This window comes from Rhipicephalus microplus, chromosome 5 (genome assembly GCF_043290135.1).
Source record: "Rhipicephalus microplus isolate Deutch F79 chromosome 5, USDA_Rmic, whole genome shotgun sequence".
Taxonomy (NCBI): domain Eukaryota; kingdom Metazoa; phylum Arthropoda; class Arachnida; order Ixodida; family Ixodidae; genus Rhipicephalus; species Rhipicephalus microplus.
In genome coordinates, this window is record NC_134704.1 from 137,690,049 (window position 1) to 137,750,996 (window position 60,948).

A 60,948-nucleotide genomic window follows, 5' to 3' on the forward strand; every position below is an offset into this window, starting at 1 on the left:
AATGTTAGGGGTTGCATTTGAGGTACGTTAAATCGTTTCTTTGAGAAAGCAATTAAACCACGTACACAATGCCAGTGCGCGAATCTTTGATTGTATTTGCGAGCGAATACACTTGCACTTGCACTTGCACACTTGCACAACTTTTGTAGACGTTCAGGAGCTGAAAAGATCACATCCGCTCTTGACTTTCCGAAATCCTTCTGAGATTATGCGAAACATCATGCAAGTATGGCATGATGGCCACTTTTTTTGCTGGGCGACCACTATTGCCCTTGGATGGGTGTTTGAGCTTTCTGCACAAGCCCTCTGTGACCGAGCTCAGCACACATACTGGGTAACCTGGCCCCGGTTCAGAAAACTGCACTCAACCTTGTGGTTACAGGACTTCATAAGGGAGTTATTAAAACAGGATTTCATAATGGCAGCATAATGGAGGAAGCAGCGATGGCGTAGTAGTTAGAGCATCCGCCTCGCCTGGAAAAGGTCTGTGGTTCAAATCCCGGCGCCGCGCAGTTCCCAACCGGATAAAAAAATCCGCGTGGTGGTGGAACTGAATTACAAGGCCTGGGGTGCGGCCTCATCGGTAACCACCGCCGGGAACGCACTCCCTCACCAGAGAAGGATTGGCCACCCTGGTGCAGTATCTGGCCACTACCTGACACACGCATACGTCAGATAACTCACGGCCCTCAGTCCCTAGCAGCCGCGAAGGGGTCCTTCACCAGAGAAGGATTGGCCACCCTGGTGCAGTATCTGGCCACTACCTGACACACGCATACGTCAGATAACTCACGGCCCTCAGTCCCCAGCAGCTGCGAAGCAACTGACCACGGCGGCTGTCAGATCTGCAACGCAGCAGAGGGTGCTAAGAATCTCTGGATCCGGACAGGCCGCCATTGGAACCTGAACTTGGCAACGTTTAACGCTAGAACCTTATCTAGTGAGGGAAGTCCAGCTGTACTGTTCGAGGAGCTGGAGGGTGTTAAATGGGATATAATAGGGCTCAGTGAGGTTAGGAGGACAGATGAGGCCTATACGGTGCTACAGAATGGGCATGTCCTTTGCTATTGGGGCTTGGCTGACAGAAGAGAACTGGGAGTGGGGTTCCTAATGCACAGAAACATAGCTGCCAACATAGAGGAATACTATAGCATTAGAGAAAGGGTGGTAGATATCGTAATTAAACTGAATAAGAGATACAAGATGAAGGTGGTACAGGCTTACGCGCCTACATCCAGCCATAATTACGCTTCAGTTGAAAGCTCTATGAAGACGTGGAATCGGCAATGAGTAAGGTAAAAACACAGTATACAATACTGATGGGAGACTTTAATGCAAAGATAGGGAAGAAGCAGGCGGGAGACCAGGCAGTGGGAAATTATGGCATCGGTACTAGAAATGCCAGAGGAGAGCTACTAGTAGAATTCGCAGAACGCAATAATTTATAGATTTTGAATACCTTCTACGAAAACGAGGAAACTGGAAGTGGACATGGAGGAGCTCTAATGGCGAAAATGAGAACGAAATAGACTTTATAATGAGTGCACACTCAGGCATCGTGCAGGACGTGGAAGTGGTTAGCAAGGTACGATGCAGTGACCATAGAAGGTACGGTCTCAAATTCGCCTTGATTTGAGGAAGGAACGACAGAAACTGATACGCAAAAAGCCAATCAATGAGCTAGCACTGAGAGGGAAAGCACAAGAATTCAGAGTCTCGCTTCAGAACAGGTACTCGGCTCTTAGTGAGGAAACCAACCTTAGCGTAGATACAATGAATGATAATCTGACGAGTATCATTACGGAGTGTGCAGTGGAAGTTGAGGCAGGGTAGGTAAACAGGACACTTTCAAGCTTTCTCAAGATACGAAGAATCTCAATAAGAAGCTTCAAATCATAAAAGTCTCAAGTACAACAGACAAAATTGAACTGGCAGAGCTTTCGAAGCAGATTAATAGGCGTAAGGTATCTGATGTAAGAAGGTGTAACATGGAGAGAATTGAACATGCTCTGAAAAATGGAGAAAGCGTCAAAGCAGTGAAGAGGATCTTGGGATAGGCGAAAATTGGATGTATGCACTAAGGGACAAAGAAGGTAAAATAACTACTAATATGGATAGGATAGTTAAAATAGCGGAGGAGTTTTACGGAGATCTGTACAGTAGCCGGGACAACCACGACTTTAATACTATGAGAACTAGCAGTAACCCAGATGACACCCCACCAGTAATGATAGAAGTCATAAAAGCTTTGGAGAGCTTGCAAAGAGGCAAAGCTGCTGGTGAGGATCAGGTAACATTAGATCTGCTGAAAGATGGAGGACAAATTGTGTTAGAAAAACTAGCCACCCTGTTTACCAGGTGTCTCCTGACGGGAAGGGTACCAGAGTCTTGGAAGAACGCTAACATCATCTTAATACATAAGAAAGGAGATGACAAGGACTTGAAGAATTACAGGCCGATTAGCTTGCTCTTTGTAGTATACAAGCTATATACAAAGGTAATTGCTAACAGAATAAAGAAAACATTAGAATTCAATCAACCAAAGGAACAAGCAGGATTTCGAACAGGCTACTCAACAATCGACCACATTCATACTATCAATCAGGTAATAGAGAAATGCTCAGAATATAACCAACCGCTATACATAGCCTTCGTAGATTACGAGAAAGTGTTTGATTCAGTAGAAATATCAGCCGTCATACAGACACTGCGGAATCAGGGCGTCGATGAAGTATATGTAAACATTCTGGAAGAAATCTACAGGGGATCAACTGCTACGATAGTGCTTCATAAAGAAAGCAACAGAATACCAATCAAGAAGGGTGTAAGGCAGGGGGAAACAATCTCGCCAATGCTATTTACCGCATGCTTACAGGAGGTTTTCAGAAGCCTAGAACGGGAACAGTTAGGGATAAGAGTTAATGGAGAGTACCTTAGTAACGTGCGCTTCACCGATGACATTGCATTGCTGAGTAACTCAGGGGATGAATTGCAACTCATGATTACGGAGTTAGACAATGAGAGCAGAAAGGTGGGTCCTAAAATGAATCTGCAGAAAACGAAAGTAATGTACAACAACCTCGGTAAAGAGCAGCGCTTCGAGATAGGTAATAGTGCGGTTCAAGTTGTAAAAGACTCTGTCTACTTAGGGCAGGTAGTAACCGCGGAGCCGAACCACGAGATTGAAGTAACTAGAAGAATAAGAATGGGGCGGAGCACATTTGTCAAGCACTCTCAAATTATGCCAGGTAGATTGCCACCATCCCTCAAGAGGAAGGTATATAACAGCTGTATCTTGCCGGTACTTAGCTACGGAGCAGAAACCTGGAGACTTACAAAGAGGGTTCAGCTTAAATTGAGGACGACGCAGCGAGCAATGGAAAGAAAAATGGTAGGTGTAACTTTAAGAGACAAGAAGAGAGCAGAGTGGATTAGGGAACAAACGGGGGTTTAGGATATCATAGCTGAAGTCAAGAAGAAAAAATGGACAGGGGCCGGGCATGTAGTGCGTAGACAGGATAACCGCTGATCGTTAAGGGTAACTAACTAGATTCCAAGAGAAGGCAAGCGGGTTAGGGGGAGACAGAAGGTTAGGTGGGCAGATGAGTTTAAGAAGTTTGCGGGTATAAATTGGCAGCAGCAAGTACAGGACTTGGTTAACTGGTGGAACATGGGAGAGGCCTTTGTCCTGCAGTGGACGTAGTCAGGCTGATGATGATGATGACACTTGCACATCTGTATATGCCGATAAATATGTCACTTGAAAGAGATTGAGGTATAGTTTGTTTATTTTCTTTCATTCGGAGTTTGACACAAGATTTAGTTGAAGTAACTGTGACTCAGATGTCGTACGTCAGGTAAATGTCATTTCAAGAGCGTGTGGGTGCCTCTTCAGGTTTTCAACAATTGCATGTTTTATCTGCGTCGGTTCTGTAGGTTTTTTGTACAGCGACAGCTCAGACAAGCAAACTTCAACGCTATTCACATAGCTTTAAATATACGTACCTAGATACGTTGTTCGCGATTCACTGATGGAATCAAATCACACTAGGTATATTTCCTGTATAACAAGCATTGCGGAAAATTACAGGATGAGGAAATACATCTATGGATGGTAAACTTTTATTTCGTCAAAATGCAGCTGCGGATGACTCATGTGTTAGATGGCCACCAACCCAAGGTCGGCAGTGACCTGTGTGGCCCACTCCACGACCCTTAACTGGACGACTGGGTCTGAGCTGGATCCAAGTTTTCTAGCAGCATTCAAGAAAAGAACAGTACTGCTTCCTTGTGCAACAACAGCTGGTGGCGTTTTTGCTCCTTATATCTTTTTTTACGTCGTTTTCCCGCATGGCGTTCCTGCATAAAGAGACGAGGCGAAGTCATACCTTTTATTTTCTTAGCAAATTGCTCACCACGGAAAAAAGAGAAAAATGCTTAAATAGAAAAGAAGCACGTGTGTTTTACATGACAGATGGCAGCACGTGTCGTAGGAGACTTGTTAGCGTGGCTGTAAATGGACCTTTATGACGAAAGCTTACTCGATGCATACGCTGCTTTAAGAGATGCGTTTTCAGGCTTGAGCAGCTAGGTCTTAAACTTGAGAGCAACGCCTAGCCTGAAAGTTTTTTTTTCATGAGGGAACCAGCGTAAGTTTTATTTTTCTGCTTAATTTCACACCATCTCTAGAGTATTTTTCTTCCAGTGGCGTCACCACTGAGCCTCCCTTCGACACGCATGAATTCGCGTTCCTCACTATTAGGACTTTGTGGCTTTTTTTTCTTTTAAAACGCATAATTTAACGCTCCTGAGTGAGAAGAATTTCTTCTTTTACGCTTTTTTTCAATGTTGCGAGAATTTTCCAGCTTCTCACTCGAGCAATTATTATTATTGCGCCTTTGTGCCTTTTTTTTTCTTTTTAAACACACAATTTCACACTTCTGAGTGAGAAAGATTTGCTTGTTTTGGAAATTTCGTTTCGCCGTTGCGGGAATTTCTTAACCTCTCACTCGAGCAACTACCATTATCCTCGTCCACATGCATAATTACGGGAAACATACCGGTTATATTCACACCTAGTGGCTGCACGCATAAACTAAATTCGTTGCAACAAGCTTGATCACTTTCGCATATCCGGATGGCCCCTGTGCTGACTGATAACCTTCTACATTAACAGTTGTGTTACATCGTGAATTCGTTCATATACTTATGCTTTGCTTTATGCAACGTAAGTGAAACAATGCACGTAAACTCAGCATCACACTTGTTTGAAGCGGTGGAGTGCGTGGCTCTAGACGGCGTTATTGCACGCAGCTGCTGCCTCACTTGAGCGACAGGCTTGTGTTTATGCTTGAAATATAGCACACTAGCCTAGAATGCAGTATTGATATGCCAGGTATGAGTGCGGTGTTAGTCTTTGCATACTTCGAATAATGCGTTCGATGCTCTAACCACTGAGCTATCACAGCGGCCTATTTTTTAGTCTTTGCATAGTTCAGCAGAAAACAGCAGCGGAAGGCGTCTGGGTGCTCTTCATTGAGAGTCTGAGTGAACATGTCTTCACTCAGTCAATTTCTTGACTACAGAAAGCTCCTGCAGTCATCTAAGGCAGGTTTTTACCATATATACTACGAAGAAAATCATATGCTGCTGCAGAAAAGATTCACACAGAAAGCTATGTCAGTTCTTACGAGAGGTACATAGTAAAGGAATATTTTGATTATTCTACCTGAGTCTCAATTAACTCACGCTTCAGAATATTCATCAAGTAGTGAATGTACGTCTTTGTTTTAAAATCATTGTTATGAGCTTTGTTAAGGTGTATATGTACTTAGATGGAAATTTTAGCAATCAGGGATATGGATATCTGTATATATACACCAACAAAACTCCTGTGACTGCTTCACCATGGTGGTCTAGTGGTTGTAGTGTTCTACGGCTGACGAGGTCTTGAAGGCTAATTCAGGCCATGTCGACCAAATATCAATGGCAGTAAAATGCTGAATGACCGTGTGCTTAGCTGTGGGTGCGCCTTAAAAAACCCTAGATAGTCCAAATTTGATGCTCCGTTGTGGCACCTATCACTGTCATATCATTGTTTTGGGCTGGAAGACCCCAACTATTAATGCAACTTTTGCCTTACCCTTCTTGTGCTAACTGCTCACTTAACGTGCGAAAAAGGCACGGAAATGAATCAGTCGAGCGAGATATAATTACAAGCTCAGTTTGTGAATTTAACTAGAAGCGCAGGAAGGGGGCGCGGAAACTATACCAATTCGAATGATATACCATGAATAAAATCATACGGTAATGTTTCTATTTACCATTCCAGCCACTCTCGGGGATATGTGTTCATTTTTTAAAGTACGCCAATTGCACACGTCAAGTTGTGGCAAGTTGTGACATGCAAGACCAAAAACCGTCTTAGCGATCGTGCGCGTGAACCTATTTTGGATGCGAAAAGCCGATTTGCTTAGCATATTTCTTCGCCCCGTAAGTAGTTCCAATGAACTCTTCCTTTTCATTCCACCACGTTTTTAAAACTGGCTCTTAGTAAGCATACACAAAGTTAAGAACCTTATTTTATTTTAATTAGTTGTTAAACCTGAAGAGAGTTTTTGCACTGTAGGCCATTGTTATCACTATATTGAAAATAAGCAGATCTCACATGCCTTGAGAATCGACGTTATGAGAAGCAGGTGGTGGGAAAGCGACTTGTTGTAATTTCTTAGTGCGTGATACGATATTAAATGACGCGAAAATGTATGTACAAATGTTCCACGCAGATTTTGCAGATACTTGTTGATAGTTGCAGATGTTGAGATTGCAGATAGTTGCAGATGCTTGTATAACGATTCGTTTGAACTTGCGCAATGATGACGACAGCAACATAGATGTAGCAACACCATAAGCGATAAGCTGATATGAAGAGCTGGTGCTCGCGAGAATAGTAATCCTAGAATTGCTGCATTATTCAACTTAAGCGGATGGCACCTACTTACAATTAGCGCTAACTCAACAAGACAGCTGAATCCTAGGAGTGCATATGTAATGTTTATAAAAAGTTGATATCAACCACTGAAGCCACTGTTTACGTTGCACGAACGTTAGGGTCTATTGAAAAGTTGCTCTAAGACCTGGCGTGGCTTGGTGGTAGGATACTTGATTGCTGCGCAGAATTTTCTGGTTCAATTTTTACAAGAAGCCTGACATTTATTGTTTGCATCTGCCGATGTTAGCTTTTTCTTAACGCTCATGCATTTATATTAGACGTGTATGTTGTCACAGTTCTTCGAAGATGCGGAGGGTCAATCACTTCTGGCAAATACTCGCCCGCGAGTATGTGCCAATGTCTGGCAGCAAGTGTTTGATGACGTACGTGACCGGATTGTAACATTGTTCATGCCTTGACAAGCACGTCATATTCGTCAAACCATCATACCTTCCCATACTAATTTTGGTTCATGCCAAGTGTAGAACTTCATCATGAGCGCCCTCTGACATAAGCGTCTGACTAGATAGATAGATAGATAGATAGATAGATAGATAGATAGATAGATAGATAGATAGATAGATAGATAGATAGATAATGAAAGCATTTCTGGCGATAAACGCCAGAATTGCTTGCAGTACGCAAAAAAGGCGTCACATTTAAAAAAATGCCATTTCTTGATGAATGTTTCGTGTTACTTAACGATGATATGCACACATGGATGTTCCACTTTCTGGTAATAACCATTCACTCGAATGTCAGCGCTCTCAAGTTTTCATGAAGATTTCTGTGTCCGTGTGTGTTCGCAGTCAAACGAACGCGAAACAAGAGAAATAGGATGGATTTGAAGAACGAGTACTTGCTTGATCAAAGAATAAAAAAATAACAAGTAAAACTATGTGGCCTAAAGCTATACAGAAGGTATTGTAGTTAAAATCACACTGTTAAAATCGCCAGGTGGTCGACATTTTGTAGGAGCCCTCCACCACGGCGTTTGTCATAATGATATTGTGACCCTGGGATGTAAAACCTCATATGTTATTACTATGTCGTCTAAATATTTGAGACACCTACTATGACATACCACATTTTATTGTGATTTTCGCTCGTAAATCTCAGGAAATTTACATTGTTCTTATCTGCGGACAGCGAGGTGTTGGTTAGTCTGCGGGACCCATCAGAGTGTATAGACGTCCACTAAAAAGAAGATATGCACTCTTACGTCTCCATATTGTTGCAGAGCGGTGATTTGAGTAAGTGTCAAAATGACAGTCGACACGACTTGGCGATCTTTGACAACACATCACTAAATTTTCAATGCGCTAATTTATGTTCTCTCTGTTGAGGAAGCCTATTTGTACACAACTTACCCCTGTTATGTTTCAGCGTGATAATTGCGATAATTTGATACCTATAGCTTGGTGATTCTCCACTGAGCTCACTTGTTTTTATTTATCTCGGGACAGTTATCTTAGGAAAAGTGTATCAAGTGCTTATTGTCAGTGATGAAGTGCTATTTCTGTTTCTTTTTCATCACACACTTTTTTATCTTTAATAGATAATACGCACTGTAGAATAGCATGCTGCAATTTTGTTTCTGCATAGTCTCTCTGCTTCTGATTAGGCCTGAGCTTTCATTCTCGGTCTTCTTTCTTTCCATCGGTCGTTTGTGGCTTTCGAAAGGCTTTCTTGGTGCTTCACTTTCTTGTTAACACTTTTAGTTCTTCGGCTTACAAAAGTGTAAGGAACATTTGAATTTAGCTGTGTTGGTCGCCCATAATTGGCACGCACTCTGAGAAAAAAAACTAATATGAAAAGTAGGACAATTCACGATGAAATTATTGTCATTTGTCTTATGATTAGACACACACAAAAGAGGTGGGGCAGTGTTTCTCTCATGCCGAAATCGCCGCACTTCGACACAATCATGGCGCGGGGACTATGCTTCCGTTCTGCCGGCCACGTGGAGCCGGTCTTCAGGGCTTAGAGAAGCCCTCGCTCATGACGGGTGAAAGGAGTCACTGGGTTTTACGTGCCGAGTCGAATGAGCTTGCCGTAGTCCATCAGTGCGGCTGCAGCGGAGTGTGCTCGTTTGGCGAGCTTGTCTACAGCCTCGTTCCCCGCGATGCTGACATGCGAAGAGAACCGTTGAAGGACTACGACACAACCGATGGCTTGAAGTGCCAGCAGACTGAGTGCGACGTCGTCAGCGTGCCCAACCGCACACACAGAAAATGCAGTCGTTTCTGGAAACCCTGGAGTACTAAAATTAACAAGTATAGTCTGAGGACGATGCCTTGTCAGACGCCGCGGTTAACGGAACGCGGCACACTTATCTTGCCCCCTGGCACAGTGAACGTCCGGTCGGTGACGAAGGCCTGAACGTAGTTTATAAGTGTGTGTGAGGGGGGAGGGGTGCGTATGTGTGTGTTTGCGTGTGAGGACAGAAGGTGAGAGAGGAAGAAAGCATTGGTTAGAAAAATTGGACATGCCATCACCTGGTCTGCTTCTTGTTCCTGACAAGGGTATTTTCTATATTAGAGGAAAAGTATCTAAGCCCGCTATTTCCAGGCATCGCGGATAGTGTACTTGAAACTGAACACCGAAGGACCACGTCAGATGTTGCAAACTATCATGTGCAGCGGAGAAAGTTTTTTCCTTTTTATTGTTATTCTTCAAGGAGTGTGCTGGTGGTTTCAATAAACAAGCTTCCGTGCCCCAGAACGAAAGCATAAAAAATTGAGGGCATCATGAATATTCTTCCTTTTTATGCTTTGTATCCGACGAGAATACGCTTCCTTAAAGACAAATTACATTGATCGATGAATAGGCACGGGAGGACGCTCCTTACCAGGCCGCACCTTACCGCAATACATACCAGATACTATAGCTGACTCTGAGCGTCTTTGAAGTCGTTCGAAGTTAAGCGCTCTTTACTATGTTCTTCTTTTGTTTTCTTCTTTTTTGCGCTGCAGTTTTTCACAGAAACTTCAAAAGCATGTCTTCTAGCAAGCTGCAGCACGAGTGGTAAGCAATCAGTTAAAAGCAAGAACAAATAGATATATCAAACACATGCACTTATTTTGGCTATGTATGCGTTTAGTGGCACAGACATCATTCGGCAGGGCTCCGTCCTTGAAGCAAGATTGCAGTTTAGGCAGGTGCTCTTCGCAGCATCTCTCGTATAATTGGAGTGTCCCTTGTGTAGTCTAACTATCGCATTCAGGTTGATGGCTGGCGCGGCATTTTTACTGAGTTGCGCATAAAGTTCACATGGCCTCGTTGAGAATAGAATGCTAGTTTCAAATAGTAACTAGAGTGTTAAAACCACACGCCCAGTTAAAGTCTGCAGCAATCCAGCAGATTCTTATTGAACTTCCGGAAAACCAATCTTGGATGCTCTGTAGCTTCAGGTCAGCCAAAAGGCACCTGCCACATATTTCGATTTCTTTACGGTGGCTTACACCGAGAAATGTCTTCAGGATTAGGCGCGCATAATAATTTGCATACTACCTTCCAATGTTTTACAGCAGAGCTGTTAAGCTCAAACTGTTCCATCAGTAGTTGATGGAAAATTGTCATCATCATCAAAACGTCCCCGTATTCTCTGTTCTCTACTTCGCCCCCTTTTGCTTAACCCTCACGTCTCGCATGTCGATTTGTCCCGCGCCAGGCACAAAACACGAGTTGCTGAGATAGTGTTTAGATAGAGAGAGTGAACAAAACAAAAACAGTAGAAAATGGAGACACAAGACATATTTCTGGTTAAAAAGAATCTCTTGGAGGTGCAAAGTTCCAACCATCGTCTCGCCGATCCGAAGACGAGTTTCCTAAGCAGTCGGCTGTTTAGAGTGACAACTTTATCATAACACACCTGTGTTTAACATAGTTTTGCAAAAGTAAATAAGGGCAACTATTAGCGGTGATATGTGAGTGTGTTGATGAGAGAAAGAAGGAGATGGTAGCGAGTAAATATATGAATAGATAGAGGAGGAAAAGAGAAAGTTGAGAGGGTAAAAGCGTCGCCGAGCCAGTTCCAGGAGCAGCTAGGTGCCCACTGTTTGATTGATTTTGTGAGGTTTAACGTCCCAAAACCACCATATGATTATGAGAGACGCCGTAGCGGAGGGCTCCGGAAATTTTGACCACCTGGGGTTCTTTAACGTGCACCCAAATCTGAGTACACGGGCCTACAACATTTCCGCCTCCATCGGAAATGCAGCCGCCACAGCCGGGATTTGATCCCGGGACCTGCGGGTCAGCAGCCGAGTACCTTAGCCACTAGACCACCGCGGCGGGGTTAGGTGCCCACTGTTTCTGCAGCGAACAAGCCCTGCACGACTTCACGAAAGCTGCGCTGATTTTTCACCCTTTACGGCAAAATTTTGTCATGAAATTTGGTAATCTTTGGATAATTTTTACATCATCGTCTTATTGCATTTGACCATCTTTCTCCGTAGTCAACGTCACGATTGAGCTGGCTATCAATGCGTTTACTGTAGTCCACTAGCCATAACGTATTTGGTACGTTTACACGCATTTCTGGACTTCATTTGCCATCCTTGGTGCTAGCAAGTTTCAACAACGACAACGCAAAGAATGAAGGCAATTTTATTGTTAAAAATCAAGATAACAGTATACGACTCAGTGGCACCGCAACTGAATTTTACTGTCGCCGGTCATTAATAACCACTAGTAAGCTATCCTTTTGTTCATATTTCAAAGCAGTCCATATGCGTAATGGCAGGAGTGCAAAATTGTGGCTGTTATTAAATGCAAAGCATTTCTCAGTGAACTTCGGTGACATTGAGCGTATCTATCTATCTATCTATCTATCTATCTATCTATCTATCTATCTATCTGTCTATCTATCTATCTATCTATCTATCTATCTATCTATCTATCTATCTATCTATCTATCTATCTATCTATCTATCTATCTATATATCTATCTATCTATCTATCTATCTATCTGTCTATCTATCTATCTATCTATCTATCTATCTATCTATCTATCTATCTGTCTATCTATCATATATCCACATACGTGTGGGTACTATTGTGGTGAGCCCCTTAACTTGGCGTTAAATATTAGCATGGGAGGTCAGATGGTTTAACGAATATATTGCGCTGGTCAAGACATCATTAATGTCACAATCCCGTCCCGTACGTCTTCAAGCACTTGCCGCCAGTCAGTGGCACACATACCCAAGGGCGGGTATGTGCCGCTGGTATGCGAGTATGCGCCACAGGTGATCGACTCTAAGTATCTACCCAGGAACGACTAAAACACACATGGGCGATTTAACCACGCGAGAGTTAAGAAATACTCGACATCAATAGCGTCGAATCGAAGATTGCAAAGAATAAATGTCAGGGTTCCAGCTGGAATCCAGTCACAGCATTCTGTGTGACAATGAAGCATTTTACGGGACAGCTACGCCAGGTCTCGGAACTACTTTTCTAATAGAAGCTAATATTTGTGAAACGTCAATAGTGTTTGCAGTGCTTCCTACCCAATTTCAAAACCATTACATATTTACTCCTTGGATACAGCCATCACGTCGGGTTAACGTGAATTGTGGTTAGTTACCATGCGCTGAAGTTGATTTACGTAGCAGTGTCCAGTGCCAGCATCCTCGCGAGCATCGGCGCTTCATATCAGCTTCCGTGTGTTGCTAATATGCATGTTCCAGTGCATTGTTGCGCAAGTGCAAACAGCTGGAGTTGCAGTTAGTTGCAACTATTTGCAACTCTTCAACTAATGTCTGTGCGTGCAACATTTGTACATATATTTATCGTCAGTTCATGACGTGTTGCTCAATAGCACACTCGCAACAAGGTCACCTTCCCTGTTATGCTTCGCATAACGTCGATTCCCATGTACATGAGATCTGCCAAATTTTTTCTTTTGAAGTCTCTTGGCATGCTCGTTACATCGATGTTACGCTGCCTTTCACTCTTAACTTTTTTTTGGTGAAAGGAAAAGTTATACACGATTTTATATTAGAGAGAAATGAGGGCACTCTCCATTTGTTTTTTGGATGAGTATGTGAAGTCTCCTGCGTGTATTGTAACACAGTTTAGTCAGCACCTTTATTAGTTTTCATCCCTGGCAGCTAATTATTTTTGGCACATTTCCATGGTGACTCCTTCGAAAACGCAGCACTTTATGTACAACTTGTTCACAAAAACAACGGCACGAAAAAAAGATTTCGTCACCTCTCATTTTATAGTTACAGTTATACAGGGTAGCTTTATTGTACCTCAGAGTGAAATTAGAGTAAATCAGTCAATTATTTAAAAAACAGCCCTACAATTATGAAAATGACAATCAAACACAAATTCACATCCGCGACACGTCTGGTTGTTCTGACCAGCTTCAATGTGAGCATGAAAAATAAAGGTTTCCGAATGATTTTTGAAAGAGAGCAGGAAAAACAAGAGGAGGCGATATAATGTGACTCTTGCAGCTCTAGTTAAAAGGACGGCTCACTGATCGTAGGGAAATGGGGAGAGAGTGTAAAGTTGTGGTGGCCAGAAAAAAGAAAATAAATGGCGTCCATGAAGGAGGGCGTGGCGGCCTGCTTCAGTAACCAGTTGTCTAGTTCCCTGTCCCCGAAAAATCAAAGAGCCGCCTTATGAGTTTGGTGCCGGGGTCTTCAAGATGGTAGCTCAGTAGATATGAGTGTAATACAACAGGCATTTTATTGTTTATTGGCTCCTTTTAGCACACAGGTTGTTAGAATCGATGCGGTAATATAGCGGCTGTGCTGAATTAAAGCAGCAAATTCGGCGCATGTCCAACACTTCAGTGCTTGACAAGTTGTGATTTATAATGACATATCAAGCATGATGACGGGCTCCTATTTTCTCTGGCTGATAATTTTAGAACGAAAAGCTGTTTCGTGAATTTTTTATTGAACTCTTGAAATAGGAGAGGTTCGTACTATTATGGTTGCACTGGCCACTCCTTTTCTTTTAGTAGAGAACATACCCCTTAAGACAAACAATAAAGGCACAGCAAGCAAGGCAGTACAACTTATGATGTGAAAGTACACAATAGCCAAAAGTCACTGGTCAGTTCAAATACGGCTAATAGGTCCATATTTACACAAGTTCTACACACAACTTTGTTAGCTTTTGATTTATTTCAGCCACCTCTGCGCACCTCGATGGTCTTTTTGTTTCCGCCACTTAGATAGACTTTCACATCAGTTTCTCAGCTAGCAATTCTCAGCTCCTTTTCAATCTATCTATCTATCTATCTATCTATCTATCTATCTATCTATCTATCTATCTATCTATCTATCTATCCGGCTGCTTCAAGCTGCGGCTGTGGCTGCTTGCTTTTTCTAATTCTAATAGAAAGCTAAATTGTCTGTCCGAGCAAGCAGTGCGATACTAAAATGCTAGTGGCGGCAGTTAATCCCAAATATGCGGATCGGAGAAGCGGTGGCAAAACATCAATAAATGCTATGTAGCCATCACCTTAGCAAGACTCCAGTGCTAGCCTAGCTACCACGAAAAAGGCCAACCCACCAATTCGACTCAAGGAGACGCAAGCCAATTGTCAACAGATGTTGGCAAATCCTCATCTCTGCCAAGTACTGTGTACAGGTTTCGGGGTTCTGAAGGTTTCTAATTGGGTATTTCTGCAAGGCTTTGTAACTCTCTTCTGTGAGACTCTTTCTACTTACGAGAAAAATAAAAAAATTGAGACGTGTAATACGTTCGTTTTGACGACTGTTTGCCAAATCGTTGTGGGTGGTCGAATGACCAATTTACCACTTGTACTTGAAAATTTCACTTCAAATATTGTCGTTGCTTTTGGAATAGAACACACATACAAAGAGCTTTACTAGAATTGCGAGGGAAAAGTCAAGTGGCCTGCCCATTCAAGGTAGTGGCTCCACCCATGTCGAAACTGGAAACCAGAGAACACTCTGCACAGCTGTCAAAGCAATGATACTATTGATTTCGGGAGCCTTCGATCTCTATAACTTTTAAGTTTTTTTTAAGTCTACAGTGAACATGGCCTCACGGGGTGAAACCGAATTTCAATTTTCGTGCCCTGGCCGAAGACTGCGTGAGTAACTCGCAGCGCTTTCAATGACCCACTTTTGGACAGCGGAGCTTACTTGCGCTTAGTGTGAAGGGATTCCTCCTCAATATTTTGGCACGTTGACAGCAGCTGTTGTTCCCCAGAAACATGTTATATATCAAATAAAAGCGGCAGGGCCAAGACAAAAGAGTGATATATTCTTTTTGTGCGTATTTGTGTAGCTGTCAATTTTTTGTGTAGCCTACATCAGGACGCAGACTGCCTGTCCCGCTACCCGGTTGCTGAGTCGAGCGCTATGCTTGACGCCGACACCGGACTTTGCGTCTTTTCCCTTCGCAAATGACATGCATCTGTGACGAACAGCGCCTTGATGCGTCCTTGCATAATATCATTGAGCACATTGAATCACCATCTTCCAATCAGTCCAATCGCTCATTTGTTTTCCACGATAGTGTAATATATCATAAAAGTTTTGAGCCAGATGAACCGGCGCTGCTGCTTGTCATTCCAAAACACCTTCGCTCGGAAGTTTTACGTGAACTTTATGACCTTCCGACTGCTGGTCACCTTGGTGTGTCACGCACTTATGACCGAATACGCCGACGCTTTCTTTTGGCCAGGGCTTGTAGGCTCAGTCAGAAGATACGTTGCGGCTTGTGAGAAATGTCAGCGCCGCAAAACACCATCGACACTTCCCGCTGTACGCCTTCAACCACTTGATATTCCGTCAGAACCGTTCTTCCGGGTTGTCTTGGATCTACCTGGCCTTTTCCCTTTGTCTTCCGCGGGTAACAAGTGGATAGCCATGGCCACCGACTACGCCAAGCGTTACGCCATCGAACGAGCTTTCAAAAGAAGCTGCGTTACAGATGTCACCGACTTCCTTCTCAAGGACGTGAGTTTGCAACACGGAGCCCCACGGCAGCTGCTTACAGACCGTGGCCACACCTTTTTGTCGAAGGTTATAGCAGACATCTTGCAGTCCTGTAAAACGAAACACAAGCTGACTACGTCATACCACGGGCAAACCAATGGACTCACGGAGCGTCTAAATCGAACTCTTACAGACATGCTCGCTATGTATGTTTCTACCAACCACACCTACTGGGATCTCGCGTTGCCGTACGTCACAGTTGACTACAATTCTTCGCGCCATGACACTGCCGGTTACTCTCCATTTTTTCTGCTGTTTGGCTGAAAATCAACTTTCCCTCTAGACACCTTCATACACTCCCCTGGAGTACTGAACAGTGAATATGCCATAGACGCTATCTTCCGGGCCACTCACGCATGCGAAATCACCCGTACTTGCCTTCTGACCTCTCAAGAGAAGCAACGGTGCTTGTATGACCAACGACACCGCGACGTACACTTTCTGTCCGGTTCTTTGGTCCTGCTCTGGTCTCCGACCCGTCAAGTTGGCTTGGCAAAAAGCTGCTTACTTGCTATACAGGTCCATACCGAGTCCTTCGTGTGGTTACTTCCGTAACATATGAAATTGGTCCTGTCACCTCGTCGCCTTCATGTGCCCAACAGGCTACCGATATCGTACATGTTGTGCGCTTGAAGCCCTACAGCTCTCCTAGTGAAGTTGACATTTAGATGCGCCAAGATGGCGCTTGTGCCACCGGGGTAGATGCTACTTGCATATATATTGATATTCTAGGGGGTGAAGCGCGTGTGTGCCTGACGAGGAAGACGAAGGGTTGTCTCCGCTCGATCACTGGTGAACCGGTCATGCCATTGCCGCTGGCTTTGAATACATCTCAACCCCAGCCTCGTCGATACGGCGTCTCTTTTTTTCCGTGACAATATGTAAGCCCTTGAGAGGTCTCTTTCTATTGGTACTTTTTGTTGACCTGACAAAATTTTAAAATGTGGTTGAAAAAAAAGCACCATGAAAAAAAGACGCTTGCATAAGAACAAGTGGGCTAAAGACGTCAAGCCAGTGTGGATGACGTAACACGATCCCATCATAAGCTGGAGGAGAGGCATTCCATAGAGCCTTCAGGAAACTCTGATGGAGTGCCTACTGCAGGTACACTAACTAGGTAGTCACTACACCAATTGCCATCATTTTGCATAATAACAAAACACCCAATGTGCGTTTAGCATAATGACAAAGCACCCAGCAAGGCCTTTGGGTAGCTTGCATGCTTCGTTGACGCTGTGGCTGAAGATGATGAGGATGGTGAATTATGGTTCGGCCCTTCGTAACAAGTAGGAAGCATTCGACCATCCACTCATAAAGCAGTTCCCATGAAGTGAAATATTGCGCAAAGCTACTCTTCTTCCAAGCAATGATGTGATTCGTCTCCTAACATGATGCCTAAAAAGCGTGTTTTTGCGAAGAATATTCAAGCACACACGATGGTATGGCTGAATGAAAGATCACCGTATGGATTCCGGCTTAAATTGCTCACATGCTAAGCTTCCTATTTCAGTAAGGATGACAGCCGCAGACAATATAGCCACTAAAACTGGCTATTGTGAGCTCATGAAGTACAGTGCAAAACGTTTTTCTTTTGTGTACAAAAATCATATGGCCCTACAGTTGAATAACAGCTGTGTGATACGATTTTACAATTATCATGAAAGAAATTGCATACTTGGACAGTGATTACAGGACAGTTTCTAGCCAATGCAGATCATCTTAGGCCAAATTATTCATTTGCTGGAACCGAGTTAGGCCTTGGGGCCATTCCTAACTTCTGTACTTTTGAGCAACAATGAGCCTCAAACTGTACGCTATGACTTTTATGCACGAGTTTAAATTGACAACTTTCTCACGACCAAGAGAAAGCAGTTGGTTTTAATCGGCTTGCTGGATGACAAGGAAATTCTGATAAGACTTGACAGAATTAGAGCAGGCTGCTGTCTCTGCAATCATGCACAATACATGCATTCAACACTTTTTCCGTGGCCCATAATGAGGGCATGTCAATTTCAGCTCATCTGAGCTGGATTATCACCATCATCATCATCATAAGCCTGACTACGTCCACTGCAGGACAAAGGCATCTCCCATGTTGCGCCAGTTTACCCGGTCCTGTGCTTGCTGCTGCCAATTTGTACCCGCAAACTTCTTAATCTCATTGACCCACCTAACCTTCTGTCTCCCCCTAACGCGCTTGCCTTTTCTGGAAATCCAGTTAGTTACCCTTAATGACCAGAGGTTATCCTGTCTACGCACTACATGCCCGGCACATGTCCATTTACTCTTCTTGATTTCAACTATGATATCCTAATTCTCATTTGTTCCCTAATCCACTTTGCTCTCTTCTTGTCTCTGAAGGTTACACCTACCAGTTTTCTTTCCATTTCTCGCTGCGTCGTCCTGAATTTAAGCTGAACCCGCTTTGTAAGTCTCCAGGTTTTTCCTCCGCAGCTAAGTACCGGCAAAATACAGCTGTGATATACCTTCCTCTTGACGCATAGTGGCAGTATACCTGTCACAATTTGAGAGTGCTTACCAAGTGCGCTCCACCGCACTCTTATTCTTCTAGTCACTTTAATGTCGTGGTTCGTTTCTGTGGTTGTTACCTGCCCTAAGTAGACAGTCTTTTACAACTTGAAATGCACCATTAGCCATCTCGAAGCGCTACTCTCTTCCGAGGTTGTTTTCCATTACTTTCGTTTTTTGCTGAATATTTTAAGACGCACCTTTCTGCTCTCCTTGTCTAACTGCGTAATCATGAGTAGCAATTTGTCCCCTCAGTTACTCAGCAATGCAATATCATCGGCGAAGCGCAGGTTACGAGGAACTCTCCAATAACTCTTATCCTTAACTGTTCCCATTCTAGGCTTCTGAAAAACTTCCCGTAAGCACGCAGTACACAGCATTGGGGAGATAGTGTCCCCCTGCCTTACACCCTTCTTGATAGATATCCTGTTGCTTTCTTTATGAAGCACCATGGTAGCAATTGATCCCCAGTAGATTTCTCCCAGGATGTTCATATAGTCTTCATCGACGCCCTGATTCTGCAGTGTCTGCATGACGGCTGATACTCCTACTGAACCAGACGCCTTCTCGTAATTTATGACGGCTATGTATAACGGTTGGTTATATTCTGAGCATAACTCTATTACCTGATTGATAGTATGGATGTGGTCGATTGTTGATTAGCCTGTTGGAAATCCTGCTTGTTCCTTTGGTCGATTGAATTCTAATGTTTTCTTCACTCTGTTAGCAATTACCTTTGTAAATAGCTTGTATACCACAGAGAGCAAGATGAGAGAGCAAGATAATTCCTTAATTTTTTAACCCTTGTAATCTCCTTTCTTAAGTATAAAGATGATGTTAGCATTCTTTCAAGACTCCGGCACGCTTCCCGTGAGGAGACACCTCGTACACAGGGTGGCTAGTTTTTCAAACACAATCTGTCCTCTATCGTTCAGCAGATCTGATGTTACCTGATCCTCACCAGCAGCTTTGCGTCTTTGCATGCTCTCCGAAGCTTTTCCGACTTCTTCTATCATTACTGGTAGGGTGTCATCTGAGTTACTGCTAGTTCCCATAGTATTAAGGTCGTTGTTTTTCCGGCTGCTGTACAGATCTCTGTAAAACTCCTCCGCTATTTTAACAATCCTATCCATATTGGTAGTTATTTTGCCTTCTGTGATTCTTAGCGCGTACATCTGATTTTTGTCTATCCCAAGTTTCCTCTTCGCTGCTTTGACGCTTCCTCCGTTTTTCAGAGCGATTTCGATTCTCTCTATGTTATACCTTCTTAAATCGCATATCTTACGCGTATTAATCAACTTCGAAAGCTCTGCCAGTTCTGTTTTTCCGGTTGTACTTGAGACTTTCATGATTTGACGCTTCCTATTGAGCTAGATACCCTCTTCAATTGGTATGCACTCTTGAATCATAAAGTGCTTTAAATTATAAAGTCTTTACATTATAAGTTAGAAAATAATTTATAAAGTACTAGCTCTTTTAAAACCTTGAGTGTGGAGCATCACTTGGATTAGTTTAGAAATGAGAGCCTACTACTTAGACGCAGACAGAAAGACATCAAAACAATCATATTTCTCAAGCTCGCCCAAGAAACCATATTGACAAATCACTTGGATGTTACTTTGAGTCTTCCACCACCTTATTGATTAATTTGGCAACTCGTTCCTGAACCATATTCACTACTGCGGCACACTTCTCACCCTTCTGTTTACAGTCTTTAAGTGACAGAAGTGTATTCTGGATGAGAGACAGATGTGTTTGGACACTCTGCATTCCAACTTGAATTTCAGATTCTATGCCAAGCCTCAATTTCTAAGGCATTATTTAAGATCTTCCACAAAAAATTGCCATTAAGCACTTGGTTTTCTTTATCACCCTTCATCAATAACAATAAGATAATAATGCAATACACAAAGCAAGGCTCAGAAAAACCCCAAGGCGTGCATAGCTTGTCCTAAAATACTTTGCATAATAGTATTTTGCACCAATCTGGGCACAGAAGAGCACGGAATTTAGTATAGTTTGCGTGATAGTGCCACTGAAGGCGCTGGAGCAGTATAAAAAAATTTGACCAGTTGGTATAGGTTCATCTTGGTCAAGCTGCATGGTGGCGCAGGTCACTAAGAAGAAATGAGAAAAACAAGAGTAGAATTACATGTTTTTGTGAGACACCATTCTGTTACACGAGGAGTGATTGCATTAACGACAGAAAGAAGTACGCATATGTAATTGGAACATGTCGCATGAGTTGACTATTTTAGAAAATTTCAGATTTCTACTTCTGACTTATATTGCATTAGCGCAGGTCACTGAACTTTTATTTATCATACTATATGGACCACATATTTAAAAAAAGCCACCCACTACACTGATCCGATTTGGCTACTGTAGCACAGTGAAATACTACCATTGTACACCGGTGTTACTTCTTTGGCATGAGTCTAAATAAAATGCATAGCCTAGCGTTTATTACACTGAACTTCATGTTGCGTATTGTTGCAATTTACAATATACCATTTCTTCATTAAGTGCAAAAGAACCAAAAGCTTAATGAGTCTGTTCATAAAGAGCAACAGCACGTACTTCTACACGTAACTGTTAATCCTAGGCACCATTGAAAGCACAAACGTCATTGCATGGCTAGTTCTTTCTGATGGCAAACGTAATATGCGTGGAAAATTCATGCATCTGGAAACATCAGGGAAAGTGATACTGAATAGCAAATGAAATATGTATCACAAGGCAATGCCAAGAAGCCTGATGCCAAGAATACACAGAAGTCTAGGGCTGTTAGCAGGAAACCGAGAATCTGTGGGTCAACTTTACTTTTTGTGGCGTCATATAAAAGCGTGCATGCATATATATATATATATATATATATATATATATATATAATATTTTGATTGATAGCTGATATGTTGGGTTTAACGTCCCAAAACCACCATATTATTATGAGAGACACCGTAGTAGAGGGCTCAAAAAATTTCGACCACCTGGGGTTCTTTAACGTGCACCCAAAGTTGACCACACGGGCCTACAACATTTCCGCCTCCATCGGAAATGCAGCTGCAGCCGGGATTTGAAACCGCGACCTGAGGGTCAGTAGCCGAGTACCTTAGCCACTATACCACCGCGGCAGGGCATATATAAATATATATATATATATATATATATATATGTTATAAACTTCGAGAATAGTGCAGTATAGGAAACAAAACAATAAAATATTTATTTAATCCTAACAGTTTCGGCTGGTGGACCAGCCTTCTTCGGAGGATGTAAGTGAAATCATTTCACTTACATCATTTCACTTACATCATTTCACTTACATCCTCCGAAGAAGGCTGGTCCACCAGCCGAAACTGTTAGGATTAAATAAATATTTTATTGTTTTGTTTCCTATACTGCACTATTCTCGAAGTTTATAACTTTTATTACGGTAGCCGGAAGAAACTCTGATCATCTATTTCATCTATATATATATATGTATATATATATATATATATATATATATATATATATATATATATATATATATATATATATATATATATATATATATATATATATATATATATATATACAAGGGAAAGGGGCTCGTTTTTCCGTGTTTGGACACAATAATAATGAGATATGACAGACAATAATGCCAAGAAATGTATAGGGGAAGTTATTAGAACAAATTGAATGTATATAAGAAAAAAAAGAGTGTGTGAAAAAATAACCAGTCGTGAGCAGCAATCGAACATACGACCTTCGAATAACGCGTTCGATGCTCTAACCACTGAGCTACCAAAGCGGCCTTCCCTCCATCCACTTCTTTGGTTTTATATGTGAATTTAAAAGTAGGATTGTCAGTCAGCGCCATCTATATAAGCCAAGCGACGAGTGTGAAACACTCTTTTATGCGCATGTCTAGCGTCACGTAGCACGTGAACTTATTACGAGCAGGCAGCTGATTAATAGTCCCTCGTATACAACCTAATGACACCAAGTCTGCCAGTACGAGACCCTCGTTAATGAATAAGGGAAAGAAGTGTATACCTAAGGGCTCGTTTTTCCGTGTTTTGACACAATATAAATGAGATCTAACATACAGTAATGCCGAGGAATGTACATGATAAGTTATTAGAACCAATGGAATGTAAATAAGAAGAAAGAAAAGTGGGCGAAAAAATAACCAGCCGTGAGCAGGAATCGAACCTACTGACTGACACTCCTACTTCTAAATTCACATATAAACCACAAAAGTGGACGGAGTCATTGCCGCTGTCATAGCTCAGTGATTAGAGCATCGAACGCGTTATTCGAAGGTCGTAGGTTTGATTCCTGCTCACAGCTTGTTACTTTTTCACCCACTTTTCATTCTTATTATCTACATTCCATCGGTTCTAATAACTTCTCCTGTACATTCCTTGGTATTACTGTCTGTTAGATCTCACTAATATTGTGTGAAAACACCGAAAAACAAGCCTTTAGGTATACACCTCTTTCCCTTATTCATTAACGAGGGTCTCGTACTGGCAGACTTGGTGTCATTAGGTTGTATACGAGGGACTATTAATCAGCTGCCCGCTCGTAATAAGTTCACGTGCTACGTGACGCTAGACATGCGCATAAAAGAGTGTTTCACACTCGTCGCTTGGCTTATAGATGGCGCTGACTGACACTCCTACTTCTAAATTCACACATAAACAAAAAAAAGTGGTTGGAGGGAAGGCCGCTGTGGTAGCTCAGTGGTTAGAGCATCGAACGCGTTATTCGAAGGTCGTAGGCTCGATTCCTGTTCACGGCTGGTTATTTTTTCACCCACTTTTCTTTCTTCTTATTTACATTCCATTGGTTCTAATAACTTCTTCTGTACATTCCTTGGCATTACTGGGAGATGGCCACCAGGGGGCCAGGGAGTTCGGATGTGCCTCGCATCAGCTCCGCGGAAAGTTGTTTGGTCTGGTGGAAATTGTGCAGTTACAGCAATCAACTCCTATGATCGCCTGCCTGAAGTTCTAGGGACCATCTAAACCACAACTTCAGGACTCTGAGTACGTTTTGGGACATTTTATGGCTATTTAAGTGCCGACTGCGGCTTCGCCCAGCAAAGCCTAACGCTAGCGGGGAACAAACGCGGTGGCTCGGCGGTGGCCGACGCCCCCGGCGTTCACTTCAGAGCCCCGTTGTGAAGGCGCGACGGCAATGGAGGTGACCGTGGAGGGTACTGAAATTACCCTTGAAGAATTTAGAACCGTTGACTGGATCACGAAAGTTGAAAAACATGTTAAAGAAAAGCGTGAGTCCGCTAGAGGTTACAGACAGGGACGCCAAGATGGCAACGCCCGGGCAGAAAGTAGAGGAATCAAAGTAACAATAAAATTTGATTTGATTCTAATTCAACTGAGATGGGATCGGAGTATCAGGAAACAAATAGCGGCTTTAAGCAGGCAAATTGAAGAGCACGCCATCACGCTCACGAAGCAAAGGTGGGGGAACATCTGTCAGGAGATGGGTAGGAACATAAGTACGTCCGGGACGTGGCGACTTTTTCGTCACCTTTTAGATCCGGAGAGCACGAAGACAGCGTCTAAACAGCAATTGGAACGGATGGCGCACCAATTTGAAGGCACTAGGAAGGAACTCTTAGAAGAAACTCGGAGAAGGTACATTAATCCCGCTGGATTCGAAACTCTCCCAGATTATGGAGGACGGAAAACGCAGCCTTAGACGACCCTATCACCCTGGCTGAGGTGCGAGCGGAGATTAATCGGCTAAGGACTAGATACGTGGCAGGGCTGGACAGAGTGACCAACAAAATGCTCCGTAATTTAGACGACAGGTCCTTCGCTAACCTAGCAACGTACATGCAGGAATGTTGGGAAAAAGGGACGATACCGCAGGAGTGGAAACTCACAAATGTAATTTTCATTCCTAAACCGGGTAAAAAACTCCGTTTCGAGAATCTTAGGCTGATATCGTTAACGTCTTGTGTAGGTAAGCTCATGAAGCATGTCGTTCAGACGCGGCTCAATAGGTACATGGAAGACAATGGTATGTATCCGGACACCATGATCGGTTTTCGACTTCGACTATCAGTGTGCGACGTGATGCTACAGCTCAAGGACCAAATTATCGACAAGCCAACGCGAGACACAAGAGCTATCGTGGGGTTAGATGTGGCAAAAGCATTTGACAACGTGAGGCACGTATCGATCTTGGAGAATCTGAGCTCCCTGAACGTCGGAAAGCGAGTTCATGACTACGTCAAGGACTTGCTTTCGAACAGGACAGCCACTTTAAAAATCGGGGAAGAATTCATTAAGGACATTAAATTAGCAACAGGGGGACACCTCAGGGCTCGTTGTTATCACCCACCCTTTTCAACATTGTATTGTTGAAACTGCCTGAACTGTTAAAGGATATTGAGAATTTAAATCACACCATTTATGCGGATGACATAACATTATGGATGAACAAAGGCAGTGACGGCCAAATCGAAGGCTCTCTGCAAATCACCATTAATAAAATTGTGGAGTACCTGGAGCCCAAAGGACCTAAATTCTCGGCCGAAAAGTCGGAAGCACTCTTCTTCATGCCCGCCGGAAAACGGCGGATCCACAACAGGCCTGAAGTGGACATCCACTTTTGTGTTAACGGCGCATAGATCCTCGCGGTAGACAGTATTCGTGTCCTTGGACTAAGGACTCAGGCGAACCGTAAGAATTCTGAAACTCTTGCTAGGTTGGAAGCCAGTTCTAATCAGACATGTTGTCTCATCAGACGAATAGCAAACAGACATGCTGGGATGAAGGAGGCGAACCTTCTTAGATTAGTGCAGACCTTCATAATAAGTAGGATAGTGTACGTGACACCTTATTTAAAATTAAACCAAGTGGAGCGGGGCAAACTCGACACCATTATCAGGAAAAGTGTGAAAGTCGCACTCGCACTTCCCCCAAACACGTCAACTGACAGACTTATGAAGATGGGGGTATCTAACACACTCGATGAGCTAATTGAAGCTACTGTGACTGCACAACATCAAAGACTACTCGGATCTAAAACGGGGAGAGAAATATTAAAGCGATTGGGCTATGAGCCCACGCGTGAGCAAGCGCGTTCAAAAGACATACCGATACAGATCAGGGACAGGGTAAAGATACCTCCGCTACCCAGAAATATGAGCCCCACCTTTCACGAAGGCAGGCGTAAAGCCAGGGCAGAGGCCTTACAATCCAGGTACACCGGTCGACAGGACGTCGCGTATACAGACGCTGCGGAATATGAAAGCAAAGCGGCACACACGGAAGTGGCGGTCAGGGAAGATGGTGGCCTGATTGCGGGCTGCACAGTCCTTGTCGAGACTGTAGAGGCCGAGGAAGTGGCCATAGCTTTGGCCATCAGCCAAAAGGTGGTCAGGGTGGTCATCAGCGACTCCAAAAACGCTGTGAGAAATTATGAATCGGGAAGGGTGACGGAGACTGCCGTCCGTATATTAAACATGATAGGAGTGCCCAAAGAGCAGGTTCTGTTTGTCTGGGCTCCAGCTCACCAAAGACTTAGAGGGAACGAGGAGGCTCATTCCGTCGCCCGAGGTCTCACCTACCGGTTGACCCCTGGAACCTCCCAAGTTACCGAACAAAGAAGGGAGTATATGCGCACATACCATGAAATCGTCACACACTACAGGCTGAATCGGCAAGTATACCAGAGAGCGGACAACTGACTAAGTAAGAAAAACGAGGTTTTGTGGCGAAAGTTACAGACCAGGGTTTTTCCAAACCCTGCATTTTACAGCAAGTGGCACCCCGCAGTTTTCCAGTCCCAGTGTATATTTTGTAATGAGGTAGCGAATTTGGTCCACATGGTGTGGACATGTCCAAGCCAAATTGATGGTTCTCACACTGTAGAATCCTGGGAGGCCCTGCTCTGCAGCCCAGGTCCAAACGTCCAGCGCGACATCATCAGTCAAGCCGTTGCTGCTGCCGCATCCCAAGGGATTCCGGCCGACAGCTAGGGGCGACGGGCCATGCCTGAACAATTGACTGACTTTTTAATAAAATTTTCTCTCTCTCTCTTGGCATTACTGTGTGTTAAATCTCATTATTATTGTGTCAAAACACAGAAAAACGAGCCCTTCGGTATACAGTTCTTTCCCTTATTCATTACCGAGGGTCTCGTACTGGCAGACTTGGTGTCATTAGGTTGTATACGAGGGACTATTATTCAGCTGCCCGCTCGTAATAAGTTTACGTGCTACGAGACGCCAGACATGCGCATAGAAGAGTGTTTCACGCTCGTCGCTTGGCATATTGATGACGCTGAGTGACACTCCTACTTCTATTTTCACGTATAACCGAAACAAAGTGGATAGAGGGAAGGCCGCTATGATAGATCAGTGGTTAGAGCTTCGAACGCGTTATTCGAAGGTCGTAGGTTCGATTCTTGTTCACGAATGGTTGTTTTTTCACCCACTTTTCTTTCTTCGTATTTACATTTCAATGGTTCTAATAACTTCTCCTGTACATTCCTTGGCATTACTGTCTGTTAGATCTCTTTAATATATATATATATATATATATATATATATATATATATATATATATATATATATATATATATATATATATATATATATATATATATATATATATATATATATATATATATGTGACGCTACGATGAATGGGCGACGTGGCCTGGCTCAAACCCCATGTTTATTCTAATCTCACTTCTTCCTTCTCTGCCTCTACTAACTATCGCTTCATACGTCACACGATTCCCCCTCCCCCCGAAAGATGGTACTGGTTACAAACTATAACAAATTAAAGAAGTTAATGAACAAAACAATGTCCAAATTCACAGTTTCACGTCGAGACGGAGTTCCACAATCTCACTAAATCTTCAAGGCCGATTGAGCAGTCCGATGAATTTTATGACAACTCTGGTGGGTGAGGTTCACTATTGCGTTCTGGCCAACAGAAGCACGCCTTGAACGTAGAAATTACTGATGACACAGCGATTCCTGTCATGAATGAACAAGGGTCGAAGTACTTGTACCATTTGAGAGTCGGATGTCGTAGGCACGAAGTGTTCCGTCGTAGACGCTGCTTTCTGTGTCGTGGCTGAGACATAACGAGTGCTTGCAGCCTGCATGTGCGAGAACCGAAGCAGATAGTATGATGCCTTTGTTCCTTCATTGTACACGTGGTAGCTGCACGTCTCTTTCGTAGCTTTCTGTAGTCTTCTCTCTGTTTGTTGAATCGTAGACACGGCGTTGAGAACTGGTGCAGGAAACTTTGTCGACGTTGCTTTCTGCGAAGATGGCTTAGGCATCGACTTCGTCTTTGCTTCTTTAATTGATGTTGTCTTTGATGATCTTTCAGCCACAAGTGTACTCGTGAGGAGGTTTCATTTGATCGTTGTTCTTGTTCGAGTAGCCGTTGCAGTTCTGGGAGTTCGTGGAGTTGCCTTTGTTGAAATTGCTCGTCTTCTTGTGAAAGTTCATCAGATGGGCCTCTTTCAGGAACATGAGTCTGCTTTTCTTTAGATGGTGATGTGATCAGTAGATTGTCGGTAGTCGACCCTGTACTGCTAGACTTGTCCTGCGATGAAAGCAGCGTGACAGGCTGATGAGAACGCTCCCAAGATGGTTGTGAGTCATCCTTGATTGTAAATGCTTCTGTCAGTTGACAATGCGCCGGCGTTGGTGGATTCGAAATTCCTGCAGTGCTTTGACTCACATGTGTGTTGTCACTTGACGATGAGAGCACAACAGACATGGCTTTAGGTGGTTCTGATGGCGTATGTTTTTCTTTTTGCAGCGTAGTTAGGCTGACAGTGTCTGTCGAACGACCCTGGTCGGGAACGTCAGGGTGAAGGCTGGTATTGCGAGGATTCACCAGCTCGTCACACGTAAATTCCGTCACACGCTCGAAACCAGTTGGGCCTTGTGTGTGACACGATGCATCAAGGCATTTGGGTGGTTCTGTAAAATCTGAAGTGTTGTGGTTCAGTGAACACGTTGAAAATGCCGATTTCACTGCACTTGGGAAAGGTGGGTTTAGGTTCAGCTTCTTGGCGCAATTTTCTAGATTCCTTTCAGTATACGGACGCTTTACCTTGTCTGTTGCGACGTGCACGTTACCAGTCGGTGTTCGAATGCGTGACGTTTTTTTCGTAAGAGTCATATGATGGTACAATGGTGGTATATTTTTTCTGAGATCTCGTTTGGAAAATAGGCTTACTGCGGGAAGACTTCGCGTAACTATGATGGGTCAGTTGAAAAGCCTTCCGCTGATGAGGTATCAACATGTCTTCATCGTATTCTTTGAAACGGGTAATCATCTCTTCCCTGATCTTTTGCCATGATTCGTCGTTTTCGAATATGTGTGTCAGGTAAAACTTGAATGCCTCGCCGGAGATGTAGTCAGTGAAGTTGATGATCATCTCCCGTTCCGACCAGGATGCAGCGGCGGCGTGGACCTCGAATAGGTTTAACCAGTCCTGTACGGGTCCGTCGTCCGCTGAACCGGTGTACTTGGGGATGTCGAGCTCAGTCGATGGTTCTGTCATGATGCCGGTAACTGTATGCGCCTGAGATCACCTCTTCTGTGGTCGATATTCAGTTGAGGCGTACTGCAGGTGGCCTCGCGAATGATGTGTCGAGGTTGATGAGTGGTGGCCAGGTCACATCGTGTGACGCTACGATGAATGGGCGACGTGGCCTGGCTCATACCCCATGTTTATTCTAATCTCACTTCTTCCTTCTCTGCCTCTACTAACTATCGCTTCATACGTCACACGATTCCCCCCGTGTGACGTATGAAGCGATAGTTAGTAGAGGCAGAGAAGGAAGAAGTGAGATTAGAATAAACATGGGGTATGAGCCAGGCCACGTCTGCCATTCATCGTATTTTCACGTATAACCGAAACAAAGTGGATGGAGGGAAAGCCGCTCTGATAGATCAGTGGTTAGAGCTTTGAACGCGTTATTCGAAGGTCGTAGGTTCGATTCTTGTTCACGAATGGTTGTTTTTTCACCCACTTTTCTTTCTTCTTATTTACATTTCAATGGTTCTAATAACTTCTCCTGTACATTCCTTGGCATTACTGTCTATTAGATCTCTTTAATATATATACATATATATATATATATATATATATATATATATATATATATATATATATATATATATCGTTCAAAATGATAAACCACTTGCGCTTAGAGATCTAAATTGTATAATTGGAAATGTGTGACTATCAAGTGCAAAAGAAAGCTGATTTGCTGCTCAAAACTGACGTTTTAGCTGCTCCAGATTGTGCACCAAATTGCTTAGGATCGATGCATCACTAATTAATCCCACTTTTAAAAATGGCTTCATGCTGGGCATGTGCTAGTTCTTTATTTCATTTTTAAAGACACGCAACAAAAGTTAATTATATTGTACTGCAGATCCTGCATAATCTTTTTTGAAATTTTAGACACCAACACACCGAAATTCAGAGTTACTATGATTGACGTAAATATTTGGAGTAGACAAGAAACATAGCTTGGAGCAGATCAAAAATAATGCTTTCTGCCAGAACGGAAGCCGCAAATCTGGGTTTTTTGCCTGAATAAGGTTAGCGGATATCAGCACAAAAGATGTTCATCTGCAGCATTGCCCATATTTGAAAGGATCCGCCTGTTGAGGTGGTTCAATGCCAGCCTAGTTCGTTTTTATTCAGTGCACTTAATTGTTAATATCAGTGGGTTTTGGGCCTTCCGTAACAATTCATTCATCTAAGACATACAGTAATTCTCTTCTGTTTGCTTTAACTGGCCTTCATTTTTAATCCTTACTTCTCGTATGCGAGGGCATTTAATGCTGTATACGGCATCCTAATGCCCTATCCTATATACGGCATTAGGATGCTGTATATACAAATTTTTGACGTGCAATCTCGCACTGCTTGCTGTGATTTTTCTGATCATATCTTTTTACTTTGTTTATGATCAACCAGCTGCGTGATTGTAGTCTTTGCTTGCTTTTTATTAGGCAGCTATATAATTCAACAATTAATTTTCCACGTGTAGTGCCGAGTGCTGCTTCATGCAGCACTAAGTTTCCGTATACAGTAATTTCTCAGATGTATTCGCATGTTGTTTCATTTATTTTTTTGTTGTAAATTCACACTCCTGCTCAAGAGCGAGAGTGTGTACGACATTAAAAAAAGCAAGTGAATCAGATGTTCAGGATCACGTCTGTGCTTACTAAGTGGTATCGTAGGTCTAGTGCTACCTATAAGGCAACACACGCAACAAACGAACGATTTCATGAACGATTTCTGAGGGAGTTAATGCTTGCTGAATAACATATTAGCATTCAAAAAATCCCTAGCAGAAAGATTAAAACTAACTAAGCTGTAAAGGAACTGTAAAGATAGCTACGTTAGGTGGACTGTGCATTCGCATAAACTGGACGAGAAAAGAGACTATTTTAGCAAAAGGTATTGATTGATCGATATGTGGGGTTTAACGTCCCAAAACCACCATATGATAATGAGAGACGCCGTAGTGGGGGACTCCGGAAATTTTTAAGACCTGGGGTTTTTGAACGTGCACCCAAATCTGCGCACATGTGCCTACAGCATTTTCGCCTCCATCGACAATGCAGCACCACTGCCGGGATTCAATCCCACTCCCTGCGGGTCGGCAGCTGAATGTCTTAGCCACTAGAACCACCACGGTGAGGCTTGAACAAAGGGCAGGTGGACATATATTTTTATGTATGGCGTTCTGGGGCAATTTCATGCCATCTGTGCAAGGTATTAGACAACACAATTTGCTCCAAAATTTAACACCGCTCCACATATCGGGGTGTGTTAGTCCTGCTTCCAGTGAAAGATCATCCAAGATTGCCTGCTGCATGGTATGGTAAATTGAGAATAGAAGTGTCATTCAATGTGATCATAACATTATGTCTCCCTAGATAACATGATATCTGAATTGTTGTTGTTTCATAAGATCATTTCTTTCAAAACATGTCACAGTCTAGAAAATTTATTTGTAGGTAATGGGTTTGTGGACTAACTGGTTTTGAAGCACAGTGAAGTGACAAATGGCACGAAAACACACAGAAAGAAAAGAAATATATGTGCAGTGACTCACAAATATTTCATTTGCGGAAGTGCATAAAGCATAAAGCAGTTAATTTTTTAACGAGTGAACACGTTTGTCTGCTGTTTATTTTCATACTGTGTATTATTTCACTAATTTCTTGCTTGTTCTTTTTCTCGGAAAGCAAATTTTTTGCAGTTCATTTGTCGATATTTGTATTAACACCACTTTTGCGTAATATTTGTCCAGTGACAGTAAAAATTGCCTACAAAATTTTCAATAACTGTGTCCGCAGATACCACGTGAGTCTGTATTGTACAACTGGGTTTCTGATTTCAGTAGCCATGTTTTTTTTGTTTCACAATACAATTTCTGTTAAATATTTAGGCTGCATGGACAACAGTAGGCACTGATAATTGCACTGCATGTTTTAATAAACATGACAGAGATGTACATTAAGTGATATGTACTGTTTCCCTGCTTCATATTCCTTTATTTTCAAAACAGCCTAAAACAATTTTGAACGCTAGATTACCCATCAGTCTGGGAAAGACAACTGCGCTACCTACTTTTTAATGACAGCATATCTAGTCCGTGGATATGTTGTCATTTTTTTATTTTACAACTCCTATTGTGAAAGTTTCTTGCAAAGTGCTCGAAAATAGAAAACAGTTGGAAATACCGTTTTACAGTGGAAGCGAACATGAACCTGTTTATTTACAATTCGAAGCAACCGAGATAAGGCACATACATTTTTTAGCGTTTTTTGTTGCACCAAGAACTTAAACATCAGCCTGGCGCATTTGGAGCTTTAGGCCCAATCTCGTCTCGTGTACGCGTTCCCGAGAGATGAAAGCCACGCTATATATCAACGCAGCAGCATAGCCAGGCTTAATTAAGGTGCTTGCTTCATGGGAGGATCACCCCGTCGGCCTGACAGCGGTCATTTACATACACCAGGCACGCTGAGACCTGCACTTGGGGGTAACCAAGAGCGTGACGGCAGCGGCATGTCTTCAGCAACCCTTGAGCCTCCAAAGTAGTTCAGGAGCATTTTAGGTAAATTCCGCTGCATGCAGTCTTACTGAATGCTTTATTTCTACTTGTTTTCTCTGCTGAAACATATGTAAACATACCTTCATAGAATGGTTTTCGGATGGGTACATTACCTCACTGACCATGTTTGCCCACGCAAGATTTCCGTTTAACTACGCTTGTCAACAAACAAACACGTTTTTCTTCATTTTATGATGACAGAATGAGAACCATCAGCAATGGTTTGCCATCATGTTGGCTTCGCTGTCGTATTTCTTGAATGTATGTATGTGCGTGTATACTACGGGTTTTTCAAGAAATGTGCCCCAAATCTCGTAAAATAAGCGAAATATGATATTCACTCTACACCTTTATATGTGCCACTTTTGCGGCCGCAAGGCATTTCACGATGACTAAGGATATCAATCAGAACACTACTTAAGATATGTTATATAATTAAATTTTAGACTGAGTTGTTATGTGGCAGAATCGAATGTCCTAATGTGAATAAATTGTCATAGCTTTTAGATATGACAATTAGGCTTGGCAACATCGCAGTGAACGTGTCGAATAATATTTTCGTCTTCTTGATCCAGGCGCTCGGTCTCCTGCTTTTTTCGACCGCTTCACGGACGGAATTTGGACGCCCCAGCAAACCGTGTTGTCGCTGACTGCTCTGCCATGTGCCGAGTGTTTCAATGCACCGATAGACGATTTAGGCAGCGGCATCTTTGACGGACTGATGGACCGACTGGACTACGCCCCCTTCAGAGGCGTATCAGCCACCGGAATGCTATCGACATCGTACACCTATAAACAGCGCTCCGTGCCTGGCAACGTCATTGGGCAGGGTGGCACCACAGAGAAGATGTCGAATAATCCTTTCGTCATCTTTATTCAGATGGAAAAACATTTTGGCAAACGTTACAAATGTAACGAAATATGTCTTGTGGTGCTGCCATGCCCAGGCCAAGTGTATGCAACTTTGTGCCATAGTATAATATTCTTAAAGTGCTTATTGATGCTTTCTGGGTATGTAGAAAGTAACCCGGGCCCTGGGAATCAGGAAGTGTTGAGAGAAATCCGCAAGTTGGCTGCTGAAAAAGTGCTTTAAAAATGACAACAAGGCCGTAAATAATTCTTTGGAAGCCATTCATGTAAAATTAGATATTTTGGCCAACCTTTAACGCAGAATGGCAGGTATTGAGGAGAAAATAGCGACGTATAAAAATACCATTACCAACCTTCAACTCAAGGTCAATGACATCGGAAATAGCAGCAGACGATGCAACCTAATAATTTATGGCATTCCGGAAGAAGAAAACGAGACAGCTAATCACGTAATCCTTGAAACACTCATTGAAACAACTTTAGGTGTCACGATTTTGGAAATTGAGAGAATGCACCGGCTATGAACTAAAACAGAAAACAAAACACGGCCTGTAATCATGAAGTTGTAACGCTTCAAAGATGGGGCGAAAATAATGAAAAACTGCTATAAGCTTAAGAATTCCAGTGTCTGTGGGCGAAGAATTTTCACTCCGTGTGCGTAACATCCGGAAAAAACTTTGGGACAGCACCAAAAGGAACCGAGATAAGGGTGAAAAAGTCACACTTGTGTAGGATGTTATGACCGTCCTCAGTAGGCGCCAGGCTGTCGCTGAGAAACGTAGCCGGGCAGCGCTCCCACGCCTGGAACCCAAGTTCTCTTGGAACCAGGGTCCCGCGGCGGGGAGCGACAAAAGGATTAGAAGATGGTCGTGAGCCAATGTCCCTACAAGCAGTTCCTTTGGGCCAGCTTGTTTAACGAGACGGAGAAACAGACCGACCGTACAGGTCGTGTCTCCACGATTCAAGTATCTACTCCTTGGCTGCCCTTCCTGGGAAAAGCGGAAGAAGCAACCCGTCCGCCCAATTGTTCCGGGAAGGAACCCCATTTCCCCTATTCCCAGAGCATTGCGTCAAGAGGGGTAATAACTATTCGGCAGGCCATGTGCTACTGAATTATGCCCCGTGGGCGGTGTCTTGTGTGTGTGTGATTGACGTTCCAATCAAGGAGGAGGAGCCCGACAGGGTTTATACCGACGCTGCAGAGTGCAGGACGTCGCTCTGAACCATGTAACGGTTCAACCACCACGCTCGTGGTTTGTGAAACCCCTAACCTTTCTATGCTGTAAATATGTGTAAATAGTGCCATAAACCTGTTTGTTTTTCGTATCCTCATCTTGCCAGCGTTCGTTTCCTCAACCCGAAGTTACGCCACGCTACCCCAAGAGACCGGCTAGACCCCGGTCTGCAACAACGGGTGATCAGCGCTGGGATTCGGAGTGACTACTAGGGGAACAGCGCCGAGAGCCGTAACAACTGGTGGCAGCGGTGGGATACGACTCAGCGCCGAGAGCCACAACAACTGGTGGCAGCGGTGGGATCCACAACAACTGGTTGGCAGCGGTCGGATACGAAGCTACAAGTGACAACAGTCGGCCCAAGGGAAGCCGCTGGCTCGAGACATGGATCACGTATGGGTGAGTGCTTGGCTTTTCCTTTGAGTGAACCTGGTTCTAAAAGAGGGTATATATTAAAACTGGTAGTTAACTTTGCCGAACGATTCAGTTTCACCGTTTCGGGAAGTTATTTGTGGTAGTAGCGAGAACTCTGTACGATGATGGACTGACAGGAGCTGCAGAAGTCAGACTTGTTGCTGTTGTGTGAAGAATTGGGAATCGATACAAAGGGTCTGGCACGAAAAGCCATAATCATAAAAGCGATTAATGATTTGGGGGTTGATGATGAGGAACTGAGTGAATAATGGAACCTCGTAATTGAAAGAAAGTTAAGAGCATCAGATGGAAGGAAAGGGAGAAGACGAAAAACTAGACCTCGAGTTGGAGTTTTTCAAACAAGATAACGAGTTGAGTAAAAGGTTGGGACCCCAGCGAGGAGCACTTCTTCTCCACAGCGATGCAGAGTTCGAGATGTCTAGGTACATGCAGCCATTAGAGGCATCATGGGATATGGGTCCGTATCTGAGACTGTTTGAACGAAATTGTAGTCAACTCAAGTGTGAGCGAGACACCTGGTCTCAAAAGCTACGCACGTTTCTGCCCTGCGAGGCAGTGGATGTTGTTGCGCGACTGAGTGAGCCGCACGCGAACAACTACGAAGTGTTGAAAGCAGAGCTAATCAGAAGATTTGGAACTTATGTTAGCCAAAAGAAAAACAAGACTCGCACCGGAGTCTGAAAGCGAGGCGCGTCACAAAGCGCTGGAAGTTGAGCAGCGTCATGAAGCGCTAGAAACAGAGATCGCGCCAGAGAAGGGACCGCCTATTCTAGAATCCATCAAGGTAGAGTATGCTGAGAACGAGGCCGTGGCCGGTCTGGAGGTAGGGACAGTGTTGAAAGACGCTCCTTGCGTGGATGAGGAAGGTGCCAGCAGCACTGGTGAGCCCAGTAATGAGCTGAAAACCTTCTTTGTGCCTCAAGAGGACCTTTCAACATTGTCAAATTTAGGCATGGTTAGCGCAGTGGCTGATGAGAGCAAGAACGGCACGCTTCAGCAGTGCACCGATAATACCGAGATGGTTTGCAAACATCGCAGAAAAAGGAAGAAGCGGGGGCGTTCGGCACTGCGTAAGCCTAGGGCAGGTCCCACTCCGTCCCAACAAAGACGGGGGGCTAGGCCATCAATCCGTTTCAAGAAACGTCAATGGTGGCGTTCATGGAGGCACAAGTGGCGAGCCAGGTGTAGAGGGGGGAAACGAGGTGCGTTACCCCAACGAAAAGCACGGTTGCGTTCGACGAATTCGGGAAAGCGGCCTTGCCCGATGGGTCTAAGTCGAAAGCACAGAGTGGCTAAATACCGCGTAGGGGACAACACAAAAGAAAATTGGCGCAGGTTTCACCCCTGATGCTGGCGTCCCTTTCAAATTCCTGAAGGGAACAGGCCGAAGTGCAAAATAAGGTGTGAGTGCAGTGCACTGCTTAGAGTTTGTGCACTTTGTAGCCTCTGGCGTGCTCGAAAACCGCTGGGACCACGACCCCATCGTGTGCGATTCAGAGAAATCTTATTCAGAAAAGGGGGCAGTAAGTCTTAAGAATGGTTCCACGTGCGTGTTAAATATGGCTACTCAGTATTGCATAGGAAATGTATATTGGTCTGTTTAGGTTGGAAGTTGCTACATGCGGTGTTAAATTTTTTTTTCAAAAAGGAAAACCACTGAGCTAAAGGTTGAAGGTTAGTAAAAGTGCTTTAATCATTAGAGTGAATACGTGCAGAAGATTAAAACTGGAAAATTGTTATTTTTTAGTATTTTCGAAGGTTAAGTGTAATGTCGTATGCCTTCACTGTCATGAGAATGTGACGTGAATGAGAAATTCAAGTAGGAAGATCTTAACATAGACCCATTGATTTCGTAAAATGATTAAACTTGGCGCGACACGATACAGTTGTCGTTACGCACAATGAGAATTGAGAGCAATTGTTGCACGGTTTTAGCATAAACCAGTACAAGTGTTGTGGGGTGATTTTGATGAGTATTGCATATAAGATTATTTTGTGTTGTACACGGTGAGTTACAACGTAACGTAAAGATTAACGTTTAGAAAGACTGTGAAAGATTCGGCGTTAGCACAGCCAGGTAAGTTTAAACTGAAAAAACTTGCTAGAAGGCAGCGTTTGTTCCCTTTTTGTTGTTGAATTCTTTGAAGAATGATTGATCGAGTGATCATGAACAGATCATCAGGCTTCCCGAACAGTTGAGGTAGACCGTTAGGTCACAGTTTCGGTTAACCTTTTGGGAGGCTGGTGAGCCTAATGTCTCCGTAGTAGGCGATTATTGGCGGCCGTGAACAATTACGGATACTAGAACAATCGTAGAGCGCGCTCGATCCGAGTTTGTTCAGCATCCGCGTGCTTGACCGATGCTCTCCGCGAGACAGAACTGATTAAAGTGGCCATCGATGAAAAGAAGGAGGCAGCTGTTCTATGTCGGGACGGAAGTAGTAACGAGCAAAGATGCGCTCTATTGAAGCTAGGAATCTCTAGAGATAACGTACTGCGCTTCAGAAAAGGAGTGCGCTTGCATTGTGTAGGCCATTCATCAGTTGCAATGTTATCTCAGAGGTACTAAATTTAAAGAAGAGACAGACCAATGTCTCCTTACTTGGCTGCAAACCGTGACATTGATTGAGGAACAGTCGCCTTGTGAAGTGCAGCTTGATTCTTTAAAAATACGATTTTGACTTTAGGTATAAAGGCAAAATAAATGGAAATGCCGACGCTCTCAGCTGCTCTTTCTAAAAAATTCTGGGGTGCTCTTGATGTATCAAAATTGATATTTTAGTATTTTTCGTGCCACTCATTATGTTAATTGTGTAAGGCAGCACGTCTGGTTTCTCAGCGCAAGTGAGTCCTGAGAGTTTCGAATGTTAGCTTTTGTTAAGGCTAGTAACGAAAATGGGTTTCCCATCCCTCTTTTGGCTTGGGTTTTTCGAAGGGGGCCGAGTGCTTGCTTGTGCATGTGGTCGAGTTTCAGAGACGCTGTAGAAGTTTTCAGCAATTACTCAGACAATGCGACAAGCGAAGGCGAGTTTCTGGGATTCCACAACGGACCCTATTGTCGTCTTTGAGAGCAGCAGCGGTGACTGCTGCCCTCCGTGACTCATCTGGCGAGGGAGAAGCTGTTATGACCGTCCTCAGTAGGCGCCAGGCTGTCGCTGAGAAACGTAGCCGGGCAGCGCTCCCATGCCTGGGACCCAAGTTCTCTTGGAACCAGCGTCCCGTGGCGGCGAGCGACAAAAGGATTAGAAGACGGTCGTGAGCCAAAGTCCCTACAAGCAGTTTCTCCGGGCCAGCTTGTTTAGCGAGACGGCGAAGCAAACCGACTGTACAGGTCGTGTCTCCACTCCTTGGCTGCTCTTCCTGAGAAAAGCGGAAGAAGCAACCCGATCACCAAATCGTTTCGGGAAGAAACCCCATTTCCCCTATCTCCAGAGCATAGCGTCAAGAGGGGCAATAACTATGCGGCAGACCATGTGCTACTGAATTATGCCCTTTGGGTGGTGTCTTGTGTGTGTGTGATTGACGTTCCAATCAAGGAGGAGGAGCCCGACGGGGTTTATAACGATGCCGCAGAGTGCTGGATGTCGCTCTGAATTATGTAACGTTTCAACAACCACGCCCGTGGTTGGTGAAACCCCTAACCTTTCTATGCTGTAAATAAGTGTAAATAGTTCCATAAACCTGTTTGTTTTTCGTATCCTCATCTTGTCAGCGTTCGTTTCCTCAAACCGAAGTTACGCCACGCTACCCCAAGAGACCGGGCAGACCCCGGTCCGCAGCAAAGGGTGATCAGCGCTGGGATTCGGAGCGACTACTGGTGAGTAGTGCCGAGAGCCGCAACAACTGGTGGCAGCGGTGGGATACGACTCAGCACCGTGTCCACAACAACGACAAGATAAAGATAAACGGTGACTGTATGTCTGGGACGAACATAAAGAAGCGAGGGTAGTCGTAGGAAAGAAATCTGTTGTCCAGAAGGCCAAAAACTGAGTGAAAATGAAACGCCCCTCAGCTTAGTGATAGTGAACTTAAACGCCAGAAGTGTTGTTAACAAAAGTACCGAGCTTAAAGCATTCATACTAGCACATAAGCCCGTTATTGTGACAATAACAGAAACATGGCTTTCTCCTAACAATTCAAGTAACAATATATTCCCCTCAGGTTATACTGTCATACGTAAAGGTAGGTGCTCACGCGGGGGTGGTATAGCAATTTTTATAAAAGAAAATATCTACAACACACCTATGCCTGAAGTTGTTGGTCCTGAAGTATTTTGGTGTGAATTAACGACAGATAAATCCTTCTTTATTTAGGCACATTATATCGGCCACCAAATTCTTCGCGTTATGTACTACTTTTACTAGCAAATTATATGGAAGCTCATTTCGCACAGACTACAACGATAATCCTTACGGGGAATTTCAACTTCGCTGGTATAACATGGGATTCCCTTCATGATACTGCCAACACTAATAATCCAGATGAGCTGCTTGATCTTTGTTTTAACTTTAGCCTTAGAGAGCTTATTCGGAAACCAACACGTGTTACAAGAAAAAGCAGAAATGTACTTGACTTAATAATTGTGAGCGATAGCATAGCAGAAAACAGGATTTCATGAGAAGTTGTCAGTGGCATATCGGACCACAAACCGACTAAATGTTCCTTGTTGTTGGGTACACCACTACCTAAGCATAAAGAGAGTACACGAATTTTCGACTGGGTGAATGCCGATGACGCGAGCCTTCTTGACTACCCAGATGAATCCTATTCCACTTTTAGCTCGTTCTCGCAGGATGATACAGTTTCAGTAGATCAATTATGGACAACCTTTGAAAGAATCGTTCAGCACTGCTTATCAAAATATGTTCCGACAAAGATAAACCAGTCCGCAAGAAAAACCCTTGGATAACAAGAAATATTATACAACTAAAACGAAAGCTTGCCAGAATAAAGAAAATGAGAAATAAACAATTGTTACTATGCTGCACAGCTAAAATAGGTGAGCATTCTCGTGCACTAAAATCTGCTGTAAAAATGGCAAAGGATGGATATATGAATGTTACCTTAAGTAAATTTATCAAAGAATCGCCTTCTAAGTTCTGGCGATATTTTAATTTGAAGCCGCATCAGATCAGTAACCCATCCCCGGCGTAAGCTACTGAAAAGGATACACAGTTTAATGATTACTTTGTTTCAGTATATACACGTGACAATGGTGAGAACCCCGACCTCAGTTATCCTTCATGTAACACTGCCAAACCAGACGACTTAATCCTAACTGAATGAGGCATTTTTTGCCTAATAATCAAAATAGACCCTAAAACCTCCTGTGGCCCTGACAACATACCAAATCCATTTCTTAAACGCTACGCAGAATGAACGTCAAAGTTCTTACTGATCATATATAACAAAACATTAAAAACTTGTGTAATCCCGCAGAAATGGAAAATAGCCACGGTTATTCCTATCCACAAATCCGGTGACCTTACGAACACATCAAACTACCGACCAATCTCGCTTACTTGTACGGCCGGAAAAATTCTTGAACATCTAATCCTGAAACACATTGTATCATTCGTAGAAAAAAACTTAATTGTCACGAATCAGCATGGCTTTCGGAAAGGACTTTCTACAACTGCTCAACTGGTTGAAACAATCCACGACCTAGCACTTACAATGGACAAATGTGGCCAAACGGATATAATTTATTCAGATCTATTCAAAGCATTTGACCGCGTTTCCCATGCTAAGTTACTTCAGAAACTTACGCATTACCTCGGACATAACAACATCACCAAGTGGTTAAAAAGGTATCTTACAGGAAGACGCCAGTACGTTCACTACAAAGACCACTCTTCGGATTACGGCCATGTGCTGTGTGGTGTTCCACAAGGTGCCGTTCTAGCACCTATGCTTTTTCTTCTTTTTATTAACGATTTGCACATCAATTATAACGCAACAGTGAGAATGTTTACGGATGACTGCATAATTTATAAGCAAATCACTTGCCACGAAGATCAAATAATTCTAAACAGAGACCTTCAACATATAACACAGCGGTGTCAGACGTGGCAGATGGTGCCTTACGCAGATAAAACAGTTTGTATGACAGTATCAAATGAAAAAATGCCCATAAACTTCCACTATTATTTAGGAGAGATGTTTAGGAAAGCAGAAGAATAAAAATATTTAGGCGTCATAATTTCGTCAGATCTCAAATGGGACAAGCAAGTAACATACGTTGTTGACAAAGCACTGACCGCTTTGTACTCATTGAAATGTTCGCTTAGATGCGCATCCGTAGATACTAAATGCCAAGCATACTTGTCACTCGTTCGATCAACACTGGAATATGCAGTAATATGTTGGTTTCCCTTCTGTAAACTATGCATAGCAAAGTTGGAGGGTGTACAAAGAAAGGCACTTAGATTTATCTTCAATAAGTATCGTCGTCACGACTCTCCGACTGAACTATTAAAGCAAGCCACATTACCCACTATACAAGATCAAGCCAGACTGCTTCGCCTTAAGTTTCTTTTCCTTCTTCTTAATGACAGCATGAAGATCAATGCGAACAACTATTTAATACACTAGGATACAACTAGTTCCCGAACTAAAAATACGAAGCACCTAGCTGAATACAGGTTTCACAACGACATTTTCAGGTATGCTTTTTTTCCGCAAACAATTCGAGATTGGAATGGCCTAACAAATGATGCTACCAAGTGTACATCACTCGAACCTTTTATCTCCAAGATATCAGGCGAAGCTTTATAGGTATCATCTCCAAGCAAGATTTCTGCGTTACGCAATAATAATATGTTTCACTTCTCAGTATTTTTTTTCCTGCCGGGAAACTGCGCTACTCATAAATTATGCTGTACTTGTCGGCCCTTACGCTGAGTGTGTTGGATGTCATATTGTCATTTTTGTAGCGATTGTATAATTTCTTGCGTAGTGCATATGTACTGTCTAGTCGAACCTAACTTATTTTAGTGCCTACTTAAACTGTGTTGTTCTGAATATGTATCTTCATTCTAATATGCTGTGTATTACTGCTATCATTTAGTAGCCCTTGTATAGTTAATGCAGAGAACATATGCATTGTCTGATTTAACCTTACCTGCGTACACGCCTACTCGAAGATACCCCCTTTCCTGCAACAGCCTCAGATGTGAGGCTAGCAGTATCTTCAAATAAATAAATTAAAGATAAATAAATATGTAAAAAGCCGTCATTAATAATTAGTGTCACGTAATCAAATCAAACCGAACTCAACAGTGTTACCGAAACCGAAGCCCCCTTGAGCGCAAGAAGCAGGCGACCAAAAAGACGTCACTCTTGAAGACAACGAGAGGTGTAGTTCGACCGCATTTGTTGTCGCATGTGTGCCTTTTGTGCTAGTATTGCAAAAGTGGCCCACACACCCACACAAAAAAGTCCGTTGATGGTATATACAACGACGCTAATTCATTCTGGTGTTTCAGAAACAAAACAAACCAAAGCATATGCACAAGGTGAATGATGGTGAGTGAGGCGAAGCGTTCGTACATCCTGTTGCGACCGGGATTTGCAGGCACCAGAGGTCCGGGATGAAGTTTTCGAACCAGGAGGAAGAGAGACTTGAAGAAGGTTTATTTACATTATGTACATGGTGAGCTCTCGTACATGACGAGCTCTTTCTTACATGTCAAGCTCTCGAATCTGGTGTTCCTTTACTTGGCACTCCCTCGAATGAGCCGGGTGGCTTGTTATAAAGGGTATGTTCTCCCCAGATCCCTAGATCAGCGAACACGTGCAGATGGTACTGTCCAATCACAGATCACACATAATCGGCGACGGGGACGAGCACGCACGGCCCACGTGAACGTCCAATATTGAGGCGTGATCACTGCACTCCTAGGTGGTGCCAGCGGGGCTCTTCCTCGTCGTGTGTGTGCCGCTGGTGGAGGGGTTCCAAGCACATGACAGCATACATCAAAGCGTCCGCCGATATGTTCGCTTAATCAGCGGGGCGAATCGCGGCGCCCACCGCAGTCTCTTCCAAGGAAGATGCTGTATTTGTTGTGCTGTCTCGAACGACTTACGGCGACGTGGCGGCAAGATGTCACAACCTCCGGCTAGGAGGGACAATACCTGGCGGGCATAGACAGCCGGCTGGTCGGCTACTTGTTTGGGGAATAACAGAGCACCGCTCCCTCGTCAGCTCTGGCCTCGATCACAACAAGCCATTCTTGTCTCGGTCCGTCCGTCCTTCCGTGTGTTGGTCCATGCGTACGTCAATGCGTCCATTCCTGCGTCCGTCTGTCCATCCCTGCATCCGACCGTACGTCCATCCGTCCGGCTATCTGTCTCTCTGTCTGTCTTTCTGTCTGTCTGTCTGTTTGTGCGTCCATTCATCCGTCAATATGTCCTTCTGTCTGTCTGTCTGTCTGTCTGTCTGTCCATGCCGCGCCCGCCCTTCCATTCATCTGCATGTCCGTCCGTCCATACAGGCATTCGTGCGTCCGATCGCGTTGGACAATGCAGACGGCGCGCTGGTAACACTGACGAGATACGAGCCAAGGCAGCCGAGCGCAAGAGTCTACAACGCACACTCCGCCCTACTTCGTCCATGGGCCACCAACGACCCGCCACGTACGGCGACTCTCCAGGAACATGAGGGAGGTATTCCTTCGTTTTGCATCCATGCACAACCCGCACAGCAGTCAATCGGAGAGTAGTGGCACAGCGCCATCTGGAATATCCTCACTCAACTGCAGTTTGTAGGTACTTCTATGAGACAGCGTCGCATATTATATTGTACGAGAGATACTGCCCTCCTCGTTATGTAGTCTTTTCTTCTCTCGGTTACGCCACACGCAGGACAAGGTGCTACGAGGAGCTTCGCCCCTAAAACATAGACAACGCTTGAACATCGACTTCAGGAAGAGAATCAAATGGCGTAACCCTGGCCTGTGTGCATAGCCTCCTCAATTCTTATCCTACATTAAGTTCTTTGTGCCTCCCATAAGTTTGCTTCTATAGAAAACAAGGACTGTGCACGTGACACTGGCCGTTCCGAACTACTTTAGAATTTCTACTGCAAGTATAGTTAATTGCCCTCTGTGGTATACAATTGTTCTTTTGTGAATCAACGAAAGGCCAACTAGGCGTCCGTATGACGTCACGCGAACACACTTTGGACCACTTTGTAAATAATGAGCCCTTCAAACACCCACTACTTGCGTAACTCACATATTCTGACAACAGTTGTAATTCTACGCTTCTGCCACGCAATAATTACATGCTTTGGAGACAACTTCTGGTAGTGTTTTTGTGTATATTTACAGCTTCAAGCAGTAGTATTGTGTCCAGTACGACGCATCCTTGCCCCAGAGGCCGTCTGCTTTCGTTTGTCAATTTCGCATCTTTCTCAATTTTTCGGTCATTAACCAGATGATTTTTTTTCGCTCACAACCAACGACGCCGATGCTGCAGCTACAATTTTAGCTGAACGGGCATTCTGTCGCTATGGCGCTATCAAGACCATTAGCTTTTACGTTTTTCTAAGTTCTGGTCTCTGTTTCACTGTTGAAGTTGGTTGATTATGTTACCTCGAAATTATACCTAGGTGCCACCTTTTCGCAATCTAAAAGCTCAAATGGGATTTTTCCACTGAAAAATTTAAGCCTGCACTGTAAAACAATTACCGAGCTGCAGTATTGAAAACGTAATTTATTTAACTTTCTTCACTACTGCACCAATTGTGGTCTTTAGCCATCTTAAGACTTCTGCAGCTACGGGACAAGTAACAATAAAGTCATCGAAGAGCCTTGCATTGCTCTGGTATTAGAAAGCTATGGGTACTTTTCTTGAACACACGGTAATATATACAAATAACCCACAATGAAAAATAAGTCAGAGCAAAAAAATTGCCGGAAGAGCACGAGCTTGTGTGGTCGATAGCAAAACGTGCGTCACAACCATCGTCGCTGTTCCCTCGAGTCAGGAGACTTGGCCAAGTGCAACGGCCGTTTGCACAGGGAACTCAGTGTGGTGCTAGACAAATTTCTATGTAGTGTGGACACATTTCTGCGTGGTGTTGCGACTCAGTGTTGAAAAACGTGCACTCATTGTGTAAATGTGCTATGTACATAAGTACAGCCATGCCTTTGCTACAAAATGTGCGATGTCGACTTTTGTGCAAGAGAAGAGGAGTAGCCGGCGCCACGCATTAGCACTAACCTCTCCCTATATACATTTAATTAAAGAAACGTTAAGACGCATTATAATACCGGCATGCAAAGGGCGCTAGCGGGTTTCTCAGGTCATATTTTTTGTATTTACCGTGATTCGCTACTGAAAACAAATACACTACAGAATAATAAGAAAGGTTACTGAAAACTCCTTTATCTGACATTTTCCGAACGTATTTACAGCTTTGTCATTAGAATTCTTTGTCCAGCTTCGTTACTTTATAATTTAGTAAAATAAAAATGTCTATTGAGCAAATGCAAAAAATCAATGCGGCTGATCCTCTTTTCTAGGAATCGGCAAATATGAAAGTGAAACGAGTCGTCAGGCAGGTAGTTGAGCGTTTATTGTGCGTTGATTCGCCATATGACTGAAGGAATGAATGCTGCAGCATAAAATTGATTAGCCACGCGAGGGACGGCAAGAAGCAGTGGCTCGAAACTTGCGGCGTGCACCTCAGTGGCATGCAGAAAACTTTCGGCGTGCAGAAAACACGCATGAAGTGAGCCTACAAAGGACGAGCACGGACTGACAACTCTCACAACTCGACATTTAGAGCCTGCTGAATAAACACGCACAAAGACACAGAAAACTAACGCACAGGTATACACCGGACGAGCGTGAGCAACTGTCACAATTCTATTTCTTCGTAAGGGAGCAGCATGCCCATTTCATTAGGGCGGCCGCAGCAGTAAGCACAATGACCTCTTCGTACTCTCCCGAATCCTGATTCTGACAAGCGCGCGCGAAGGGGAGACCACGCTCCATTAAAGCTGCACGGTCCGAAACGCGAGAGGCGATGGCCTTCAAAGAGGTTCCAACCCTAGACGGCCTCGATGGCAGTAGAGGGAAAGAAGCGCATTGAGGCACTCAATGCATACCATGCTCACTGCGTCATCTCACTAGTGTGATGAAAACGAGCTTAAGCTACGAAGAACTGAGGAACTCCAAATGCTATACGGTCTATAAGCAACCTACTGCGTGCGCATCTTGGCGTCGTGGTTTGTGTCGCACACTGCGGTTTGAAAGGCGCTGGCTCGACGCCTCAAGGCAGAGCCATTGCATGTCGTTTTAAAGGTGATAATCTTTTTGGGGAACTCTGACGCAAAAAGTTTGTTCAATTGTCTGCCTTAACATTGTCTGTTTGTCCACCCTTAACGATACCCTAAATGGCACCACACGATACTGGCCCACCCCATCTGCAGCGCCCACCAATATGGCACAAGCTTTACCATTTATACTTTCGCGATTGTCCATTAAAAAGCAATTATTGCGCATATAGGAGGCACCATAACAACACGTCAATATTTTTTATCTGTCTTTTTACTAATAAAGGAATACATAAATATTTCTAATGATTGAAGCGCTTAACCCGCTGCGCTGACAATGCAACGCTTGCACGAAAAGGCAAGTGTTTTCAACGCTTTGCTAAGACGACATGGCGGTGGCACCTACCCGTTGCCTGGCAATCTACACCTTATCGTCTCCGAGACAGGTGCGCACGCCGCGCACTTTGTTTTCCAACATAACCGCCAGATAGCGCTCTAGAGTCACGTGTCACGTGACTTGATGTGCTCATTCGCCTCCGCTGTACGCTCTAGGCATTCCAACGCAGCGCCTCTAAAATACCATTCACCGATTTCCTTGCCCAGAACACCAATTAAACGTTTTGTTCACTCTCTCCAGACGCAAGACTATGCAGATACGGAGCCAATTTTTTTCTTTGCGATCTCTAAATATATAATTTACAACGTGATATCCGTGACGGAAATAATTTACGAGAGCTGTGGTAGGCCCCGGCATAAAACACGCTCCTGTTAAAAAACAATGTGACCTACACCACGCACGTGTCACCATGAATTCGGTAACATAGTGATTGAGTGCGTCAGTATATATTGTCACGTGGTCGTGACGTGGCCGAAGACAGGAGACTTCTTGTTGGGATTTAACTGTTTATTTGGGCGAACCTGTGCCCGGTAAACAGAAAGTACAATTACAGCAGCAGTCTCGCACAGTTAGCAGTCTCAGACTGATAGCGGCGAACGGAGCGTCGGCCGTCGATCAACAACTGACAAGCGGCGAAGCGCGTCGGCATTTATACTCCCGCCGTCGAATGTTCTAGCGCTACCGCTGGCGTCGGCGTACGTTCCAGAACAATCTGTACCATTCGCGCAGTGGGCGTGATCTTATCGAAATGATCTACTACAGTCCGGAACCCTCTCGAAAACTGCAGGCGCGGTTTGTGCTGAGAATCGTGTGGTGTTTTGGGACGATAACAAAAAACTTGGGAAATGGAACGTGGCATTGCCCCCCTCTGAAAAAGGCATCGTCTCGATGCTTTAACTAACGATGAAGGTACAATAATAATGCAAGAAAGTACAATGAATAAATTACGATATAACAATAATACAAAAAAAACACTGTTTCAGTTTGTTAACGCGCATGAAACGGCTTGAGGCGTGCGACATGGACGACTTCAGGTCGCGATCGGCGTCGTTGAGAGTTCGTGATGCCGTCGGAAACAACCTCGTAATCAAGTGGGCCGAGACGTCGAACCACCCTGTACGGTCCTAAGTACCGTCGCAGAAGCTTTTCACTTAGTCCACGTCGGCGTATCGGCGTCCACACCCAAACACGTTCACCAGGCTGGTATTCCGCGAAGCGTCGTCGAAGGTTGTAACGCTGGCTATCGGTCGTCTGTTGATTCTTGATTCGGAGCCGCGCAAGTTGTCGGGCTTCTTCGGCGCGATGAAGGTACTCGCTCACATCGAGGTTTTCTTCGTCGGTGACGTTGGGTAACATGGCATCGAGCGTCGTTGCCGGGCTTCTTCCGTAGACCAATTTGTATGGAGATATCTGCGTCGTCTCCTGCACCGCCGTGTTGTATGCGAAGGTCACATACGGAAGAATGGCGTCCCACGTCTTGTGTTCGACATCGACGTACATTGACAGCATGTCGGCGATCGTCTTGTTAAGCCGCTCGGTGAGGCCGTTGGTCTGTGGGTGGTACGCTGTCGTCCGGCGGTGGTTTGTTTGGCTGTATGCCAAGATCACTTGAGTTAAGTCGGCAGTGAATGCCGTTCTTCTGTCGGTGATAAGGACCTCCGGGGCGCCGTGACGTAGGACGATATTTTCAACGAAGAATTTAGCTACCTCGGATGCACTGCCTTTTGGCAGGGCTTTTGTCTCGGCGTAGCGGGTAAGGTAGTCGGTAGCTACCACGATCCACTTGTTTCCGAAAGCCGACGTCGGGAACGGCCCCAGTAGGTCCATACCAATCTGCTGGAAAGGTCGGCAAGGTGGAGCAATTGGCTGCAGAAGTCCCGCTGGCCTTGTCGGCGGTGTCTTGCGTCGCTGACAGTCCCGGCATGTCCTCACATAACGAGTGACGTCGGTGGTAAGATGCGGCCAGTAGTACCTTTCTTGTATCCTCGCGAGCGTGCGAGAAACACCGAGGTGCCCTGCCGTCGGATCGTCGTGCAGGGCCTGCAGGAGTTCTGGTCGCAGAGCTGAAGACACCACAAGGAGATACTTAGCCCGAAGCGGTGAAAAGTTTTGCTTTTGTAGAAGGTTGTTTCGTAGAAAAAACGACGCAAGTGCGCGCTTGAATACCTTCGGGACTTCGGCGGTCCTGCCTTCGAGGTATTCTATTAGGGCCCTCAGTTCCGGGTCGGCCTGCTGTCGTTCAGTGAAGTCGTCGGTAGTTATCGTTCCCAAGAAGTAGTCGTCATCCGGGTCGTCGGGTAGCGGTTGGTCGACAGGCGCACGAGAGAGACAGTCAGCGTCGGAGTGTTTTTTGCCGGACTTGTAAATGACAGTAATGTCATATTCTTGAAGTCTCAGGCTCCATCGTGTGAGGCGACCTGAAGGGTCCTTCAAAGTGGCTAGCCAACACAAGGCGTGGTGGTCGCTCACAACTTTGAAGGGCCTGCCGTAGAGGTATGGGCGAAATTTCGACGTAGCCCAGATGATGGCGAGGCACTGCTTTTCTGTTGTAGAATAATTTGCTTCTGCTTTGGATAGCGATCAGCTGGCGTAACTCATAACCCTTTCAAGTCCGTCAGCCCTCCGCACAAGAACGGCGCCAAGACCTACGCTGCTTGCGTCAGTATGTATTTCTGTCTCGGCAAATTCGTCGAAATGGGCAAGTAACGGAGGCGTCTGGAGGCGATGTTTAAACTCCTGGAAAGCGTGTTCCTGTGGCGTTTCCCACTTGAACTCCACGTCCGCCTTGGTAAGGTTAGTGAGAGGATCGGCGATGTGGGCGAAGTTTTTCACGAACCGCCTATAATAGGCGCACAGGCCCAGAAATCGGCGCACGGCTTTCTTGTCAGTGGGCGGCGGGAATTTGGCGATGGCGGCTGTTTTCCGTGGATCAGGACGAACTCCAGACTTGCTGATAATGTGCCCCAGAAACAAGAGCTCTTCATACGCAAATCTGCACTTTTCTGGCTTCAGTGTGAGTCCGGAAGTCTTGATGGCTTGAAGTACAGCTTCAAGGCGCCGAAGATGCTCGTCGAAACTCGAGAAAAACACGACAACGTCGTCCAAGTACACAAGGCAAGTCTGGCACTTCAATCCTGCCAGTACTGTATCCATAACGCGTTGAAAAGTTGCAGGCGCTGAGCAAAGGCCGAAGGGCATCACCTTAAACTCGAAGAGGCCGTCCGGTGTTTTAAACGCCGTCTTCTCTCGGTCTCTTTCGTCGACTTCGATTTGCCAATAGCCAGTCTTGAGGTCCATTGACGAAAAGTACTTGGCGTTTAGGACCGGACGCTCGTTCATGTACCGGACGCCCCCGTCAAGCCGTGTACCCAGCACCTCCACCGAATGTCACGGGGTCGTGACGTGGCCGAAGACAGGAGACTTCTTGTTGGGATTTAACTGTTTATTTGGGCGAACCTGTGCCCGGTAAACAGAAAGTATAATTACAGCAGCAGTCTCGCACAGTTAGGAGTCTCAGACTGATAGCGGTGAACGGAGCGTCGGCCGTCGATCAACAACTGACAAGCGGCGAAGCGCGTCGGCATTTATACTCCCGCCGTCGAATGTTCTAGCGCTACCACTGGCGTCGGCGTACGTTCCAGAACAATCTGTACCATTCGCACAGTTGGCGTCATCTTATCGAAATGATCTACTACAGTCCGGAACCCTCTCGAAAACTGCAGGCGTGGTTTGTGCTGAGAATCGTGTGGTGTTTTGGGACGATAACGAAAAACTTGGGAAATGGAACGTGGCAATATTGTTAGCACTGGCCAGAAATAGCTTGCGTGCCCTGCATAGTAGAGTGCAGCAAAGCGGTTGGTGGGAGAACTGTGGCTGAAGAGGAGAGATAATAGGGTGAGGAGGAGGAATATAACGAGGAGAAAGGTTAGAGCATAGCGCAACCATGTATGGCACCAGGTTAGCAAGCTACACGTAACAAAGTCATGATTATTAAAATATTCTTTGGGGAGACGAAAAAAGTCAGGGTGAGAAGAAGTGGTGTGGGGAGGAATAGAAAGAAAAAAGATGGCAAGAGCTAAAGCGTAACAAAGATCATAGTAAAAGGTGAAAAAAATGGCAGATTCCGAGTAAATGGGAATCGAAGTTATGCGAAGCATGCTGAGGGGAGGTGACCGTGTTGCAATGTATTTGTTGAGCGACACGTCGTGAAATGGCGCTAAATATATGTAGAAATGTTGCACACATAAACATATGTTGAAGAGTTGCAGATGTTTATATAACCAGTTGTTTGCCATTCTGCAATAATGCCAACTGGAACAAGCGTATTAGCAACACCAGAAAGAAGCTCATATGAAGCGCTGATGCTCACGAGAATGCTGGCCCTGGACACTGCTAGATGAATCAACTTCAGCGCATGGCAACTAATCACCATTAACGTTAACCCGACGTGACAGCTGGGTCAAAGAAGTACATATGTAATGTTTATATTAATTTGTAGGCAGCACTGCAACCACTATTGACGTTTCACGATGATTAGCGTCAATTTGATAAGTATATAATTCCGAGAACTGGCGTTGCTCGGTGTTAAATGCTTCATTGCCACGCCGAATGCTTGGGTTAGATTTCAGCTTGAACCGTGACACTTACTATTTGCATTTGTTCAGTCGACGCTACCGATGTCACGTATTTTTTAACACTCGCGTGTTAAAATTGCCCATGTGTGTTCTCTTCGTTCCTGGGTAGATACTAAGTGTCAATCACATGTGGCACATACCCGCATATGAGCAGCACATACCCGCCCGTGGGTACCTTACCCTCCCATGCTAATTTTGGTTCACGCCAAGTCATAGAGGTGACCACAAGAGTACCCAAACGTAAACGGCTAGATAGATAGATAGATAGATAGATAGATAGATAGATAGATAGATAGATAGATAGATAGATAGATAGATAGATAGATAGATAGATAGATAGATAGATAGATAGATGCACTCAACGTCACCGACGTTTGCTAAGAATTGCTTCGCATTCAAAAATAAGCCTACAATGAGTGGAACATGAGGAGGAGGGAGAGAAGGGGGTGGAAGTAAAGCATGAAATACACTTGTTTAGGATGGTGTGGCAATGGGTAGGAAAGTAAAGTGGGGGTGAGAATCTGTTAAGTGGGGGTGAGGAGGATGATACATTATCGCATGGCCGCGTGTAATAGAGTGCAGCAAGTGAAGGAGAAGATAGGTGATGCGATCATGAGGAGGCAAAAACACCTAATGTGAAGTGCAAATCAAGGTGTAGCCGCGTGTGGTACTGTCTAGCGAGGGAGGAAAAGGGAAGAGAGGGTGAGAAAGAAAGAATGGCAGAGACGATAATGACTCACAGTAAACTGTGTATAGCATAGCATAGCAATGCAGTAGAAAGAAGAACTGATGTTGGGGAAGAAGCAAGGGAACAGGAAGAAAGAGAGTAGGGGAGATAGCAACGGAGTCTGCCAATTAATAATTTCCTTTCCTGCCACACATGTCAAGCACGCTGCACAGTGGCGATGCCACTGTACCCTTGCCCGCGAACACCGGCGTCGATGAGAGGTAGGCGAAGCGCTTCCCCGCAATCCCCACAGCTTTCATATTGAGTTCGAGTGCGTAGAATTACTCTGCCGACGGCCTCCCAAGAGTTCACAGTGCGAATACAGCTTCCGATTTTGGCTTGACTCTTCCACCGAAGTACCCAGCCTCATAGAACCACTCATTCCAGGAGATGAGTAAAACGAAGGGACTTGGAAATCTAGTGCCATCAAAGTTTCCGCGGTTGGATAAAAGATAGAAAGGAAAAGAACATTGTTTGTCTAAAAGAGTTTTTGTCCAATCTTATGGCACATTGTGTCTTTCTTTTGCCTCTGTTTTCTTCCTTAGACTGTTGGCCTATAATGTGAGCTGCTAGAGTGTTGTCTTGAAAAATATAGTCTTGAACTTTATGTCCTGGAAAACAAAGAGATGTTCGAGTAATGTATTTTTATGCCTTATAGGAAACAAAAAAAACCAAGAAAATGATGTAACCACTCTTGAATTACGGTAGTAAAGGCCGAAACCACGATTCTGCTGCTGGGAACATAGGCTTTATGGCTCGGACAGTTCGCACTTGAAAGCCGGAAGGTGTATGCGTAGTGCACTAGAAACATCATAAAGCAGTGCTGCTGGTTGAGTGTTCAGAAACCTATTCGAAGTACCGCAGTCATATCAAGTCGCATATCTAACAACCACTGAAACCTGTACTCCGGAACATAACATATAATAGGAATGTCCTGCTGGCGTACTCTCGTTATTCTATCTACTCGTATAATGACTTAACTGTATGAGCAGTCCTTGTTAATAACATATAAGTATTTTACCCCAAAACATTTCATATTGATATTGTGATGCATGAAAGAACATAGAAGGAGGATAACAGTTGTATTAAAACAGTTTTAGTGTGCCTGAGAAGTATTTTAGGTTCCCGACTTCACTATCTTGACAACGTCACTGGTCTGTCTTTGTTGTCTTTTTTATTTATGTTACCATGCTCTGCTGTTGAATACCTGCATGTGATTATTATAGTTAGTAATGGTTCGTACCAGTACATTCACTAGGGAGCTTCACAAAAGTTCAAATTAAACCTTCTCCACGAGCTTCCTGTAACCTTGAGCCTAAGGCCAGAGCCAATGTCCGGACACTCAACGAAGATATTCCCGGCATCGTGACATGAAGAAAAAAAACAGCATCTTCCGGCCAACTAGTCATGAGATCGGGAAAGGTGATCTTTGGTTCTCAACTCGTCATGGAACAATATCACATGCGCTAATTACTTTCCAATCTGCTTCCCAGTTCATAATTGCTTCTTCGCAATAGCAGTATCTGTACCTTATCTGGCGCCGAAGTTATATTTGTCATTTCCTTCTACGACATTACGAAGGCCGAGAAAGGGCACCATATACTTGATTGTCATTTTTGGGAGCTTAAACAAGGATGTTTGAACATTTACGGCGTCAATGGTCCATGAATTTTGTGGCGCTCATTCGGTACCGGTCTGTTTGATAGATGGCGCCACACAGCGTGTCTACGCAGGGACCATCTGGCGCAGTGTGCCTGGTTCTTAGCCGTAATGAAACTTTCCGAAAAGTTCTGTTTAATTTATGTCTATGTTCTGGCCATCAAATTTTGTTCCTTTTACGAAGAACCAAAGTCAGATTGACATGAAATTTCTTCCCTTTTAGCGTCTTTGACAAGCGTCAAAAGAGAACGTTTTCGCGTTGTGCGCATAACAAGTGATTTTATTTCATTTAAAGTGTTTAAAAGGTTTCTCTTTCAAATTTCACGCATGGCGCATAATGAGATCATAGCGTTCTTTTGGCCCTTATAGCCTGGTGCTGTCGTAATTGGAGCTGATGCCCAAACATAAGCTTATTAGTATCTTTGAATGTAGAAGTTTTATTAGCAATAAATAATATACAATTCAATTACCTGTACAACATTAATCAACCCAAATCTATACGGAACCGCATTTTCGCTTAGGATATTAGGATAACTCTATAATTATCAACACTCCAAACCTGCTGTTAAGTAAGCCAACTGCAGTGCAAAAGTATGGTCCTATTTTCCCCAGTTGCGCCAGCTGATTACGTTTTGTACACGCAAACTTCAAAATTTCATTTCTCTTTGTTGCCGCTGCGCTCTTTGTCGCTTTATCCTCTGTTTCATGGCATCCATGCCACTTACTCACAACGACCCAAGGTTGTCTGTTTTATGCCTTACCTGGCCGGCTCAGGTCCGGTCTTTTCGCTTAACAATTCGAATATCAGAGACATGTTTCACCGCTGGAGTTTTTTTATGAAAAGCGGAGTTGGGAACCGGCATCTCTATCAAAGTGGCAAAGATGTCTACATGCAGGAGCATTCACCTTAAGCGCCTTGTAGCGCACCTAACATATCTGACAAAGGAGGAGAAACAGACATCGTGTGCTGAGGTCAGCGAACGCGGAAGTGGTTCGTGTGACAATACTCTTTCTGAGAAGCGACAATAGTGCGAAACGTCTAGCCTTTCTTCCGTGATAAAACTAAACTAATAACAACAAGGCTTTCTGTTGGTCGCATATACTAGAGTAATAGATATCGGTTGATTTTTGCATCATCATCATCACCATAATCAGCCTGACTACGTCCACTGCAGGACAAAGGCCTCTCCCATGTTCCGCCAATTAACCCGGTCCTGTGCTTGCTGCTGCCAATTTGCACCCGCAAACTTCTTAATCTCATCTGCCCGCCTAACCTTCTGTCTCCCCCTGACCAGCTTTCCTTCTCTGGAAATCCAGTTAGTTACCATTAATGACCAGCGGTTATCTTGTCTACGCGCTACATGCCCGGCCCATGTCCCTTTACTCTTCTTTATTTCAACTATGATATCTTTAACCCCCGTTTGTCCCCTAATCCACTCTGCTGTCTTCTTGTCTCTTAAGGTTACACCTACCATTTGTCTTTCCATTCCTCGCTGCGTCGTCCTCAATTTAAGCTGAACCCTATTTGTAAGCCTCCAGGTTTCCGCTCCGTAGCTAAGTACCGGCAAGATACAGCTGTTATATACCTTCCTCTTGCGGCATAGTGGCAATATACCTGTCCCAATTTGAGAGGGCTTACCAAATGTGATCCACCCCATTTTTATTCTTCTAGTTAGTTCTATCTTGTGGTTCGGCTCCATGATTATTTCCTGCCCTAATTAGACATAGTCTTTTACAACTTCAAGTGCACTAATAACTATCTCGAAGCGCTGCTCTTTTCCGAGGTTTTTGTACATTACTTTGGTTTCAGCAGATTAATTTTAAGACCCACCTTTCTGCTCTGCTTGTCTGATTCCGTAATCATGAGTTGCAATTCGTCTCCTGAGTTACTTAGCAATGCAATGTCATCGGCGAAGCGCACGTTACTAAGGTACTCGCCATTAACTCTTATCCCTAGCTGTTCCCATTCTAGGCTTCTGAAAACCTCCTGTAAGCACGCGGTAAATAGCATTGGGGAGATTGTGTCTCCCTGCCTTACAACCTTCTTGATCGGTATTCTCTTGCTTTCTTTATGAAGCACTATGGTAGCAGTTGATCCCCTGTAGATTTCTTCCAGAATGTTTACATATACTTCATCTACGCCCTGATTCCGCAATGTCTGCATGATGGCTGATATTTCTACTGAATCAAACGCCTTCTCGTAATCTATGAAGGCTATGTATAGTGGTTGGTTACATTCTGGGCATTTTTGTATTACCTGATTGATAGTATGAATGTGGTCAATTGTTGAGTAGCCTTTTCGAAATCCTGCTTGTTCCCTTGGCTGCGTGAATTCTAATGTTTTCTTTACTCTGTTAGCAATTACCTTTGTAAATAGCTTGTAAATAGCTTGTATCTTGTTTAAAGTGTTGCACAGTCGTGTGACAGATTCGCACTGCAGTTTTGTGAGCTCTGCGCGATTTGGCATGAACCAGAAAAAATTCGAAGACATCTAACTGGATTTTGGGACAAGCCACGCAAAATAAAGTCGTAATAAGTGGACCAAAAATTAAAAAATGTAGTCAGCACTTGCTAAGCCCATTAGCCTTGTTTAAACCTTCGCTTGCTAGCAACATTCTCAAAGTGCCGCGCTTAACATTATAGGGTCTGCCGCCATCCCAAGGTTCTTCTTTAATTGTGAAGTTGCAGCTGTGTGCGAGACTTCTACAAACGGGTGGCCAAGTTAGCTCTTTAAAGCAGTTTCTTAATAGCGGAGATACACGCGATTGGTGATCGAAAGGGGGTCTTGCTCAAATCACTCTTTTCTTCGCTGCACTCTGTTCATCGACTCGTTCTTCTTTCTACCCCGGCCTCCGCCTCAATCATCTGATCAGAAAAAGCGGAAAATGCGCGTTTTTTCGATCACGCAAACACGTCCTTTTCTGTAGAAGACATGACAAGATGCTAAGGATGGCGCCATGGCCAGTGCTCGGTTTAGCGAAAGGTTTGTAACGGACGAGAGATTACGTGCGGCGTCAGCAACACGTAGCGATGCTGCGCTTTGCATTGTTGATCGTGAGAACATTTTGACCTCAATATGGGCGCACACCTGAAATGGTAAAACAAAACTAACAGTGGTGGTTTGGAGCCCTTTAAAAGGTAGTTGCATCGTAGCGGCACATACGCACTTAAAAACTGCCATTATGTCTGCCTGCCTTGTGACTAGCATATAAGGTACTTTATTTCAATAGTAACACGACAGCATTAAGTTGGTTCTTTTACGGAAATTCCCACATTGCCCGCGGTGTCGGCGAGGGTGTTGTTGCTTGTGAGCGAAAGTTCATCATTTCGTCTATGCATGAAAAAACTAGAAAGATGAAATAGAAAATAACAAAAATTTTGAGATCTGAGTCAGTCCTTTTGCGTGGTAAGAAGGTTTTTTATGCACAGCCACAGGTCTGCTTAAATATACCGTCAAGATAACTTTCTCAGTTTAAACATTCAGTAAAAATACCTGTTATGCTTTACAAACACATGTGTAATGTGTACCGCTTGCATAATACAACATCTAATATATTAGTATTACTGCATTGTACAAGTTTACACTGCTGTCATGCGCCTGAACATGTCGTTAAAATAACTGTTTGTAGTTTCAAGCCAGCCACTCATTACAGAAGACACACACGTTACTGCGCGTTGTTTTTTAGGAGCACGTATTGGGTGCATAACAAGTTAGAAAGCTGTGAACACACAGAATTGCTCGTGGTTGAAACCATGCTACTCATCGTTCAGATGGCAGCCATACGAAATCTTCACTGTCACAAGTCACTTTAAACTTATTCGGTTACCTTGTTGTAATTCACTAATTAGACTTCTCAAGCTATCATATACAGTATAAAGTACATATTCACTGGTTTAAGTACGCACTACAGTGAGAGCACCCGCTATCGCGTTCAACTCTTTAGGGCCAAGCTCAAAGGTTTCTCAATTTTTAATTTTAATGTGCAAGTATGCTAGCTGCCATGCTTGCATGAAGCGTGATTAAAGATCGTTCACCGGACCTACAGCTGTTACTTCCTCAGCAGTGATGTAAGTGCTACACGACAAAACATGCAACGGCACGCAGTGAACACTTGCCCACTTCTTTAGCACACCTATGGCGTTTTATCAAAGTGCACCGTGATCAATATATACCAGTTGTAATTCAAGACACAGCGGTAAAATAGCCAGTGAAATCATCGCCCATTTTCCAAATCTTCTCAGTAAATAGAGGCATCTAATAAATGAAGTTAGCCAAAATGCGTTGGTGTGATAGTTGGTTTATCGAGGTGAGATTGGACAGCGTGACTGGACGCCGACAGAGATGAACACGCACAAAAGACAAGCAACGATGACTTTCAATGGGAAATGTTTGTCTTCATGTGCACGTGACGCATGCATGTACATTCTTGAGAAGGTAAAAACAAACAGCGCTCTGAGTGCGTGTGCGTTTTCTCTGACCATGTTCGGTCGCGCTCTTTAAGCTTACCGTAAAAAGTAAAGCTCGCATAGCGTCCATTTTTCTCCACCAGCCGGGCTTGTCAAGCAACTGACTGTAATTATTTATTTTGGAAAAAAAGTAAAATTCAATTTCGAGATCATGCTCGTTCCTTCATTTCTCTTCGTGGCCGATGGAAGTGTCGTTCCTCTCACTGCAAGTGATATTTTGTGGAGCTCGCTGGTCCTCGTAAAAACCTATAAGGCCACGTTTTCATATATCTCATACTAACCCTAGGTCTAAAGTTTTTTTTTCATGAACTAGACGGGTGGTAAAAAGATAGTAGGCAGCTATGAATGGAGCCGCCATGAATATAGAAAGAAAGCACCCAGTCCCTATTTCGCTTCGGGAAAAAAGTCGAGCGGTGTAAAACCGAAGCGACATGCCATGCTATCGCAATCATGTCTTGTCACGGTGCAGTAACGGCGTCTCCAGAAAAGAAACCATCTCCTGTCACGTCAATGCTCTTGGAGGGTAAGCGAAATAAATAAATATTATTTCTTTGCAATGCTGTACATTACGAAGGAGGAGTCGGTCAAAACATTTACCCTGGGATATATCCGCATGTTTCATTATTTGCACTTGCTACGCTTCGTGCTCTAGAACCGTACTATAGGCAATATTAGACAGGCAATATAAATAATACAGAAATTATATTCTTATTAAAATACGCAGGCCGAAAGCAACCGGAGCAATGTTATTGTAGCACGAAGATAAGTATTAATAATGAGAGAAAATCGAGCTCAAGAAAGCTTGTATTAGACTGATGGGATGCCTATTCTCAATGTTCTTATCTCGAAGTTGTTATAATTGCATTCAAAAGTTCAACGCAAGATTAGTGATGAGAATGGTATGAAGTGGCATGTGGAATGTACTAGAATGTAACTTACGTTCCTGACAGAAGTAGCTGACCTGTAGCACCTATGCACAAAAAGCTAATTATTATACAGGCAAATGATGTGTCACAGTGGTGTAATAACTGAAGTACTTTTACTGGTTTGACGCCGTTCATTATGTTACCTTCACCTACCAACCGCCTCCTCAAACAAAATAGGAATTGATTTTTATCCTGTACTTCTTTCAATTTATATTACAACGAGTTCGCCAGCAAACCTTCTTGGGATATTGCCTTTGGGAAATCACTGAAGATATAAACGAGGCGAAAATGTTTCCTCGCAGGTTCAAAGAAACTAATCTTTACACCTGTCCAGGTCTCAATAACAGCAAGCCCCTACCTTTATTACACTTCGCCTTTACTTCCTGGTTCCAGCCTCAAAAAGCTGCCCTGATTCATGCGACTTGAAATATCTCTCCTAAATTGCTCGACTACGAATCGTACACTGACAATTGGCTTCCTCTACTTGAACCTTAAGTAACTTTTGCGTCAGAGCCTATTCCTTCTTTTTGGTCTCTTTTTTTTTTACTCAGGCCTGTTAAGAAGTGTTTTCGAGTTTCTTGGACTCAAAACTTTACCAGGATGTGAAAATCTTTTTTCTGTCAACAATTACTTTTTTGTTTACATGTTGAGGTGTTTCGTAGGAGAAATGCGAGAAGTCGTAGAAATAGCGTTTGTGTGTATTACAATGGACGATTTTGTGCACGATTGCTTATTATCCCTCTACTGTCCACTTCAGACAGCTTGAATTGCCAGAGAAACTGGATGGCTTCTCTTATAGCGAATGATAAACATTTGAAAAGTCGTGAATGTGAAGGAGACTTGAACTGAAACAACTTTAATATTTGCGCTATCTAGAATCGTAGTGCGGCTTTGGCTTGAAGACCCAAATAACGTGGAACTATTGCGTTTTGTTTGAGTCAGGCAAAGCTTATTATTAGTGAAAAAGTGTCGTGTGTAAAGTAGAGGAGAAAATAAACTTATAAATCTTGTTCTTCAGGACTATAAGGCAAGGCAACTAGTCTAAAAGCAAGCCTTGGCAAATCGTTATGTGCTCGCTTCCCGTGTCCTATTAAGAAAATATTTTTACCATATCTGGCGCATCAGGTAAGGCAATATTCGTTATGTCCCGTAAAACGGCTTACTCGACCACACCGTAACCACAGAACACAAAAGAGAAAAAAATTGTTTCATTAATCAACCATAATTAAGAACTCTATATTATGCTGATAATGCACAGTACTATGCGAATGCCCACACCAATTTCTATTCCGAGCAAGCGGCCATCGTTGAAACAATGTGCGAGCTTAGAGAATGTGTTCTTCAGTTCTTGACAAGAGGAATGGGGACAACCTTGGCAATGGCAGTTTGCTTATTTATTTATTTATTTGTTAAAACTTCACGGTAAATTTGTGCGTCATAGACACGAGAACGAAGTAGAGCACAACAGAAAAATAAATATGGAATACTTCAAACACATTATTGTGGATTTATCAGCACTACATGACAGTGAACATTACCCACAAAGGGTAAACTTCATTAACAGAAAAGGAAAGTTAATGCATTGATTACAATTCACAGTCATTCTACACCAATGAGTATGTAATTATACCTGTCGGTACTATTCGCA

The 60,948-nt window shown here is 43.8% G+C and overlaps 1 long non-coding RNA gene across 1 annotated transcript; it reads right to left on the bottom strand.

Annotated features, from left to right (window-relative positions):
• Positions 1–20,401: 20,401 nt before the first annotated feature.
• LOC142817391 (uncharacterized) lies at positions 20,402–59,458 on the bottom strand. Its single transcript, XR_012895207.1, has 3 exons — positions 59,314–59,458; positions 21,100–21,204; positions 20,402–20,636 (listed from the first exon to the last, which is right to left on the bottom strand). It is a non-coding gene; the product is annotated as an uncharacterized LOC142817391 (long non-coding RNA).
• Positions 59,459–60,948: the final 1,490 nt, after the last annotated feature.